Genomic DNA, 60,948 nt, shown 5'->3' with positions numbered 1-60,948 from the left:
AACACTGAATTATTAATTGCGGACGCGTAGCCTAGCTGACCGCAAAAAGGAATTTGGAGGTAAATAAATGCAGTGCCATAACGTACAGCCTTAGAGCTATGGAACAGAACACTGCACCAACTGCGTATTTGAAGGCGGAATACCTTCGGAGATAAGCAGCCCACGGGGAGCCTAATTTCCTTGCGTCGAGTGAAGCGCACAATGTACAGCCGGACCCGAAGCCCAGAGCGAAGCTAGAAATTGCACTACACGAGAAAAACTTTGTCTGCAACTGTACGTCACAATCAAGCGCGTCCAAGCTCCGCGCTTGATTGTAGCAACCAAGCGCGGATTCCTCACTAATCCAGAGATTAGCAAGGAGGATTTGATATATGAGTACGCGAAACGCTTCGACTGAAATAAGCATGGAAATAAGCCATGAGTACAAGTGCGCGACCAACGCCATGACCAACGCGCCAACACCGCCGCTACCTACATAAGTTAATATTATTAAGAAAATGAACAATAACTTTTTTTAAGCCACAATTTTAAGTTATAAATTAGTATTATAAATGTTTCACTTGCTGTTACGCACATTTTTTCTTTTGCTGGTAGTGGTAGTGGTAGTTTATGATGACGTAGGGTGACATATTTTTGTGCGTGGCAGCAGCGTTTTACTGGTGCCACGGTGCATGTCACCAGTTGGCGCCAATAAAGAAAGCGTGCAAAATGAGCGGCAGTGACGTACGCTTGCTTCCGGGCGAACGAGCGAAATTTTCTATTTCGGCAGATCCGAGCGACGAGCCAAGCGACACACGCATTTCTGTTCGCGCGAAGGCTTCGCGTGACGCGTGCCGCCGTAGCATTCGCGTTCGCGCGAGTTTTCGCGTGCATGCGATTCAGCCTATGTTCGAACAAGATTTTTCTTTTCCCAAAGGAAGCATCATTTGCATGCCCTGCACAGATCTGCTAGCTAAATTTGTGAACTGAATTGCATGCATGTTGCCAAATCACCCAATTTCGTTTTGCGAATTGTGCTGAAGTCCTCCATACTATACCCTGCAGCACAATAAGCGTTAAGTAGTTTTTCAATAAAGAAGGCAAAGGCCTGCCTGCAGAAAGAGACTTGAGAAAAAAAAAAACTTTAATTCCCTCGAAGCTGAATGGCGAGTGAACCACACAGATTTCAGGATATTGGGTTTTATTTCTGAAATACAGATGCCATTTAAGTACAGACTGCCAGATACTATTGGGCACACGCTGGAAAATAAAGGGTCGTTCTACGCCAACTAGTCCAGGCAGCGCATTTGACAGCAATGATGTGGTTACATGCAAGGACTCCACTTTCAAAGCTCTCTTCAAGTGAAAAGTACTCTGATTAAACTTCATTAAAAGGTACTGTGCAAGTTAATATCTTTCATATCTTTACTTGGAACACTTTGTTATGCAACTGACGGTGGCATATGCCTCAAAAGATGCATCTTGCATTCTTTCATCCCTGGAATATTTTATTGCCTCCTTGCCTTCTGAAGAAAATGAATTGACAACCATGAGAACATAAATTTTGATTTAAAAACCTAAAAATGTCATTTTGGTACCTTCTTTTATAGTTAATATTTGAATAAAAATAAGACGAAGCTTAATTTGCTGCATATGAAAGTGTGATTTAATAAATTTGTAAGAAAAATTTTGATAGTTATGCATGCATCAGAAAGATTTTACAATTATTTTGTGTGTGACTTGTTTTGCTATTGCTTGCAAACGTAAGGTGGTGGCCATGGGTTGAAGCAGGTTTTTTTTTCACCAAATATAGGTTGGGGTAATGTTTGTCATAATGCAAATCGAAGACGGTCAAGTGCACAGCCGGGTTAGTTGGCATGGAGTGACCCAGATATTTCATCTTTGCATGCAGACAATGAAGACAACTGTGATGTTCAGAAATGCACAAAATACTCCACACTTTCACACCAACTAGTGTTTGGCACGAGCCATACAGTATTCACACATCTGGTGTAGTGAATACTTCTCTAGTCGACACATGGCAAGAATTACGCACACCTGCAGCAGAGAATTGATTATCACGACCTGTGTCTATTGGTCTCTTCTCTGTTCAGGTACTCGAGTGATTGGCTTAAAAGCACTGCCTGGAAGCTTTTTCGTCACCCACAACCGCACCAAGCCAGACCGGGGGCCGCATGTTGAGCATCCCGAGCATGACACAGCAAAAATGGCATTCAGATAAAAGCCGACCTTGAGGACAGACGCCAGTTTCTTGTGCTTGACAATCTTTCACTTATCTATTGCACAGACTGATTTCAACAACAAGCGCAAGATGTCCAGACGTTGCGCCAGGGTCACCAACTTTGAATGTTGTTTGTGTACTACTTGGAGGCCATCACTGCCAGAGTTGGTTGTTACGGTGAGGGCAGCCTGACGTTAGTGCTGTATGCAAATGCCATGCATTCTGAACACATGCATGTAGCCAGACCACTCCAGCAGGGCTAGTCTAGACTTGAGGTTCCACAATTACAGTTGGGACAATGGCACCAAGGGCAGTTGGCAACCCTAGCTGCAACTGAATAGGGCTGGTATGAAGCACAGGAACTTTTATGGTTAAAAAAATAAGGGGGAGTACAATACGGGCTTGAGAACACTAGTATCTGTGGACAAGATGTGTTGGTTTAACACAACAAAGAGTCATGCAGATCACCACACATACAAACACAGCTGAAGAATTACACCTAATGAAAGACTCATCTCATTGTTATTATGCACATTAGTACTGCCGCCAGTGACTCAGATTCAATTATCGGGCAGTTATTGCCCCAACGCACATGCAAAGGCCTGCAAACCTGCTGGCATTGTCATAATGGCAACACACGTTTCTGTATCCTGGAATGCAGCATCTCATCACCACTATGCCTGCAGCGAGAATTTCATGAATGAGCAATAGACGAGATAAATCGCCTTTAGCAGCCAGCTAACCGATTCGGCGGTGAACACAGTTTGGCATGTAAATAGACACCTCTCTCTCCCCCCCACCAGGCTCACCTCCTACAAGCGCAATAATGGCAATAAAGACACCCAGAGCCGCGGAAGACCAATGACTGCTCTGCTCCACAATTGCATTTCAAAAACAATGACAGCTCCTTGAAGACAAGCACAGCAGATAGGTCTAACAAGGCCTACCTAATGAAGCGTGGCATAAAAGAAGAAAGGTACTGATCTATCACTTGAAAGTGTAAAAAAAAAATAACTCTATCCAGTATACTTCATCTTACCACAACTTCTGCAGTGCAGCAGAATCTACAGGCGCAGGATGTCTGCTTTCATGCATGTGTGGTCAGCTTGTGAGAGCGCAACAAAGCCTTTGACCACAGCATTTGAGCGAGCATACCCTCCAGACAATTAGTGCCCCAGTCATAACCTAGCCTTGTAGTGAAAAAAATTAAACAATGAATATGAGCTAAGATTCCAACAGTAATGATAACATGTAAAAAAAAGAAAGACATAATGACAGTGTAAAAACCTATTTAAATTTAGGTAATTAAGATTAATTTAAATTTAGGTAATAAAGATTCATTTCTACAGAGCTCCAACACTTGTCAGGACAGCATTATTATCAAAGAAATTTGAGGCTGTGTGCCCTTACAGTCAGCTTTTGGATGAATTTATTTTCCAGCAGGCCTCCTTCCTCTCTAGCAAGTGTTGATATATCCGTCACAACATATTTATCAAAGAAAGGCCAATGTGTCACCTGCCACAGGGGCAGGAGGCCTGCTTGAAGATAACTTCATTCGCGTCTCTCATAGCCTGAGTCGCTTTGGGACGTTAAACCCCACAAACCAACCATAACTTCATTCACTTCCAACATATCTACAACAACAAATTCAATGGTGACATTATGCTAGCCAGTCATGTAATTTTCACTTTTATTTAATTTTCAGCCTGTTTCTGCAAACAGAAATGAAAATTACTTGCACTTTTATACAGTGCATTATACATATGTTACAGGGTTAACACAGTGGTAATTAAACTCAACTTTAATTAATGCCCAGTTTCAATAGTTTTATTGGTACAAAACTTGAATGCGCTGTTACTTGCATTCACTCTAGGAAGTGACATCTGTGATGCCCAGCAATTGCAAATAGCTGCGTTGTAGCAACAAGCTGAATCTATGCAGCAAGTAAAAAGTGTGCATGAAGTACTTTCATGCATGCTGTGAGCAATCTATGTACTCGCTTTGATGGAATACTGAGCAGTGCATTTACAGGTCGGACAGATGTTCAGTGAAATCTTTCCCCATGACGTTACTCAGTTCACGTTGTACAACAGTGACCTCAAAAGTGCAGACAATGCTGGTGACCTCGGAAAAGAATCCTCGGATATGAAAACTGACAAAGACAGCACCATACCATCGGACTTTGCATTAGTAATACGGCAATTAGTGGTGTTAGCAATTTACTATAAATACAGAAAAATATTTTTTTACATCGAAATAGACACAGAAAGAATAGCAGCACTCAAGCAGGGTGAACAATTTCAAGCTATGCATGACATGGAGTTACAGAAAAGTCATATGCTGCTGCATGTAATGCAAGAAATTCGTGGCAAAATGGTGGAAAAAAAAGTTACATAAAAGCACTCAACTTAAAAGAAATATGAGGGAAGTGACTGCACGTATCTGCTTTGGTGGAATTTTTAGGAGCAAGTAATGCATGCAGACAGAGACCTTGTGAAAACCAATGGTTATGAATCGCCATGACAAAGAAAATGCATCCTCAAATCTATCTCGGCAACAGCATGCACGCACTCAATTAAGGCTGCAGCACATGGTGGTATTAAATTCATTGTATGCCCTCAGCAATGTCTCTATTTTGTCTCGGGCCACTGTGAGTAATTGCAGCAAAACTAAAACGTCACCATGCAGCGTTTCAGTGGCTATTTAATTTTTGGTGTCTAACCGACCGGACTGCCTGATTCAAGAGCTCTCCGCACATAAAATGAGCATCACATTCCAGTCGCTATGCATCACAGCAGATTACAGTAACCACCTAAGTGGTTTGAAGTGCAACATACTAGTGTGCTTAAGTTAAACCAAAAAATTACTTACTGACATGGCAGAACAAGATGAAACTCTTAAAACAGTAAGAGGTCAGCTGGTGCAGGCACATGAATCAATGAAGAATTAAAAGGCCGTCCAGTGCCAAGCAATTAGGACCACCTCAGCCTTACTGAGGTGACCAACACTTCAAACAGGGTGAACAGGAATGAGAGACGCTCGTAAGCCAATTCTGCAGGGAATTCTGCAAGTGCATGAGTTCCCACACATCAGCACTTTGCAGAGAGGTGGAGACATGTGCAGAAGAATATCGCTGGAAAGTGCTGTTGAAATTTAGGCAATGAGAAACTTTTGTCATAGAACGTGACTATGTAGAGATCAGCAGCAAAATCAACAGGAGTGAGAGCAGTGGCTTTTCAGGGCTAAGCCACACATAAGAGGACAATGAAGCATGAACCACACTGGAGAGTCGCTCTTTGCAAGGCACACAAATCGAAATGTTAAGGAAGACACTTAGGGAAGACACTACGCTGAGGAATGTTTCTGAAGTTCCAGAGTGCTTGATAAAGAGGAGATCTGGACCACTGATAAGACTATATTAGCCTGTCCTCAAGTAGCAAAGAAAGGCATCCAACCAAATTATTCGCGACACTTAGGTGATAGGAGAAGTAAGCCTTTCTGCTAAGCCTTCCAGGTACTTAAGGTAAAAGGCTTTGAAGACAAACTTAGCACTTATAAACAGGTACTTGGAGAACAGATTTATAGCATCAGGCCACAATTAAGTCCCCGCTCAGCCAAAGATGTTCCTTCCACTTCTGTTAAGATAATGCAACACGACTGTTGCAACCTTTGGAAATGCTTTGTCGCACCCAGGATGAGCAAGCGAAAATCATTAGGCTTTTCGTGAGAATTTGCAGGATCTGACACAACTTCATTACACTGCAGAATTTCTTCACGTGACTAGTACCACAAAGACCTAACACAAAGACCTTCCAGTATGAGGGTCAAGCATGTCATGGAAGCTTGAACTTCGCGCTCACAATACATTATTCCTGAATTGCACGGTTAGCTGAGATGCTTCCTGTTACTTTTCATTGCTTGAAAGTTCAAAGCTCAACGTTCAAACCAAAAAATGAAACAAAACAATACTTGAGGGCTGCAAACAAAATCAGCCACATTCTCTATGCTGGCAGTCATGCCACATTGAATTCACGATTCTCGCAGGTAAACGCCCCAAAGGTAAATACCGCCCTAATGTTCAGGTTTCACAATTGGTGTGCACCGTTTGGTAGTAGCCTGGCACAAGGCTATGAGCTGTCACTCATTTTTCCACCTGAAAGTGTCACATTCCACATTACGCTGATTGCTCCATAGCACGCTCTGAGACCTGATGATGGCAGCCCTGGCACACTGCTCACAATTAAAGTGGCCAACAGACTCAGACAGAGAAATACAAGGCATGCACTGACCCCAAGAGAAGCACAACAGTGAGACACCACACAAACATCGAGTGTACAACGGAATGGTACGCACACATCCTTACAGCCCGTCCCACTCCTGCCGGGAATTAAGCGGCACCATGTTTCCTCAAGTCTCCGACAAGACTGAGGGTAACCACACACATCTAGTGCCCAAAATACTGCATTCCACTAAGTGTCAACACAACTGAATTATTCTGTTGTTAGGTGACTATGTTGACACTCGTCCATACAACCGCATTACTGCACATCTGTTGATGAAGTTGGATCACTGCCAAATTCTTCAACCCCTCTGAATAGACCGAGAGAACCAGTCATGCTGGCCAGCTAGCAATACTCAGAAAATTCCTTGGTGTCAGCACTGAGCCAGCAATGATGGAGTGAAGAACTTTAACTGAGCCGTTTCTTTTTATTGATCCCATCATCAGCATGTCACATAGGAAGCTGACCAACATGATTTCTAGAATTAGTGCATGCTCTCTCGTGTGATTACAGCTCAGTAAGGGCAGAGTCATCAAAAAGGACAAAGGTGGAAAGTCGGACTAGTTGGACAAAAGTTTCAACATTGGAAGCAGCACCAGAATGAGGCACCGCCAACAGGACAGGGCACAAGTGCTCACTATAACAGCTCAATAGCAGATCAGTTTAGGCTCGAGTAAAATGTTAAATAAGAAATAAACACGTGCAAAAACAGAGGGCAACATTACATTAGTCTGGAGTGGCTAATTTTATGTAAAGTAACAAAACTCCTTGGTCTGAATGTTTTTTTTTCCGCATCTTCATTTTTCACAATGGTAGACAGTTTGAGCAACATAAATGCTTCCTCAGTCATGTCATCTTTCTTGTTTATACAGTTACGTGCTGTTCTTCACAAATGCTACAGCAGCTGCCAAAGCTCGCACTGTGCCCAACTGTTGTCCAGTGCGACCTGTGCGCTCTTTCTGGTAAGCAAATTTTTTAAGCAGTATCCAGAACCGACTCAGGCCCTTCACTGGCCCTGACCATCTCTCCCTTGGTACCTGTCTGAAAGACTTTGGCTATGTTGAAAAGTGAAGTAGTGTCGAACACGATGAGTTGAGCAGCACTCTTCGTGTTCTGCCTCATTCGAGGTACAACAAATGTCACTGACCAGCATGTCATCAGGTGACACTCGCTCTGGAAAGCTGTCAAGGACAACCTTACTCTGAACTGTCACTAAGGTGACCAAGCACACCACTGTCGCTAGTAAAGCTTTGTTCGACTTCGGCAAATTATTGAAGTTCTCTGTGAAAACTGTCACATGAGGGGTGCAAGGCCACCTATGTCTTCACTATGAGAGAGGATAAACACCCACAGACAAGTTCTGACAGTTTGAAAGACAGGTGCAATTTCCAGAGTAAAGAATCATCATCATCAGTTTCCCCAGGATATACTGCAGTTCCAGATAAAACCTGCAGATTCGAGTCAAATGCCACAGTCAACCTTTCTGATAAGTGGCTATCTAAACATTGCCTAATTGGCAATGTCACTCACAGCACAGCATGTCGTGTTCCTAGTTCTGCCTGGGTGCTACCTTAGCAAAAGCTGCCAACAACTGCAAAAAGAGCAAGTGACGTAGCGGACACAAAAGCGCTGAAGAAGGGGACAAGAAAGAACACAGAGAAGCACTTGTTTGTGTTCTCTCTTGTCCCCTTCTTCAGTGCTTTTGTGTTTGCTACGTTCTACCAACTAGCCCAAACTAGCCCAAACCCACACCTTTTCAAGAGCGAGTGACAACCCTCAAAATTGACAAGGAGACTTGCTGCAAACAAAACTAAATAGGCAGCAAGACTACCACACAGGCTCTTTATATATACATATATAAGTCTTGAAAACAAATCTGTGGAAAGTGGTCATTCAGCACAGCTGTTGTGCATGAGAAAATTTATGATAGAAACCTGCAAACAGGGAACTTTGCCAAATCGAGCACCCCTTCAGGCTGTCCAGCTCCTTGTTTTAAGGTCTGCAATATTTCCACAGCTAATAATAAATGGTTTCTTGACATAAACTGCCTCTCCACTTAAAGTGCTTTATTAACACTACATTTCTCCTATGTTGCAGTAGCTAAGAAGACCAGAGCTAAGATGGCCTGTGCCTAATGGCACTGCCTCCCTGAAAATTTCTAAAATGAGAAAGTCTGGGTCTGGTCCTTCACTATTCTGCTACAAACAGCAGCAGGACAGAAGAGGCAAAAGCACCAGACCGTGCTGCATTTTGCAGAGCAACTGAATTTTCACAACCCGGTGCAAAATATGCACCAACAAATAAAAAGCAAGATACCATATTTTCATGATTCTAAGCACTCCCTTCCCCTATTTTCGTTTAAAAATTTGCATGCGAATTTAAGTACCCCCTTTTGTGCAAAGAAGTGCGCGTAGCCAAGACCGCCAATTGCGTTTGCTCACTCTTTCGCCGAGCCGCAGCTCCGCAGCCATTGGAGTCCTGAAGTGACTGCATCCGTGGCACGATCTCCGGCTCCTTGTGCGTGGCCTCCACGGTCAGCTCCAGCAGCTGTTGCAGCCGATCGCGGAGACTACGCTATGCGCTGTTGTGTTCCAGCAATGCACGACAGATGGCGGCACAGAGCTCCAAATTCGTACCTCATGGTGAGAGATGTGTCATCATCATCAATTGGTCAAACGCCACCCTGATAACTCCATCAGTGTGTTGCTGGTGTTGCCTCATGGGTCTAGTCTCGGCAGCGTTCTGCAGGCTTTGAGGGTATTCGAGGGCATCGCAGCCGCACTTGCTTTGTTTGACAGCCTTGGTGAAAGTTAGTATGACTTCAAGGAGGACTGCCTACAGCTTGAAGTTCAAGCAAGTTGCAATCGAGTTTGCCGAAGATAACGGCACCCACAGTGCTGCCGTGGAATTCGGTGTGGACCGAGCCTGCATCATCAGATGGAGGAAGCAGCGGGACAAGATTTTCAAAGGTGCCCCGACACGCAAGAAGTTCCTGGGACCTCGCAAAGGCCAACATTTGCAAGTTGAAGAAGTCTGTGAGTTCGCAGCGAACGATGCAAGGGCTTTAGTGTCACTGCTGATGCAATTAAGATGAAGGCGATGGAGATAGCAACTAGAATGCAAATTCCCCGCGTGATGTTTCGTGCAAGCCGGGGCTGGGTGGAGCGTATGATGAAAAGAAGGATTTTCTTTGAGACACCAGACAACAATATGCCAGAAGCTTCCAGCTGATTTTGAGAAAAAACATCGCTTTTCAGCGGTGTGATGAAGCTCCGCAGGGTGCACAGCTACCAGCTCGGCCAGATTGACAACGCGGGTGAGACGCCAGTGTATTTTGACATGCCGAGGGCATACATTTAACGAAGTAGGAGCCTGAGAAGTCAAGGTGAAGACGACACGGTACGAGAAGCAGCATGTTACAGTGATGCTATGCATTACAGCTGACGGTCAAAATTTTCCACCATTCATCATCCTCCAAAGGAAAAACATGCCAAAAAAGGAAAGTTTTCCTAAAGATGTCATCGTGAGAAGAAAAGGGGTGGATGATGGCAGACCTCATGTCCGACTAGATTCTAGTTGCGTGGAAGCAGTGCCCGGCAGCACTGCTCGGTGGACCTGCAGGCAAGCGGTCTATGCTGTTGCTGGACGTGTTTCGCTATTTCGCGGCCATCTTACCTCGGAGGTAAAGATCCAGTTTCACAACAGCAATTGCGACTCGGTTGTTATCCCAGGTGGCATGACACCAGTGTCGCAACCCCTCGACATTTCACTCAACAAACCTGTCAAAGCCAATCTTCGACAGGAGTACGAAGAATGAGTGCGGAACCCCGACCGGAAGAAGACGCCGGCAGGAAAGCTCCAGAAAGTGTCCCTGTCCAAGTCGACATCCGGGTCCAAGTCGACATTGTGGCGAAGTCATTTAAGAAGTGTTCCATTACTAACCACTCCAATGGAACAGAAGACGACCTGCTGTGGGATACTGAGAGTGGCGGCTCAAGCAGTGTGACGGACTCCTCGAGTGGCAGTGAGAGTGTCTAATGAGACACAAGCGGTGGGTTCACTATTTTTGTTCTGAATGTTTGCCAAATAAAATGTTATTTCTCGAGCTTTTCCCTTCGAATATTGCTGCGAAAAGGGGGCTGCAAATCTAAGCACCCCCCCTTACTTTGGGCATCGCGATCGTGAAAAAAAAAAAGGGGTGCTTAGAATCCAATAAATACGGTAAGTACTGCTACCATCTGGCCTGTTGCCATGCAAACAGCGCTTGAAAAATACTTCCTAATTGGAAAATAACTCAGAAGGTTAATGGTGAACAAGGAACTGCACACAACAGTCTTGCGTGCTGTGGTCGGCACACAACATAACTGGGCCATAGCCTGCCACGTTTTCTTACAAGTGAACAGTAAAGCACCAACACAAAAGCAAACAAAAGAAATATATGCCATCTAGAACATACATTTTGCATTTTTCAGCTAGAGCGCCGCAGTGTTGAAATGTGGCTTCTAGATTAGAAATTTACGCCTACACAGTAGTTGATCAAAAATCCACACAAAAGTGAGATAGGCTAGCCCTTTATGGCCTCTTGTTCCTCACTGAAAACGGAACTTGTGTTCAGCACACATTTTGTTTCTGCTCTCAAAACATTGTAAGAATGACACTGCTGATTTTCTCGTCTTTGTGTCATTTGTGCAGGGTAGCGGCGACTATGGTACCGCTAAGCACTTACACAACCATTGGAGGTTGTTGACAGAAACCACACTGCCACAAACGGAAAGTGTGATTACAATTTTACATAATGTTGCTCTGCTCTCAAAACAATAATGCAACAAATGGCTGATGCTGTCTCCGGCATACTTGTAAGGTTAAGTGGCAAAACGATAACAATGCACACTTCAAACTGCTTCCCATCTTATCATTCTCAAGATAAGCAGGTAGAGAAACAGCGCTAAACCTCTTTTTTCCATCCTGCGTTGACCAAAATGACCAAGGTCTTACATATACTGAGGTTCTCAGCCTACCGCTGCTTCCACTGGCTGCGGATCCCGGTTGTAAGGCTTGGCAAGGCCGATGAAGTTGGATGCTCGGCACAGGACACTCAGCTCATTGGTGAAGACGATGGTGGGGTTGGCATTATCACCATTTGTGCCGTCAAAGTGTATGCGTGGCTGGCCTGGAAGGCGCCGCAAAAAAGGGCGCACACCTGGTGCATGTACGTGCAGTGCCTGTAGACGCGGAAGTCGCGGCACCACCATATCGAGTAGCTGCTGCTGTTCTGCAGGCCGCAACGGGGCACTCGACGTCAGGCATAGCAGCTCCAGGGAGGGCGCCTGCACGAGGTAACGACAACATGCTTAGGTTGGCTGCACAGCAATCTGTGTATCCGCAAAATAATGCTATGCAGTTTTGTCAAACTCTCCTGTTTGAAGAAAAACTTGCCCTGGTGACAAGGCTAAGCTATGGGACCAGTGGCTCTTTGGAGCAGTCACTTCTCCAACTAAGCTGACCATGATGGCCAGCAGGCCACACAGCAATGACAATCTGGTCAAGCGTCAAGCGGTAATGATGTCGATCCAGTGTTCTGGCAGTCCAGGGGGATATGGTAGACTAAGAAAATGGACAGAAAAAGTTGTTCAATAGGCACATCATTGTCGTATTGCAGTGAATCAATTATTAAGCATGCCTAAACTAAACATTACATTAAAAACACCATGAAATGCAATTTGTCAACATTAAGTAAAGCAGACAGCATGTTGGTATTCCATCAATCATTCAGCCACATCACAAGAATTTTGAGCTAGCTTCATAAACACAGAAGATATTGGAAATTAGAAATGATGTGCCTCCTTGCACTCCCTCAGCTCATACACTCTGGTGCACATGAAAGAATTGAACACATTTGGGACTGTGCCCTGCTAGTGATTACGCAGTGTGCTGACAACCGGTTTGTTTACATCCAGTGGCCGCACCTGCTTACCCGCCTCAGCCTAATCACCTGTGTCCCTGTCATCAGTGCCATCATGCATGCAGTATCAGCTCTGAGCTCAAGGCCCTGTTTCTAAAAGGGCCCTGTGGAGAAACTAGATGCTGAATGCTAGCAACGGCAGCAACGATTCGTCAAAAAGCTAATGGGGTGGGTGTAACTGTGACATCATGCATGCAACAAATGGCAAGCTGTAAGCCCTTGTGGAACCAACATAAGGCAAAATCCTTCTCAGCACTGAAAAACCTACGTGGTTAGCAAGCAGCACTTATATAGGAGGGTTGTGAAGGTGACACACGGATGTCAAAACGTATATTTATTGTCGAGGTAATCTCCAACAGTCAGACACAACACAACAATATGTTTAGTTCATGGGGTTTAATATACCAAAGTGACATGGCTACTAGGAACACTGTAGTGGAGGGATCTCAATTTCGATCTGGGGGTCTTTTTAACACACACTGACATTGCACAGCACATAGGCACATTATGTATCACCAGCATTAAAGTGCAGCCTCTGTGCCCGGGATCAAAGGGGTGTTTCCTAGCTAGTGTTTACATTACCAAGCTGGTTTCCCCACTAAATTAGCGTGTTTTTATACTGTTTAGTGGGCAAAAATGTTGCATTGTGGGAGGTGTGAATTTTAGTGGTTTTTTGGTGCTATTGGCTTTTTATTTTCAGTTTTGGTGGTACTACAGTTTTTGTTTAAAATGATAATCATTTCTGCAAGAGAATGTTGCTATGAGCGCACAATGTCTCAGATATGTTATGGTGGCAATTATTTCGAGCATGCCCATTATGCACATTGAGGTGATGCATGCGGCATTTTTAATGGAATCCTCGACTCTGGTGTTGCAAGGCGTGCTGTTCATGGGGCTTGGGCCTCTCAAATATGTACAGAAGTTTACGAAAGAGTGGCTGGAGGCGCCTAAGTTTTGAACTAGAAGGTTCAAATGCAATGAATGCTCTTTGTGTAATCTAAGAGACATCAGGGCCCCGATGGAAATCATAAGAGCCACAAGAAGAAATCGCTGTCATTCAAATGCAATTGGCAGAAGCCCATTTTCGTCAGCTGGAACAGCCGTGGGGGCACAGCTGCACCCTGAGAAGTGGACTACTACAGGGATGCATCCAACAAAAATTTCTTCTGCTGATGCTGTGTCCTGGCAGAAAGCAAGAGTTGGACTCATGATCAGTCAACTAAACGCTATCAAAAGTAAATGGGAAACCTAATGTGAACAGAGTCGGTGAATCCCATTAATCCCACCTTTATTATTAAAGCTAGATTCTGAAGGCAGAGTAAATGCTGCTCAAACTACAAACTACTTGCAAATATAAGCCAAACAATCTGCATGACATCATTGTGCACATTGGCAATAGTGACGAAATATTGCTTAGAACTACAGTGAACTAGATTAGGTGCAGTGGGTCAAGGGAAGGAAATACGCTCAGACCATTTGCGTCGATGTCGAAAGATTGTGCTGCCACAGCCTTCACCTGGTACGCGTCTGCTCGCTTGAGCAGCTGATTGAGTATAGCTGGATCAGGCTGGCATGTTATTGAAGTTATTTGGGTTCCCTGGTACATAGCCTTACAACAAATGTTTATGGAAGAAAGGCAAACAGTTTCTGTCAAGCCCAAAATGTTTTATGTGGGCATCTAAATATGTTCGCTGCACCTCATATAGGCAAATGAAACGTCTTGCTTGGACGGACTCCTGCAGGCTTTACACAGTCTAAGTGAAACAAGTTTTGCCCCTTTTAGTTTAGCGCTATTTTTGCCTTACAAGCGTTATCACATCCCGGATGCTGTTGGCATATAGTTTTCTAATGCTGAAACATTCTGTGAATAGGTTTTGCAAGTGCAGTTATGATGCAGTATACAGATCTTTTAGAATTACACAAACCCTTGTGCGTGCTCGGATATGGGAAATGGCCGGTGCTCTGCTGTCTCATCTGGATCCATGAGGAGAATATCATGAAAGGAGCACAGGTAAGCTTCAAGATGCACTTTTTGGCCACGTATACTGCCATGTAATGAAAAATTTTTTAATCTCATTTGTTTTGCAACCACAGTGCTATGCGCTTGTTGGATCTGCATTAATGATAGAAATTCCAGCTTCATGTAATTTATAATACCTTCAACAACTGAAGCTCATGCTTCGGGGTCATAGTTTGGCCTAAATTGTCACTCATGCACATTGGGGAGTGCATTTATTGCTTCTCTTGCAATTGCAATTAATGCTCTCAGCAAGGTTAATAGAATTATAGACAGTTGCATGCATACATTTAGTGATAAGGAACTGCTCTGGAGAAGAATGCGAATATCCACTGGACTGCCGGATGATTCCGAACAACTGCTCCACAGGGTCTGTGCTCAAACACGAAGTCACACATAATTAATTCCCAGTGTCTCATATGGAGTGCACATATGGAAGTGAAAATCACACCGTAAGCCAATAGACATAACAGATGGCATTTGCAAGAGCTGCATTTCAAGAGAAATACTAAAAGACTAAGTGCGTATCATCAATGGCCAGCTAAGAAGTGCACATACAACATGGCACAAGCCCTCTCTTTTGCAGAACGTAGTACCAATTGCTTCAGGAACACTAAATATAATGACAACACGAGGTAGGGGTAACATTAAGAGATAGAAAGCGTGCAGAGTGGGTCAGAGAAATAACTGAAGTTACCGACATTCTAGTGGAAATTAAGAAGAAGAAATGGACATGGGCAGGACATGTAGTGCCACGGCCGGTCTCGAGGGAGAGCGCGCGCTCTTTCATACGGCCTTCTCAATCGCCGCGGGAACAATGGGAACTTTTCTCCTTGAGTTACGCTCTCCGCCGCCGCAAGGGGCGCGACCTGCTCACTGTTCGCTCCGCGTCTGCTTCAGCGGCGGCGGGGGGCTTTTGCCTGGTTTCACGCTGTCGCTCGCGGGTTTCGTGGTGAGTACAGCCCCGAAATGAAATGACACAGAAAGTAGATGCTGCAGCGGCATGTCTTCATTTACTACACATGTGAACGGAGTCTTTATTATATTTACACTATCGCTCCGCAAACGTTCGACAAGCATATGACATACATTGTGGCATATGGTAGCTACTTTTGTCCATTTTAGTCCGAATTTTCCCCAAGCCTGTACAAGAATCGGAATTTAAAAAAAAACAAAAAAAAAACTGAATGGGCAGTGAAGCTTCTTGAAGGCTAGCATGACAGCAACTCGTCTGCAACAGCAAAACCATCTTTCAGCGCTAGATGCGAAACCATCCATGTAACACCAAAGATCAAAATAATTTCATAAAAATGTAATGTAAATTGCAAAATGCCTGCATGATATAAAGTATTGGTATAACAGTCAAGGTGAATGTTGTAGGGTTGAGTGTTAAATGTTATTACAATTAATATATTAGCCAATGTGTTGTATTATAAACATTATTTTAATTTTGCAAACAAACCTTGTTTTACTGAGATTTTTACATGATATTTCGCTTATTATGAAAGCAATCAAAAATGGTTTGATATTCATGACACCACTTGTACTGGAAGTGGTAAAAGGAGGCCAATAAATGATGAAAGTGATTGCAGTGACTTACTAATGAGTTCACCTGCTATATCGAAAGTATGCAAGAAACTTCTAAAGCGTTAAAGAAGGACATTCTCATTGAAGGCACATTTCAAGCCCTATATAGCGACCCATTGAAGCTCTCTTCGGGTTCGGGACAGTAAGGCTAATGTGCGGAAGGGAACGACATTCTAGATGTGAGGGCCGTAACAGCTAGCGGCACATGACTACCTTGTCAAGACGGACGTTTCATATCTGAGAGCAAAATCAAGGCACCTTGCGTCGATGCAAAAAAAAAAAAAAAAAAAAAAAGAAAAAACGTCATTTCTGCTGTGCCGCAATCAGTAACCGAGGAATTGAAGGAAGTGATGGCATCTCCTGCCATCTCATTTCCCACTGTTTAGCTTACATCGGTTAATATATTAAGTTAATCCACTTCGGGTGTGACGCTAGCGCTATTCTTCTTGAAACTAGCGAAAGAAGCAGCCTCATGAAAGTACACTCTTCTACGAGAACAATATTCTAGTGGACTGCATTATCCGAAACCAGAGCTTGTTGTCCTGTCGGACAAGCTTTTTTTTTTTTTTTTTGAAAAAGCTGCCGTACACCTACTGCACACAAAGGTTCTCGAAGTACTTAAGATACTGATTCAATCAGCACTTGAGAATTCAACACTGAGTTGCCCGAAAGAAATTGACAACAGCCATGTTATTAGGTCCGCTTCTTTGATATTTGAAAATTTTCTTAGAATTCTTCTTCTCAATTAATTATACCAAGAAAGTGACGGAGAAGAACGAGAGGCCAATTAACTCCTTGTGTGCACAAGCCGCGCAGGAAGATTTTGAGACTGAATTTTCTAGACGCAGGTACCATTTTGATCAATTGATGAATATGAAGTGCAATTTTATTGTTTGCCGCTCTTTTCAATTCTGCTTAACTGTTTATGCCCATTACCTTGAATAAAAGTAGTCGCGGGACTACATATACATCTTCGGGCTTTTAACCGACTGATATGTTTCGAACGAAGCTAGAACAGCCCACTCTGCCAACTAAGTGAAATTTTAACTATATGAGCAAATTTTTGTTCTTTACTCTGAATCTGAGCCGCGCCATGAATTTTCGCCGGTGCCTCTTTTGATCTAAACGGAAACGGTAGCGGTTGACAGAATCTCCACCCAGCAGTTCACCATGCACTCACGTCAGGTCGCGCTACACCTGCTTAAAGCATTCAAAGGCAGATTGCATAGCCTGGTAAATTTATTTTTGTACAAAACTTAGGGGTAAAAAATGTTGAAGTGTACCCGAAGCTTCATTCGACCGTGCACGGCCGCACTGACGAAGGAGTGCGCACGTGAGTGGATTATTGACTGTATTTTATTCCTCGTACACGATAAATGTTCGATGTTAATTACGGACTTTGTATAAACCATAAGGGGCGAAATGTCAGGACCTGCCGGTTGCAACTGACGCGGGCGAAGCTAAAAGTGAGCGCGCGTTTCCCTTGCGCATGGACGGCTGTAGCGGAGGAGCAGCAGTGGGGCGGTGGCGACCCCACCGAGGCGCGGCGGGCGGTGGAAACAGACCCTATTGGAGAGGCCATAAGAGAAAAGAAGCGCTCTCTCCCTCGAGACCGGCCGTGGTAGTGCAAAGAGGATAACCGATGGTCGCTGAGCGTAACAAACTGGATTCCAAGGGAAGGAAAGCGTAGCAGGGGGTGGCAGAAAGTTAGGTGGGTGGATGAGATTAAGAAGTTCGCAGGGGTCAAGTGGATGCAGCTAGCACAGAACCGGGTTAAGTGGAGAAATATGGGAGAGGCCTTCGCCCTGCAGTGGGTATAATCAGGCTGATGATGATGATGAACACGAGCATCCCGATCTCGGATCCATCAATGCAGCTGCAGTGCCCGGTAATAACCAGTAATAAAGTAATAGTTCCTCTGCCAAGGTGTGTTTATTTTGTTATTTGTGGGTTGCAGATCGCAACAGAAATATGGAATCGAAACACATGGCACGAGAAGTCACCGATGAAATATGCCGGGGTGATCTTGCAGGATGAGGTCGTAGGTGAATCGATGGGCCAGGTGCAAAACTTCACAATCAGCATGACACTCTTAGCGATTGTATTCTTTTTTTGTCCTCCTGGGTCGCAACTCTTTCCACCCCCTAGTTCCATCCAGACAGCTCTGTGCCGCTTCAAGACCCTTCAAGCCTATGCGTTCCGGACAATTCTGACTTGTTCTTTTTTCCCGGCACCATCTGGCCGCTGTCTTAGTGTGCGGCGTTCAAAAGTCTACGAGGGCAGCAGCATGAGAACCATGTGTGTGCTTGGCGTATATGCTCTGTTCTGCCACCGTAGCCATGCGGCTACAACAAAAAAGCGATGGGTCGTAATTCTCTCCGATAATCCACCCTTTAGTGAACAACTGAGGTGCAGCAACGCTGCTGCGCTCGAGATTTTGGCGCTCCCTGCTTCATGAGCTCCGCTGGCGTGGGCCTTCCCTCAACTCACTAACCCTAATCTAGTTCACTATACTTAGAACCAGAGGTACAACAAGCAGACAGCTGCCCGCAGAGTGCTCAGAAAACTAAGAAGAAGCAGACAACTTTTTGAAAGTGGCAGCCACTGCTGACAGCAGTTTGTAGTCAGGGAAGAAAAAAGTGCCTTTGCAGCCTAAATTGAAACCTACAGAAGGCAGGCAGAATATTCCTCAGGATTAAATATTTGAGGTCTTAAGTTTCCAGTCAAAACAGAAGAAAAGTGCTTTCTATTATATTTACAATATTGGTCACATTGTTTACGCACCAAATAACAAAATAAAATGCATAAAAATTGGCTTCTTGATGCAAATATTAAATTTAGCAGTTTTAATGAGTTTTGGGGCTTCCAGTTGCAGGTTTTCTATTTTTGAGTTGGCAATACTGTTCCTAGCACAGTAACTGCATAGTACCTAAAATGTACTGGCTAGTGTGAGGCAAAGAAGGGTCTCCCAATGGGAGGAAGTGGCCGCACCAGCAATGTTTTCCAATGCTGGCAGCCAGGGGCGCTGCTCGTCTAAAAGCGCCATCAGTGGCCCTGTTGCCTTGGCAACAAGGCCGCTGTTGCACTGACGATGTCTTGTGTCATCAGAATTGTTTTGCTCACGCTTACGCTGTCCTTTGGTTTTGTTTGCGCTTTTATTTGGGCCCACAGAAGTGGAAATTGTGCAAATAACATTAACGACAACTTTCAGTGGCTATGCAGCGGAAGCTGCGAGAGTACAAGGGGCTTGTGGAAGCCGGTGTCTCGCATTTGTAGCTTCCACTGCGCAGCCACAGAAAACTATCCAAAATTATGATGATGCTAAAGGTAAAGCATCTGGCAATTGGAGAAAACCTGCTTCATGCCACTGTGTTGGAGTGGCTACCTTTCAGATCCGAAGAAGATGTAATTCTGTGTTTGGCACGACGTCGGACCCTGCACGATTGGTGGGATGAGAGAGGCTACAAGCGGACTCAAAAATATGTCAGAATCAGGTTAGGCCTCTAATTTTGGTGAATGTGGGCACTTCGTGAATATGAAGTGATTTAGGATTTGGTGAATGTGAGCACTTTGTGAAGTGATTTAGGATTTGGGTTTCAGATAGTTGCCTGAATGGTTTTATGGTATTTCTTCTCACTGTAGGGCTTGCATTTGCTTGTGTTGTGTTCAATGCAATTTTCCCCTTGTTTGATTGTGGAACAGTCTAATCTTTAGCACCCAACACCAAATAGTTTGTTTAGAGCTATTAAACAACTACTTCAGCAACAGACTTACTTTGTAAGAAAGTATAAGCATTGACTTTAAGGAGGAGTGAGACTTGTTTGGTCAAAAAATTCAATTTTGAGACTTTGCATTAATCTGATAAAGAATTTCTTTAGCTTTCAGAAAATATATCCCATTTGGGTGTTCGTAAAATTTTTTTTGGACACGTTGATGAGAAAAGTGGGCGTATCTTAACAAAGTCTCTTCGTTTCCGATACTTGCAGCAAGCAAATGTGGTTTCGGTTTGCAACTTACTCTTGTGAGTAGTACATTTTACTCACATTTTTAAGCCACTAGGGCTCCTTCTGTTGCTCCTTTTTACAAGTAAACGTTTGTTTATGGCTGTGTGCTAAGCTTTGACGTTGTCCACCTGTGCTGTAGATGTACTCACGATGGGAAGAAGTCGACGATTAACACGAGAACGGAAATTTCATGGCAACCAGTTCTCAGCCAGTTATCCAGACAATTTCGGAAGCCCTATAAAGGTCGAACCATGTGCTTCTTTGTCTAAAAGATCCTTGAATGCATTGCTCAATGAATCTTCTCAAGACAGATCTAGAGACAGATGGCGGGTCCAAAAAAGTGATTTCAACCTATGATCTGAAGCAAAACAGGAAAGAAAGGACCGAAGAAACAAAGAGAAAGGGTATAGCGATGCTACCACTTCAAAAGACTACAGCCCCGGTAATTCTTGAAGAATAAGAATGTTTCCAATGACTTTATTAGCGTTTTTCTCAAAACAAAATTTTTGCAGGCTTGTGTACCTTTTTCTCGGGAACTATGAGACATAAGCAAACAAAAATTCTCTGATGTGTTAATTAGTGGCAGTTACATAACTAGAAGTAGAATCAATAGCCTAGGTGCATTTTTCTTTGTTTTAGTATAAAAAGGCCAGTCATAAGTAGCATTTTTCATGCATCGAGAAAAAATAAAAAAAAACCCTAACAAATCTAGTTCTTGCTGTGCGCCCATAATTTTAGTTCCACTTCTGTGAAGTGTTTGTTGCTTTCTTTGTACAAACTTGCAACACACTGCGGGTAGTAGATCTTAAGGAAAAGATACATACACAGTAAAATATAAAAACAAAAATGCTACTTAAAATTTAAAACTAATTTTTGGTTTTAATGCAAGCTGCATTTACCTTTGTCATTACTTGCAAATTTTATAGCCATAGCTTTTATTACTACTGCAGTACAGCTTAATTTTGAAACTTATTTTCAAGGGCTCACCCCACCTTAAAAATGCTTGCATGTTTGTTATATTACTTATGTATTTCTTGCAGATAATTTATTTATGAATCAGAATTTTGCACATTCTGTGTTATATGTAGCTCTATGATTTCTTTTGGCATCGCCTTTTCTTTCCTAACAAAATTTCAAGGTCACAGATATCTGCATAAAAACCATTTATGTATGAAGCGAGTTGAGATTTTAAGATAAAACACATGAATAGCGAATTAGATTCACTCTGCTTGTGTTTGTTGTGTGTGCGCAAAACCACGTAAGCGCTTTCTTATTGCACTGCATTCCCGTGTATACTGTACGGCTATCACTTATCTAATAAAGCCTATGCTGGCTTTAAAAGACCGCTTGCACGGCCCCACTACACTCGGTATGTAACCTGCTTTTAGCCTGCCAAGTAGCAGAAATAAACGTTACTCTGATGCTCCATCTACGCCGGCCATGACATAATTGACGACAAAGATGGGATTACCACCATACAGAATTCACAGCGTAAGGAAACTGGCCTCAGTGTGAATATTTTCCTGGTTTTAAGATTGCTATGCAGTGGAATTCTTGAAATCAACATAGCGGCGATGGAAACTTTAAGTGAGCCATGAGCCATACCGGTCACATTAAAGCTTTCGACGAGAGCATGAGCGATTGACACTCGTATGAGGAAAGGCTTACCTTTTGATCAATGATGTTCTCACAGAAAAGATGGTTCCTGCATTTTTAAGACTCACAGGTGCCAAGATCTATGCGCTGCTCAAATTGCCGATGGCCCCGGATGCATTGACCTCATGACTGTTTGAGGAACTTCTCAAACTCCTGGACAACCACCTAGCATCGCAGCTGTCCGTCATCGCAGAGAGTGCTAAGTTTTACAAGCGGTCAAAGGGAAGTGGAGAGTCAATTGCTGAATTTGACGCACAACTTCAACGCCTACCACAGAGTTGCGAATTTGGAAGTTTTTTGTATGAAGCTCTCTGTCACTGTTTCGTTTGTGGCCTGCTCCGCTAAGATATCCAGCATGTTTTGTTCACAGAAGGAAACAGCTAACCTTCCAGAGGGCTGTAGACAGAGCTCTAGCCATAGAAAATGCAACAAAAAGTGCAGTGCTGACTAATAACAGCATGCCCACAGCGTTGGAAATAAACAAAGCTCAAAGCAAAAAGCAATTTGTGGTGCTGCGAAACCATTTTCGATGCGGGTCACCTAATCACTCTTGCGAAACGTGCCTTCGTAGCGGTAATGCAAGTTACAATTGTAACCAAAAAGGGAATATTAAACACTCCTGCTGTAAAGAAAAGAAAGCTAAGGAGGCGAAGCCTCGCAAAAATGGGTGAAGGTGCTGGCATTCGTCTGAAATGAGTTGTCAGTCCTACTTCAGACAATGTAGCTCCATTCATTGTACCAATGAACGCTGATGGCGTCCTGCTGACGTCCGAGCTTAAAACCAGCGCAGCCGTACCCGTCATATTCTAGAAGCTGTTCCCAGGTAAGCAACTTGAGCCAGCTTCATTAAAAACTGTGCAAGTATACACAGGCCACCGTAAAATCGAAGGGTGTGGCAGAAGTCGTCGCGAACCACAGCAACCAGACCACGGAGTTTCCTCTGTATATCGTCCAGGACACTCCAGGACCAGCATTTCTCGATAAAGAATGGTTGCAAGCTATTCGGCTGCACTGAAAGCACATGGTGTTTCTGGAACTGGAAGCACCTCAGTCCTTCACAAGAAATGTCAAAGCACTGGCAGCAAAAGCTCGAAGCCCAGCTAAACAAACTCCAAAATTAAGAGGGATGAACTAGGAACCATCACAGAAGAGCGGGTAGCGCTTGTCTTTCACGAAGGGTCACAGCGAAGTTTGTAAAGGTAAGACGCATTCCATCTGCTCTACAAGGAGCAGTAGAAGCTGAAGTTGTGGAAATGGAGAAGCTTGGCATCATAACACCTGTTGCTACAAGCGACTATGCGATGCCATTGGTACTGGTAGTGAAGGAAGGAAGTCTCCGGCTGCGCTGTGATGAGACTACCGTCGATCCCTGCCTGGATGTAGATCGCTACCTGTTACCTCGAATAGATGGCCTTTTATCATTGCTGGCAAGAGGAGAGGAATTTTTAAAATCGACCGCAGCAGGGTCTACCAGCACGTGGGTATGGCGGTCAACTCTCAGAAACTACTGACGTTAAACACGCACTAGGGATTGTACATTGTGAATCGTCTGGCTTTCAGCATTTCATCTGCCTTAAGCATATTTCAAAGAACCAAGGACAATATGCTGAAAGGTTTGGAAGGCGTCATTTGTTATCTTGACAATATTTTGGCCACAGGTGAGACCAAGCAAGAGCACTTGCATAATTTGGAAGCAGTCTTGTCATGACTGCCAGAATGTGGCGTTTGCACCCGGAGCGATTAGTGTTGGGTTTTTCAAAGACAACTCCATTATTTGGGCTATGTCATCAATGCCGCTGGTGTTTGTACATCCCCTCAGAAGGCACCGGCACTGCTAAATGTGCCTGCTCCAAGGAACAAACATCAATTGCAGTCACTTCTTGGGATGGTTAACTATTGGAGCAAGTTTGTTCCGCGCCTCGTGGCTCTGGCCCAACCATTTTACAGGCTGCTAAAGCAAGTAACAGAATGGAGATGGGACGAGTCCTGTGAGCTTGCTTTCAAAGAAATAAAAAGCAGCTATGGCTTCCCTCTCAGTTCTCGCCCATTATGATCCAAAGCGGCCACTTCAACTCGCCTGTGACACATCGTAGTACGGCATAGGTGCAGTTCTTTTGCAGAGAATGCCGAATTGACCAATTCAACCAGTTGCGCACACATCCCACACACTATTAAGTGCCGAAAAAAACTGCAGTCAGATTGAGAAAGAAGCCCTTGCTCTCATATTCGACGTAAAAAAGTTCCATTTCTACGTCTACGGAAGATTCTTCATACTCCTGACTGACCATAAACCACTCCAAGCAATTTTCGGCCCGAAAACAGGCATTCCCGCAATGGCAGCTGCACGCATGCAACAGTGGGCAGTGACATTGCCAGCTTACAACTATGCCCCTCAGTTCAAGAAATCAAGCGATAATGCGAAAAGTAGATTCTCTATTACACTATCACGGTTGCCGATCGACGGTATTGAAAAAGAAATGGCAGAAGAAAGTGAGACGTTCTATTCGCTTCGTTTTGAAATCTTGCCTGCCACACGCCAAGACATCGCTTGGGAAACAAGACATTACCCATTACTAAGCAAGGTACTGGAATTCACAAATGTTGGCTGGCCGTCAAACGTCACTGAAAAGGACACGAAAACTTCCTTCGAAAAGCGTTTGAAGCTAATAGTCCACCAAGGGCGTTTGATGTAAAGCATGAGGGTAGTCGAGCGCCCAAAACATTGGGATAACTTGCTTGAAGCATCAGGGTGACCTCGATATTGTAAGAAGCAAAGAGCTCGCAAGGAGTTATGCCTGGTGGCCGGGAATCAATGCAGACTTGGAACAACATGTTAAGAAATGTCAAGTGTCAGCAGCAATGCAACGAACCAGCATCTGCTCCACTGCATCCCTGGTCCCGGCCCACTTTTTCGTGGCAATGAGTCCACTTGGACATTGATGAACCCATGTAAAATAGCATGTTCCTTGTTGCTGTAGATGCACGCTGAAAATGGCCTAAAGTCTATGTTATGCAGAAGACAGCAGCATATCACACAATCCAGTGTCTCCAAGACCTGTTCTCTCGTTATGGCGTACCCAAGACCATTGTGACTGACAACGGACTACAGTTTGTTTCAGAAGAATTCAAGAGCTCTTTAAAAGGCTTTGATGGTCATCATATCATGAGTGCTGCATAGCATTCAAGCACTAATGGCCTTTCAGAGAGATTTGTGCAGTCAATGAAGTATGCGCTGTGCAAAGGAAGACCCGAAACACCTTGCACACTACCTTGCAGACATTCTTGCTGATGTACCGCAACATGCCGCATGCGGCTACGAGAGAAAGGGCAGCAAACTTTTTCTTAGGAAGATGACTCCATTTAACGCAGTGAAGCCTTCTCTCGGGAGAAGAGTGGCTCAGTAACAGCTCGCCGATATGGTGCAATGCAAAGTGCATGAGCAACCTTTCAGCATCAACGATGACGTCCTCGTCAGGAACTACAGCGGTCCTGAGAAATGGGTTCCTAGCAAAATCATCCAGCAGTCCGGCCTTGTTTCATTCAAGGTTCGAGTTAGGATGAACCACACTGCATGCCCATGTGCACTGTCCAGCTATCGCACATCTGACCGCCTTTAAAAAACTGCTTGCACGGTCCCACCACACTCAGTATGTAACTTTCTTTTAAAAGCTTTCAGAGGAGCGTTTTTTAAAACGCTCCTCTGAAGCTATGTCTATGCCTCTCAGTTCTTGGATACCGAACATAACAACATAACCCTGTTTACCACAAGCAAACATGAAAGACAGATGCCAAGCAAAGAAATATCAAAAGTGCCCCAGCAGTTTTTTTTTCTGCACACTCGCGATATTATAGGTATCAACTTATTGCTATGTCAGCACTGTCGCAGGCATGATTAAACTGCAGAATGCCTGCATCAACTATCTGAAAGTATGGAGCCCATATTGATAACAAAGAGAGTAAAATATGAAGCTGGTGTAATACCTTTCATGCTGGACAGGGCTGCTATTTTCTATCACATGGCCACTTCCTAAATGCCATCGACTCATTTCAAATGAACTTTTTGCATCACAAATAAGTCTGGATGATCACTGAACAATGCATGTCTTAAGCACCCAGATGAACCTGGTCAAGCACATACATTATGTTAGAGCATATGACAGCCTATGATTGCCAGTGAGATGCGTCAGTTGCAGTCGACTGGATCCGGATCAAGAAAAATCGAGACTGAATGCTCCTATGTAACAGTAACGAATCCTGATTGGATAAGACCGCTCAATTAAGTAACTTGCGACCATTGTGTCATTATTAGGTGTCGCTTTAAGTTGAGGTCATTGCTGGACGTTGGCCATCCAATTGGTTTTTATGCTTCACTTCTTTAGTTGTTTAACACAATGAACAAAATATAAAAAATTGGGAGTTTGCATCTGGCGGAGTGTGTTAAACTTTTCATTGGTCTTGTGACACACTATATATATGTTGAGGATATTTCTAAGGAAAGTGCTGCAGTCTGGTGCGTCTGTCTTCTGCCAAAAATTATTCAGACTAAAGTGCTCTCGGCTTCAGAAAGAGCAGCGTGTGCATGGTTACCAAGGCTGGACTAGCCGAATTCTGGCCACAAACACGGCGTAAGCACTTTATCGACTTACAGTGTTGCCTTGCGATGGCTGTGGGAAAGCATCACCGCGGTGACGCACTGCGAGTGCGTGCCCTCAGCACACTAGCAGTACATCCTCAGCGCTAGCCATTGAGCTACCACAGTGAAGGCAAATCAAGAAAACAATGCTAATTACCAATGGTGCTGACCTATTATAGAGATGGTACAGTCACCGTCTTGCATCTAGTACTGAAGCTTGATTAGTGGCTAAGAGGTGCAGATCAGCTCACAGTGATAATATGAGAATGGGCATTGGATGGAAGGTCAGCCTTGAGAGAGAACTGCTGCTGTGTTCTGGAACTGCCTCTACCTATCAATCAGCTATATGCTATGCCGCAGGCACAAAGCACAGCTACTATAGTGGATGGCAGAGCAAGAGGTGATAAGCAGGTCCCGAACTTGAACAGGTTTTAACGTGGCAGTGTTTTAGGGCATGTTACGCAGAAGATCCAACATCGATGTCAGTGTTGGCGCCGGCACTGAGTGAAAAGTTATGGGCATAGCGCTGGTAGGTGTTAGCTGACAGATGACACGACCAAGCACTGATCCTTAGATGATTAGTGTGTGGCTTAACGAGACCCTATGATAGTATAAAGTTGGGAGGAGCTACCAACTGGGGTCATCTGAGGTCAGAAGGTGGAATAGGATTCAACCTTCCAGTGCTCTTGGATGGTGAGTCAGGCATGCTACTCCTAGGCAATGTTGGCATGTTGATACAGCTTGGTAAAAGAGGGGGCTTTAATTGCAGATGATAGCATATGCCATCATGTAATGTTATTAAAGGTGGAGCCTAAGTGTCCCCACAATTCTTTTTTTGGTATGGTTTCAAACATAGTGCTCAATATGAGGCCAGTGCGCTCCTCATGTACTTCAAAGTATGCAGCCCCCCACCTGCACATTTTACCTTGGTCAGTTGGTCATGTAGCATATGCGAGCTGAGCGTGAGCGCGGCGTGCTCCAGCTTGAGGACGCGGAGGCCCCCCGCCTGGGCAGCCAGCACAACGCCCAGACCTTGGGCGTAGCAACACAGGCCCCTGCGTCCCAGGTGGGCCAGCCGCAGCTCCCTTACTCGGCAGCCCTGCAAAAACATCACGTTGTGCACGTTGCTCAGGCCGCACAGCGTCAGCCGTCGCAGGGGCCCCAGCCGCGAGAGCGGCACCAGCGAGCCGGCGTCACATGTGCGCGGGTCACTGCACACGGCGCACACGCTGTGTGCGGTCGTCGCGCTGCCGCGGATGTCCAGCTCGTGCAGCGTCAGTGGACCCCGCGCCAGGTCCTCGAGAGAGTTCGGCTCAGCAAGCGCGCACGCAGGTAGCGACAGCGCCCGTAGATTGTGCAGGTTCGCCACCAGCGCGCAGCACGACAGGTCCGGGGTGAAGTGGAAGCGGCTCAGGTTGAGCTCGGTCAGCGCCGAGCAGGCAGCAAACAACGCCTTGAGCGGTGCCTCGAACCTGGCTCCCACGCCCGGTGGGAACGTCGGCCGGTTCAGCGGAAGCGGCGACAGCAGCGTCAGCGCATCCAGAGACGACCAGCGCTCGCTGCGGGCCGCGGCCGCAGACAACTGCTCCGGTTCGTCGACGGTGACGCACATCTGGGCCATGTCGTCGGCCGGCGACTGTTCACCAGCCGCCGGCAGCAGCTCGGAGAGGTGTACGCAACTTCGTGACTTGCGCGGGCGCAGGCGCAGGGCGACGTTGTTGCAAAGCGTCGCATAGCCCCGAAACGCCTGCACGAGCAGCTCGTCGCCACCGAGCAGCAGGTGCCACAGCTCGCGCGACTCGATGAAGGCCGAGCGCGAGGCGTACGGGCAGCGGCCTCGGGCCGCGTCTGTTGTGTAGGTGAAGCGCTCAAGTTCGGCCAACGGCCGGTCCCCGTACGCCGTGGGGGCGCAGGGCGAGCAGCCTTCGCAGCTACTGGCGCCCAGAACGTGTACATGCAGGTCTCGCAAGCGTGGACAACGCGGCAACAGTCGGCAGAGGGTGTGCACGTGCACGCTGCTCTCAACCAGTTCGACGTACATGGAACGAATGCCGGACGTGCGTCGATTGTTGTTGCCGTCAAGCACCATCAGCGCGGGTCCCATCTCATCGCGGCCGTCGCGGCAGCCCAGCAGGGACCAGTGCAGGAGCTGGAGCTTCGGCAATCGCGTCAGGACAAGGGAGAACAGCGCGCGGCTACTCAAGCGGCAGTTAACGCACCGAAGTGCGGTGAGGTTGGCGCATCGTCCCAGGCCCTGCTCGACTGTGCCAGAAGGTGGCAGGACACAGTTGGTGAAGTCCACTTCAGAAATGGCCGCGGCACGCGGTGCGCGCAGGAAGCGGCACAGCGTGTCCTCCGAAAGGATTTCCGCAGAGAAGCGCACAGTGCCGACGACTGACCGATCGCTGGTGATTCTCGCGAAACGCGTCGATGCATCTGTGAGAGCTAAGAGGTCTTCCGGCTCCACGTACTTTAGGATCCGCGTCCAAATCTCGTCTGGCAGCTGGAGGAAGTCGCAGCTGGGCTCGCCGTCCTCCATCTTCCTGGCACTGGGCTCGCCTCCTGTGGTGGCCAAGTTTTCACGCCAGCGAAGTCGTGTAGCTCATGGCTCCTTGAGAGAAGTGCGCACAGGATCACGCCACTGGCACAAGTCGGGCTGCACAAATTCTGAGGTTTCCGTGCCTCTACATACGCGTTACAACGGATCGTGGGCGATCATATGGCGAAGAAAAAAACAAAACCACGTGACCTTTAAAGGGCTTTGGATTGACCAGGATTGACTCAACTTGTGTCCTTTTCTGAAAACGAAACCGACTTTGTTTCGGTTCTTTTCGATTTGGCTGCACCAGCTGGATCGGTTTCCTCGATTTGGCTGCACTTTCGGCTTTCGGCACTAGTGCGCAGGTGCTGCACTCTGGTGCTCGATTTGACAAGTGCAGCTCGCGCCACCTGCACTGCCATTATAGTGCCTAGAATATACTTGCTAGTGTGCCGTGCCACGGCCGCTCAATGGAGGCGCACTTGGGTGCGGCCCGTCGCGTCGCTATAGTGCTCTAGAAGATTGGACAGTGTGTCGACCGCGGCCGCGAAATGCATGGGAGCGAGGGGCCGCTTTTGCGATGACGGAGGCGCCGCAGCGCAGAGGGCGCCACCAGCAACTGGTGTGTCAGCCGTCCGGACGCCCGCGTATGCGCGCTGTGCGGCGGGGCGGATACCGCGCGGACTGTACGTTCTTGTTTGCTTGTGCGTCGTCTCGAGCTGTTCGCGACAAGATTTTACAAATATGCCGGTTAACGGTGCTCAGTACTGTTAGCAATCACCTAATTTATCTTCCATTTTGGCCGTCGGCAACACCTCGGGGAAGTAACATGACAGGAGTTGGCTCCGAAGAAAACAGCTTGGAGAGGGCCGGCGTACGACTCGCACAGAACGCTTCACTGGCCGTACAGCTTGCTTTAGCATTCCTAAAGCACCTAATTCACGCCCAAAAATGTAGTCATTTTGAAAAGAGGGCTGTGTGGAGGCAGGATGTATGGAGAAGTGAAACTTGCAACACGTGCGTTCGAGCGCTGACTAAAACTGGTCACAGTAACCCCATTATATCAAAACAATCCAAAATGGTATATTCCGTTGTTTTTCACGCCAACTATGCCGACTACAGTACGTCACTTAAGCCACAAGAGAAGTCGGCATTCAGTTGGAATGAATTAAATGTGGAGTACCCCGCATGGAGGCAGGATATATAGTAAAGTAAGGACATGAAAAACGAACGATACCACGCCAACTGTCTACTGAATAACGGAACACAGTGGATCAGGAAAGGTGGAAGAAGTGGGAGGGAAAGGTTTCACAGGAAAATAAAAAGAAACGTGTCGCCTACCAGGGAGGGAGAAAGGGGTTGGTGGAAGGCACGCAGCGCCGTGAAAAGAGCGACCGCGAATGTGAACAAAGGTTCAGAATTTTCGTGCGGCACGGCAAACGCATGACGAAGAATGCAGGCAGCGGAAGACGAAGAAAAATGGAGATATATTAAAAACAATAAAAAAAGAGGAAACAACCGAGCATAAGAATTAAATGAAGGCCCGGGAACAGGAAAGCAGTGCACAAACAGGTTGCAATCGAACGCGTATAAAGATATAAGCGTCGAAATTTAAGAGACAACAATTTTTGAAACTGTACACTGTTCTAAGAACACACCATTTTCTTTTCTCTCCATAAGCTGAAACATTGTTGTAACGGGTAGCTTTATAAATACCCAGAGATGTACGCTATACTTAAAACATTTAATCTCAATGCGTTATAGTTTAACAATGACCTAATTGTTCCAGAAAATGTTTCCATTCTAGAGTGCGCAAGCCACCGGTAATATGCAAGTCATTGCCTCCAGAAGATCGCTCTAGTCCTGTTTTATGTACATACAAAAAAAAAAAAAATGAATAGCTTTGAAAAAGAAATAACGACGGAAAATAGAGGACGCAGAGGCTACAGGGTACGCTTAATTCGCTTCCGCTAGATCATCCTTCTGCGAAAGAGAGGTTGTGAGGCCGGCACGGTTTCTTACCACGAACAAAAATAGCGCCATAGGTTCGAAGCTAGGTCGCAATTTACTCAAAAATTTGGCTCGGATGCACAGTCCTTTTCGACTGCTTTGCACTTCAGATATTGCAAACTTCCTGTAAAATGTGATGGTTCAAAAAGTTTACCTACTTGGAGCACCAGAAAAGCTCCCACTTGAAGCAATGAACTTTAATGTGCTTTTGCGGCTTCGCTCTTTGCGAAGTAAGCGAATCACGACAAGAGTTCCCAAAGGGAAAATAATTAAATTCCCTTGGAAGTATTTCACGTGTAATATCAATCTTGTTAACAATTATAATCTGGTTAGTACTGCAAAGAGCACCCGCGGCAAGTAGCCCGATTATATATAGTCCGGTAAGCAGTAGTTGCAAGTATATCCAGTCGATTACTCATATTTCCCCCATACCACACACTCGAAGAATAAACACGCATTATGTCCGAATTTCATTTCGGCATTATATTAGTTGCTTGCGTATTAGGTGCTCGTCATCTTTTTCGCATTTTTCCGCTTTCTCTCGGCGCGCCAAGAACTGCATCATACCTGCCAATTCGACGCGCAATTATCAGTGCTTTTATTTTTGTTTATTTGCTCTCTACCGTTTGATGCAAGTAAAGCATCCGCACTCAAGTGCCCACTATGTGACGGGTACGTATGTGACGGGTTACGTATGTGACGGGTTTAATTTTTAATATTTTATTTCAAGTAATGCCCCAGCTGTACTTGACTTTTTGTTTTTTTTGGTTGGTTGGTTGGTTGGTTTGTGGGGTTTAACGTCCCAAAGCAACTCAGGCTATGAGAGACGCCGTAGTGGAGGACTCCGGAAATTTCGACCACCTGGGGTTCTTTAGCGTGCACTGACATCGCACAGCACACGGACGCCTTGCTTTTCGCCTCCACCGAAAAGCTGCCGCCGAGGCCGGGATTCGATCCCGCGTCCTTGGGAACAGTAGTCGAGCGTCGTAACCACTGCGCCACCCCAGCGGGGTTGTTTTTTTTTTTTCTTTTTTTTTTTTTTTTTTTTCATCTAAGCAGCTGGTTCACCCTTTGGTTAGTGGCACGCAAACAAATGTCCGCGATATACGTAATTGTTAATCACGAACAAAGAATAAATGCTTGAGTCACGTATACCTTGTTTTCTTTTTGTTTGTTTTTTGCCGGTAAATACCACAGTGCTTTAAATTAGTACGGTAGTGAATAAATGTGTTTGCTCGCACACTGTATTTGTAATTTCTATAAGCGGTGATTAGGGCACATAAAGAACACCGATTAAAGAGATATATTACAGATTACTGACGATTTAAGATAAACGTTGTTATGTATTAATAAGCGCAAACTGCAAAATGTAAGCAGGTGTTCGTAAATAAGGTTTGTAAAAAATAAGTGTTCCTAAAGAGGCCTTACGAAGCACAAGCTTAGATTCGCATGTACACTGTTTTTCTGCGCGTGTTCATAGCGCTCCTGGGAAGCAGCCTTTATTTCCCTACGGGAAGAACGAATGCAAAACACCATGCTTCATTGCAAACATTAAGTACAAATTGCTCATCTGGACGATTTGTAACTGTCCGCAGGAAGAAATGTTGAGAGTTTCAGATAGCGATTCAAACATCGCGCGCTGCTCCGAAGGACTACCCAAGCGCGCACGATGTCTCCCGATAGACGTAAAAGAATGGCAGGGATCAGTTTAAGCACCTGGAATAAGTAGCCTCTTTATTAATTATCACACTAATTGCGTAGCGTCTGAAAATCGCTCCAAAGAGAACCGCAACCCTCCTCTGTACCCCCGCTATAGTGCTCTAGAATATTGGGCAGTGTGACGACCGGCGGCGGACAGCGGGCCGCTTTTGCGATGACAAGAACCGACTCCCGCGAGAGGGCGCGAAGTGCAACAGGGGTGCCACGTTCGCCGCTCGGCGCGTAGCGTCCGCGGGATAGCGGGGGTACAGAGGAGGGTTGCGGTTCTCTTTGGAACGATTTTCAGACGCTACGCAATTAGTGTGATAATTAATAAAGAGGCTACTTATTCCAGGTGCTTAAACTGATCCCTGCCATTCTTTTACGTCTACCGGGAGACATCGTGCACGCTTGGGTAGTCCTTCGGAGCAGCGCGCAATGTTTGAATCGCTATCTGAAACTCGACATTTCTTCCTGCGGACAGTTACAAATCGTCCAGATGAGCAATTTGTACTTAACGTTTGCAATGAAGCGTGGTGTTTTGCATTGGTTCTTCTCTTAAGGGAATAAAGGCTGCTGCCAGGAGCGCTATTGACACGCGGAGAAAAACAGTGTACATGCGAATCAAAGCTTGTGCCTCGTAAGGCCTCTTTAGGAACACCTATTTTTTACAAACTTTATTTGCGAACACCTGTTTACATTTTGCAGCTTGCGCTTATTAATACATAACAACGTTTATCTTAAATCATCAGTAATCTGTAATATATCTCTTTAATCGGTGTTCTTTATGCGCCCTAATCACCGCTTATAGAAATTACAAATACAGTGTGCGAGCAAAACACATTTATTCACTACCGTATTAATTTAAAGCACTGTGGTATTTACCGGCAAAAAAAAAAAATAAACGAGGTATACACGACTCAAGCATTTATTCTTTGTTCGTGATTAACAATTACGTATATCGCGGACATTTGTTTGCGTGCCACTAACCAAAGGGCGAACCAAAAAAAAAACAAAAAAAAAAACCAGAATGTCAAGTACAGCTAGGGCATTACTTCAAATAAAATATGAAAAATTAAAACCGTCACATACGTAATACGTTCATAGTGGGCACTTCAGTGCGGACGCTCAGTTACTGGCATCAAATGGTACCAGAGCAAACAAACAAAAAACAAAAATAAAAGCACTTATAATTGAGCGTCGAATTGGCAGGCATGATGCAGTTCTTGGCGCGCACCGAGAGAAAGTGGAAAAATGCGAAAAAGATGACGAGCACCTAATACGCAAGCAATTAATATAATGCGAAATCAAATGCGGACATAATGCGTGTTTATTCTTTGAGTGTGTGGTATGGAAATATGAGTAATCGACTGGATATACTTGCAACTACAGCTTACCGGACTATATATAATCGGGCTACTTGTCGCGGATGCTCTTTTGCAGTACTAACCAGACTATAATTGTTAACAAGGTTGATACTACACGTGAAATACTTTCAAGGGAATTTAATTATTTTCCCTTTGGGAACTCTTGTCGTGATTCGCTTACTTCGCAAGAGCGAAGCCGCAAAAACCCATTAAATTTCATTGCTTCAAGTGGGAACTTTTCTGGTGCTCCAAGTAGGTAAACTTTTTGAATCTTCACATTTTACAGGAAGTTTGCAAAATCTGAAGTGCAAAGCAGTCGAAAAGGACCGTGCAGCCGAGCCAAATTTTTGAGTAAATTGCGACCTAGCTTCGAACCTATGGCGCTATTATTTGTTCGTGGTGAGAAACCGTGCCGGCCTCACAACCTCTCTTTCGCAGAAGGATGATCTAGCGGAAGCGAATTAAGCGTACCCTATAGCCTCTGCGTCCTCTATTTTCCGTCGTTATTTCTTTTTCAAAGCTATTAATTATTTTTATTTTGTATGTACATAAAACAGGATTAGAGCGACCTTCTGGAGGCAATGACTTGCATATTATCGGTGGCTTGCGCACCCTAGAATGGAAACATATTCTGGAACAATTACTTCACTGTTAAACTATAATGCATTGAGATTAAATGTTTTAAGTATAGCGCACATCTCTGGGTATTTATAAAGCTACCCGTTACAACAATGTTTCAGACTATGGAGAGAAAAGAAAATGGTGTGTTCTTAGATTAGTGTACAGTTTCACAAATTGTTGTCTCTTAAATTTCGACGCTTATATCTTTATATACACGTTCGATTGCAGCCTGTTTGTGCACTGCTTTCCTCTTCCCGGGCCTTCATTTGGTTCTTATGCTCGGTTGTTTCCTCTCTTTTTATTGTTTTTAATATATCTCCATTTTTCTTCGTCTTTAGCTGCCTGTTTTCTTCGTCATGCGTTTGCCGTGCCGCACGAAAATTCTGAACTTTTATTCACATTCGCGGTCGCTCTTTTCACGGCGCTGCGTGCCTTCCACCAACCCCTTTCTCCCTCCCTGGTAGGCGACACGTTTCGTTTTATTTTCCTGTGAAACCTTTACCTCCCAGTTCTTCCACCTTTCCTGACCCACTGTGTTCCGTTATTCAGTGGCCAGTTGGCGTGGTGTCGTTCGTTTTTCATGTCCTTACTTTACTATATCTCTACCTCCATGCGGGGTAGTCCACATTTATTTCATTCCAACTGAATACCGACCTCTCTTGTGGCTTCAGTGACGTACTGTAGTCGGCATAGTTGGCGTGAAAAACAACGGAATATACCATTTTTTACTGTTTTGATAATGGGGTTACTGTGACCAGTTTTAGTCAGCGCTCGAACGCACGTGTTGTAAGTTTCATTTCTTCATACATCCTGCCTCCACACAGCCCTCTTTTCAAAACGACTACATTTCTGGACGTGAATTAGGTGCTTTAGGAGTGCTAAAGCAAGCTGTACGGCGAGTGAAGCGTGCTGTGCGAGTCGTACGCCGGCCCTCTCCAAGCTGTTTTCTTCGGAGCCAACGCCTGTCATGTTACTTCCCCGAGGTGTTACCGACGGCCAAAATGGAAAATAAATTAGGTGGTTGCTAACAGTACTGAGCACCGTTAACCGGCATATTTGTAAAATCTTGTCGCGAACAGCTCGAGACGACGCACAAGCAAACAAGAACGTACAGTGCGCGCGGTATCCACTCTACTGCACAGCGCGCATACGCGGGCGCCCGGACGGCTGACACACCAGTTGCTGGTGGCGCCCTCTGCGCTGCGGCGCCTCCGTCATCGCAAAAGCGGCCCCTCGCTCCCATGTATTTCGCGGCGCGGTCGACACACTGCCCAATCTTCTAGAGCACTATACCCCCGCTATCCCGCGGCCGCTACGCGCCGAGCGGCGAACGTGGCACCCCTGTTGCACGTCGCGCCCTCTTGCGGGAGTCGGTTCTTGTCATCGCAAAAGTGGCCCGCTTTCCGGCGCCGGTCGTCACACTGCCCAATATTCTAGAGCACTATAGCGTCGCCCAGAAGAGCCGTATTGCGCCTATAAACCGCTTGTAGCTAGTGCTCCGAGGTTGGGCTTTCCAGAAAGGCCTCCCAGGCTTCTCTTAGTTCTCATCGCCACCGCTCCGGGACGAGTCCGGGCGGAGAGCTGCGCGCAGCGGCCGTGGCTGTGCTTTCGTTTCGGCGTCCGCGTGGTCGGCGCTTGCTCAATTTAGGATCATGAACGGCGTTTCACACATTATGTGATGCTATGTGCAAGTTTGCTATTGATAAGGTGATAGAGGCAAGTCATCATCAACAGGCTTTTCCAAGTCATTCGTGGTCTTCAGTTTACAACGAGAACGAGACAGTCGTGTGCTTCGCTGAGTGCGCACCCATTTAGTTGCGTTTCAACCACTGTAATAACGTATTAGATATTGCAATCTTGAAATCGGGACATGGTCTGGGGCCATTTATTCAGCGTGCACTTTTCTGGAAACTTACAATTCAGGACGTAGCGTTCAACATTATTATTGTTCAGCCTGTTCCTCCCTTTTCACTGGAAATAATATTCAAGTGGGTACCATCACCAAAACATACTAGCTAACACAAACTGTTGCAAAAGAAACAACACAAGACAGCCAGTTCAACGACACGCCCGCAGGCTCAGGCAATTTTTTTCTCGTTTGAATAAGAAGCCGCGTGATGCACAGAAGACACGCAAGCTTATTCTAGAAGCGAAGAACTTTTTTCGAAAAAGGTTTACGTACAAGCGTGATTTTTTCCACTGTCTAATTGATGTTGCCTGTCCAGTTGGTCAGCAGTGGTCGCATTAGTTTGGTTAGGTCCTGTCGTGACGCTGGGGCTAAGTCGACCCGGCCTTCACTTGGTAGCGTGCAGAGACTCCGGGTTCATGAAAGATTGAATCTTCGAAGTTGGTAAAATATATACAAGCAGGTTTAATGGCACTTTGAGAAAACACATTTACATGAAAAAGAAGGGTACATCAGCAAAATGGCAAGCGTTAAAAGTTCATAGCGAGAAGCGTCTGGATGAGCCGTTTGCCCAGGGCTCAGAGCGTCTTTTCGTGCTCTGCAATGTCCTTAAAACCCCCTATGTCCAGCCCCTCTCTGAAGATGCTGACCAACCAGTTCCAGGGCACGCCCCTCAGATATTGGCATCCAATCGAACACATCACTGCACTGATGGTCTGATGCACTGACTGGTCCGGCATTGTTTCGTTGGGCGTGGTCACTTGTTGGCGGGAAGAGCTTGGGAACGGCGAGGAGGTACATTTCTATTTTTCAGCAAAGATTCGATATGCTGGTTCCGGTAAGTGGATTTCCTTCTCAGAAACCCAAGTGCACGTGCGCGCCGCATACTGCTCCCAGCATTGTCCCTTTCCAGCAATTGTAAATCTTTCCTGCATTCCCGGGAAATCCTCTAATGGCCGTAATCACCTTGCTCCTTTCTTTTCCTGTACGTCAGCGGACGTGTCACTCTGTCGTCTCCTTTGGACAGTAGGCATTCCTCACTGGACGATAGCGCTTCTCGACGGGAAGGGTGAACAATTGAACGAAAGCACTTCCGGCTATTTCCCGCAGGGGGACATTTCTTTGTATTTTTCTAGACGTCCCCTTGATAAGGGCCAATTTGGCATTTGCAGGGTCTCCACAAAGCAAAACAGGCTTACACAAAAGGATTCATGGAAACAGGCTCACTTAGCGCCCTTGCACCAGCAGCACATATCCATGCCCACAGGCGAACAATAGAGCGCGCCAGTGCGAACGATGCAAGGTCATAACAGCCTCCTCCCCCGCCAGAAGAGTCACGGAGGGCAGCAGTCGCAGCTGCTGCATGAAGAGACGACTTAATGGCCTGCACATGAATGCTTGAAGCTCGATATTGCTTGTCGCGTTGTCTTGATTGTCGTAGGCCAAATTGCTTGAGCTGTCTCTGAAACTCAACCGCATGTCTAAGCAAGCACTCGGCTCCCGTCTGAAGAGACCAGGTGAAAAGAAAACTGCCATCGTTGTCCGAGAAAAGCCCACACTCAAGACGTTCAGGACCTACGTATGCCTAGAAAACCAAACGTGCTGCTTTACATAGTCACACATGTACAAGCTCAAAAAAAAAAGAACCTGAGTATCAATTTGGATACATGGTGAGGAACACTTCGGACCGCTTAAAAACAGCGGTTAAGCGCGTCCGCATTCCCATTTAACTTCCCCTTTTTGTATCTTATTTCAAAATTGTACTGCTGTAAAATCAAGCTCCACCTCAGAAGGTGACTGTTCTTCGATGTCGCAGTTTGCAGCCAAGCCGGGGGACAATGGTCCGTCTCTACGGCGAATTTGGCCCCTCCAAGATAGCACTGCAATTTTTGAATGGCCCATACAATGCAAGCGCACTCTTTCTCTGACGCGCAATAAGCTCTCTCTCTAGAACTCAGTTTTCTGCTCAGGTAGAGCACGGGGTGCTCATTACCGTCGTCATCTCTCTGGCAGAGAACAGCACCTAGCCCTCGATCACTTGCATCACACTGGACCGTGAATTCTCGGTCGTAGTTTGGAGCTCGCAATACCGGACGGCTAATCAGCACAGCCTTCAGGTTTACGAAGGAGGCTTCCTTTTGTTCGTCCCAGACTACATTTGTCGGTTCTGTCTTGCGGAGAGCGTCGGGCAGAGGGCTGGACAAAGCTGAATAGTTAGGGATGTAGTGATTGTAGTATCCAGTCAGACCCAGGAATGCTCGAATTTCCGTCTTCGTGCTCGGCCGCGGGTAGTCTGCTACCGCAGAAATCTTAATCTCGCTGGGTTTCCTGAAACCTTGACCTACATTGTGACCCAAGTAGTCCACGGTCGCCCTTGCCAGGCAACATTTCTCGGCCTTTACGGTTAGTCCAGCTTGACGCAAAAGGCTCAGTACAGCTCTTAGATGTACCATATGGTCCGCCCATGAGTCGGAAAAAACCGCAATGTCATCTAAATAAGGCACCGCGAATGTTTCACAGCCCTATCCATGAGTCGGGAAAAACAAAATGGAGCATTTTTGAGCCCGAAACTCATCATTGTTGGCTGGTAGCTGCCCGTCGGAGTGACGAAAGCCGCGTATCTGCTGGCGCGTTCAGTGAGCGGTACTTGCCAGTATCCTCGAGTAAGGACCAGCGTAGTCACATATGCCGCTCTACTGACCTGATCTACTCTCTCCTCAATATTCGGAATAGAATACACTTGATCCCTGGTGAGAGAATTTAGCTTTCGGTAGTCTACCACACGCCTAGGGTCTTTACCGGGAGATTCTACTAAGATCACAGGCGAAGCATAATCGCTTTCCGAGGGTTTTATTACTCCCAATTCCAGCATGCGAGTTACTTCCCTATCCAGAATTTCTCTTTGCCTTGGAGAAAATCGGTAGCACCTTGAACGCACTGGCACGTCTGAAGTCAGCTCAATATCGTGCCCAGCCAAATCAGTCCTGCCTGGCCTGTCCACGAAGCAGGCCTCAAACTCTGTTATTATCTCGCCCAGAACGAACAGCTGGGATTTCTTTAGTTCTCCTCTCTGCTCCGTCTTTTTGAGAAGCTCCTGAGCGTTGCTTCCTTTTCCGCTGAGGCAAATCAAGTTGTCCCCCATCTCCTTGGGAAGGTTTACCGTTAGATTTACCACGGCTTCCCTCTGCACATAAGGCTTCATAAGATTGCAATGATAAATGCGCACTTCTTTACGCCTACCGGGGATTTTCACTGCGTAGTTAGTGTTAGAAAGCTTTGCAACGACTTCAGCAGGTCCTTCCCACTGTACTTCGAGCTTATTCTGCCTTGAACCTCTCAGCAACATCACCTGGTCCCCGATACTAAATGTCCTTTGGCGGGCTGACTTATCATAGTACACTTTGGAACGAGCCTGGGCTGACTTCATGCTGGCCTCAACAAGTTCCTTAGTGTTATGTAAGCGATTCAAGAGGTTCAGAATGAATTCTACTACTGTTGGGTCTTCTCCGCGCCCCTCCCAGGCTTCGCGCACCATTCGCAAAGGTGAGCGCAGTGACCTTCCATACACCAACTCGGCTGGGCTAAATCCAGTGGATTCGTGCGCCACTGACCGCAAAGCGAAAAGTGCTGCAGGCAGGCAGGTATCCCATTCGCGCTTGTTTTCATAGCACAGTCCCCTCAGGACTCGTTTGAGAACAGAATGCCATCTTTCTACGCTGTTGCTCTGCGGATGGTGGATCGAGCTAGGCACTACCTTAATGCCGCATCGCTCGAGAAATGAGGTGGTGAGGACACTTGTGAAAACGCTACCCTGATCACTTTGGACCTCGGAAGGGAATCCAACTCGTGCAAACACCGACAGCAGCGAATCCACTACACTCTCGGACGTCACCTCGCGCAGCGGTACAGCTTCTGGAAACTTTGTGGCTGGGCATAACATAGTGAGGATATAACGGTACCCTGACTCTGTCACAGGAAGTGGCCCAACTACATCTATTACTAACCGGTGAAACGGCTCGGTAATGATTGGTACTAACACCATCGGAGCTTTGCACTTATCTTGCGCCTTTCCAACCCGCTGGAACGTGTCGCATGACCGTACAAAATTTTCCGTGTCCTTAAAACATCCAGGCCAATATTCTTGCAACAGTCTCTGCTTTGTTTTCCTTATTCCAAGGTGACATGACCACGATCTGCCATGGGAAAGTCGCAGTAAGTCTTCGCGGTACTTTTGGGGAACGACTAATTTGTCCTGCTCTACTCCGCGCTTATCTTTGAATAAGCGATACAGCACTCCCTTTGTCATCTCGAAAGAAATATTGTTTGCTGTCTTAGTGGCGCGGTGGCGCTCCCTTATCTCCTGTATATTGGGATCATTGGCTTGCTCCATAGCTAAGTCCTCTCGGGTTCCACTTAAAAGTCTCGTGAGATTACTAGACACTGGCGGCAAGATGTTACTCTCAAGAACGTCCTCATTCCGCGCCTCATCAAGCTCACTTTCAAGTTGACTTATCTGAAATGCCTCGCTCTCAAAGTTTTCTGACCTGCTATCTTCCGCATCGACCACTGTTTTAACTGCCGTTTCCTCCGCTGTGGATTTTTCTGGAATGAGCAGTGTAGCTAGTTCTCGCGCCTTTGAACGTGTTAAGGCTTGCGCAACTCTGTCTCCGAAAAGGATGCCCCTCTTTCGCAGTAGCATGTCCGATTTGTTGGAGAACAAATACGGATAGCACTTAGGAAGCTTTCCTGAAACGGCAGCCTCGGTTTTTAACTTGCCGAAAGGGCCCTCGATGACCACGTTCGCGATTGGCAAGCACACACTCTGTTCCTCCACTACCTGGCGGATCCATGCACACTGTCCTGTATAGTCGGAAGGCGACACATACGCCGGATGGACAACATCCATCGTTGCGGCCGAATCGCGCAGTACCTTGCAAGGCTTCCCGTTGACTACTAGGTCATGCAGGTAGGGTTCCAAAAGCTGCATATTTTCATCGCAGTCACTGACATACGAGAAAGCAATCTTTTCTTTCCGGCAGTTGACGGCAATGTGACCCTGCTCATTACACCTAAAACATGTGAGCGGCTTCCTAGCCTCAAGCTTATTCTTTGTGTTCTGCGCATTGGTCACTTCCCCACTTTTCTCACTGCCGCCCTTTCTAGTGAGTTTGCCTGAAGAAACCTTCCTTTCTTCGTTTCCAACTCTAGCAAAGTGCCTTTCCTGACGGTTATTCCCACTCAACTTGGGATTGCGGGGCCTGTCCACTGCTGGGTTGCTGAATTGTCGGCGCGAAGCATACTCCTCAATGAGTTCGGCAGCTTCAGTTGCCGACTTAATGTCGCCTCGGTCCTGTAACCAATTTCTTTCTTTTTCTGGGAGGCAGTTATAAAACTGCTCCAAAAGAATTCGCTCGACTACAGCGTCCCTATCACTGTAGGAATCTGGGCTCTTTAGCCACTCGCCCAAATTGACTCTTAAATTGTACAGGAATTCAGGGTAACTCTCGTCCCTGGACTTAGTAGCGTTCCGAAAACGTTGTCTGAACGCCTCGGCGCTAAGCCTATACTTTCTCAGAAGGCAAGCTTTGACCTTCTGGTAGTTGTCCGCGTCCTCCTTGCTTAGCCGCGCGACAACCTCCGCTGCCTCGCAGGGCAGAACCGTCAATAATCTCCGAGACCAAGTGTCTCGCTGGAAGGACAGTTTTTCGCAGGTTCGCTCAAAGTTAGCCGGATACAGACCGATATCCCCTGATATCACATATGGCTGCATGTACTTTGACATCTTGAAATCTGCCTCCTTGTTGAGAAGAGGTACCGCTAGCTGGGGAGAATTGCCCGACCTCTTGCTCAACTCTAGTTCTAATTTCCGGAGCTCAATTTAGAGCTCCAGCCTTTTTGCTTCTCTTTCAATTTCACGCTTCTTTTCCTCTTTTTCCCTCTCAAGTTCACGCTCACGCCTCTTTTCCTCTTTTTCCCGCTCTTTCTGCTGTCTGAGCTGCTCCTCCTTTTTTGTCCGATGAGGTTCCATGCTTCACTGAGCTCCTCATCATCGGTTCCCAAATCAGTGATTGCCTTTATAATCTAGGGTTTTCGTGCGAAACCACTTGTATCAATTCCCAATTCCTCACACAGTTGCAACAGTTCCGGTTTCTGCAGCTTTTGTAGGTCCATGATCGCTCCGAGTGTCGGCTACTTCCAAAACAACTGTGCAAACTACCAAACCTAAAGGCGTTTCTACACTATTTTTACCAGTTCAAAAATCTAACCCTGTTCTAGAACCTGGTCCACATCAGAAGAAAATCCGAGCACTCACCCACACATGCGATCGATGTTCCGAGCTGCTCTCTTGTTGGCCGATTGTTCCTCCTGCTTGTTGCTTGAGATGCCACCTGCGATCACCAGATGTTGTGGCTTGTAGATTCTGATCCCACCGCTGCCACCAGTTGTCGTGACGCTGGGGCTAAGTCGACCCGGCCTTCACTTGGTAGCGTGCAGAGACTCCGGGTTCATGAGGGATTGAATCTTCGAAGTTGGTAAAATATATACAAGCAGGTTTAATGGCACTTTGAGAAAACTTATTTACATGAAAAAGAAGGGTACATCAGCAAAATGGCAAGCATTAAGAGTTCATAGCGAGAAGCGTCTGGATGAGCCGTTTGCCCAGGGCTCAGAGCGTCTTTTCGTGCTCTGCAATGTCCTTAAAACCCCCTATGTCCAGAACCTCTCTAAGGATGCTGACCAACCAGTTCCAGGGCACGCCCCTCAGATATAGGCATCCAATCGAACACATCACTGCACTGATGGTCTGATGCACTGACTGGTCCGGCATTGTTTCGTTGGGCGTGGTCACTTGTTGGCGGGAAGAGCTTGGGAACGGCGAGGAGGTACATTTCTATTCTTCAGCAAAGATTCGATACGTTGGTTCCGGTAAGTGGATTTCCTTCTCAGAAACCCAAGTGCACGTGCGCGCCGCATACTGCTCCCAGCATTGTCCCTTTCCAGCAATTGTAAATCTTTCCTGCATTCCCGCGAAATCCTCTAATGGCCGTAATCACCTTGCTCCTTTCTTGTCCTGTACGTCAGCGGACCTGTCACTCTGTCGTTTCCTTTGGACAGTAGGCATTCCTCACTGGACGATAGCGCTTCTCGACGGGAAGGGTGAACAATTGAACGAAAGCACTTCCGGCTATTTCCCGCAGGGGGACATTTCTTTGTATTTTTCTAGACGTTCCCTTGACAGGGCCAATTTGGCATTTGCAGGGTCTCCACAAAGCAAAACAGGCTTACACAAAAGGATTCATGGAAACAGGCTCACTTAGCGCCCTTGCACCAGCAGCACATATGCATGCCCACAGGCGAACAATAGAGCGCGCCAGTGCGAACGATGCAAGGTCATAACAGCCTCCTCCCCCGCCAGAAGAGTCACGGAGGGCAGCAGTCGCAGCTGCTGCATGAAGAGACAAATTAATGGCTTGCACATGAATGCTTGAAGCTCGATGTTGCTTGTCGCGTTGTCTTGATTGTCGTAGGCCAAATTGCTTGAGCTGTCTCTGAAACTCAACCACATGTCTAAGCAAGCACTCGGCTCCCGTCTGAAGAGACCAGGTGAAAAGAAAACTGCCATCGTTGTCCGAGAAAAGCCCACACTCAAGACGTTCAGGACCTACGTATGCCTAGAAAACCAAACGTGCTGCTTTACATAGTCACACATGTACAAGCGCACAAAAAAAAAGAACCTGAGTATCAATTTGGATACATGGTGAGGAACACCTCGGACCGCTTAAAAACAGCGGCTAAGCGCGTCCGCATTCCCATTTAACTTCCCCTTTTTGTATCTTATTTCAAAATTGTACTGCTGTAAAATCAAGCTCCACCTCAGAAGGCGACTGTTCTTCGATGTCGCAGTTTGCAGCCAAGCCAGGGGACAATGGTCCGTCTCTACGGTGAATTTGGCCCCTCCAAGATAGCACTGCAATTTTTGAATGGCCCATACAATGCAAGCGCACTCTTTCTCAGACGCGCAATAAGCTCTCTCTCTAGAACTCAGTTTTCTGCTCAGGTAGAGCACGGGGTGCTCATTACCGTCGTCATCTCTCTGGCAGAGAACAGCACCTAGCCCTCGATCACTTGCATCACACTGGACAGTGAATTCTCGGTCATAGTTTCGAGCTCGCAATACCGGACGGCTAATCAGCACAGCCTTCAGGTTTACGAAGGAGGCTTCCTTTTGTTCGTCCCAGACTACATTTGTCGGTTCTGTCTTGCGGAGAGCGTCGGTCAGAGGGCTGGCCAAAGCTGAATAGTTAGGGATGTAGTGATTGTAGTATCCAGTCAGACCCAGGAATGCTCGAATTTCCGTCTTCGTGCTCGGCCGCGGGTAGTCTGCTACCGCAGAAATCTTAATCTCGCTGGGTTTCCTGAAACCTTGACCTACATTGTGACCCAAGTAGTCCACGGTCGCCCTTGCCAGGCAACATTTCTCGGCCTTTACGGTTAGTCCAGCTTGACGCAAAAGGCTCAGTACAGCTCTTAGATGTACCATATGGTCCGCCCATGAGTCGGGAAAAACCGCAATGTCATCTAAATAAGGCACCGCGAATGTTTCACAGCCCTATCCATGAGTCGGGAAAAACAAAATGGAGCATTTTTGAGCCCGAAACTCATCATTGTTGGCTGGTAGCTGCCCGTCGGAGTGACGAAAGCCGCGTATCTGCTGGCGCGTTCAGTGAGCGGTACTTGCCAGTATCCTCGAGTAAGGACCAGCGTAGTCACATATGCCGCTCTACTGACCTGATCTACTCTCTCCTCAATATTCGGAGTAGAATACACTTGATCCCTGGTGAGAGAATTTAGCTTTCGGTAGTCTACCACACGCCTAGGGTCTTTACCGGGAGATTCTACTAAGATCACAGGCGAAGCATAATCGCTTTCCGAGGGTTTTATTACTCCCAATTCCAGCATGCGAGTTACTTCCCTATCCAGAATTTCTCTTTGCCTTGGAGAAAATCGGTAGCACCTTGAACGCACTGGCACGTCTGAAGTCAGCTCAATATCGTGCCCAGCCAAATCAGTCCTGCCTGGCCTGTCCACGAAGCAGGCCTCAAACTCTGTTATTATCTCGCCCAGAACGAACAGGTGGGATTTCTTTAGTTCTCCTCTCTGCTCCGTCTTTTTGAGAAGCTCCTGAGCGTTGCTTCCTTTTCCGCTGAGGCAAATCAAGTTGTACCCCATCTCCTTGGGAAGGTTTACCGTTAGATTTACCACGGCTTCCCTCTGCACATAAGGCTTCATAAGATTGCAATGATAAATGCGCACTTCTTTACGCCTACCGGGGATTTTCACTGCGTAGTTAGTGTTAGAAAGCTTTGCAACGACTTCAGCAGGTCCTTCCCACTGTACTTCGAGCTTATTCTGCCTTGAACCTCTCAGCAACATCACCTGGTCCCCGATACTAAATGTCCTTTGGCGGGCTGACTTATCATAGTACACTTTGGAACGAGCCTGGGCTGACTTCATGCTGGCCTCAACAAGTTCCTTAGTGTTATGTAAGCGATTCAAGAGGTTCAGAATGAATTCTACTACTGTTGGGTCTTCTCCGCGCCCCTCCCAGGCTTCGCGCACCATTCGCAAAGGTGAGCGCAGTGACCTTCCATACACCAACTCGGCTGGGCTAAATCCAGTGGATTCGTGCGGCACTGACCGCAAAGCGAAAAGTGCTGCAGGCAGGCAGGTATCCCATTCGCGCTTGTTTTCATAGCACAGTCCCCTCAGGACTCGTTTGAGAACAGAATGCCATCTTTCTACGCTGTTGCTCTGCGGATGGTGGATCGAGCTATGCACTACCTTAATGCCGCATCGCTCGAGAAATGAGGTGGTGAGGACACTTGTGAAAACGCTACCCTGATCACTTTGGACCTCGGAAGGGAATCCAACACGTGCAAACACTGACAGCAGCGAATCCACTACACTCTCGGACGTCACCTCGCGCAGCGGAACAGCTTCTGGAAACTTTGTGGCTGGGCATAACATAGTGAGGATATAACGGTACCCTGACTCTGTCACAGGAAGTGGCCCAACTACATCTATTACTAACTGGTGAAACGGCTCGGTAATGATTGGTACTAACACCATCGGAGCTTTGCACTTATCTTGCGCCTTTCCAACCCGCTGGCACGTGTCGCATGACCGTACAAAATTTTCCGTGTCCTTAAAACATCCAGGCCAATATTCTTGCAACAGTCTCTGCTTTGTTTTCCTTATTCCAAGGTGACATGACCACGAGCTACCATGGGAAAGTCGCAGTAAGTCTTCGCGGTACTTTTGGAGAACGACTAATTTGTCCTGCTCTACTCCGCGCTTATCCTTGAATAAGCGATACAGCACTCCCTTTGTCATCTCGAAAGAAATATTGTTTGCTGTCTTAGTGGCGCGGTGGCGCTCCCTTATCTCCTGTATATTAGGATCATTGGCTTGCTCCATAGCTAAGTCCTCTCGGGTTCCACTTAAAAGTTTCGTGAGATTACTAGACACTGGCGGCAAGAGGTTACTCTCAAGAACGTCCTCATTCCGCGTCTCATCAAGCTCACTTTCAAGTTGACTTATCTGAGATGCCTCGCTCTCAAAGTTTTCTGACCTGCTATCTTCCGCATCGACCACTGTTTTAACTGCCGTTTGCTACGCTGTGGATTTTTCTGGAATGAGCAGTGTAGCTAGTTCTCGCGCCTTTAAACGTGTTAAGGCTTGCGCAACTCTGTCTCCGAAAAGGATGCCCCTCTTTCGCAGTAGCATGTCCGATTTGTTGGAGAACAAATACGGATAGCACTTAGGAAGCTTTCCTGAAACGGCAGCCTCGGTTGTTAACTTGCGGAAAGGGCCCTCGATGACCACGTTCGCGATTGGCAAGCACACACTCTGTTCCTCCACTACCTGGCGGATCCATGCACACTGTCCTGTATAGTCGGAAGGCGACACATGCGCCGGATGGACAACATCCATCGTTGCGGCCGAATCGCGCAGTACCTTGCAAGGCTTCCCGTTGACTACTAGGTCATGCAGGTAGGGTTCCAAAAGCTGCATATTTTCATCGCAGTCACTGACATACGAGAAAGCAATCTTTTCTTTCCGGCAGTTGACGGCAATGTGACCCTGCTCATTACACCTAAAACATGTGAGCGGCTTCCTAGCCTCAAGCTTATTCTTTGTGTTCTGCGCGTTGGTCACTTCCCCACTTTTCTCACTGCCGTCCTTTCTAGTGAGTTTGCCTGAAGAAACCTTCCTTTCTTCGTTTCCAACTCTAGCAAAGTGCCTTTCCTGACGGTTATTCCCACTCAACTTGGGATTGCAGGGCCTGTCCACTGCTGGGTTGCTGAATTGTCGGCGCGAAGCATACTCCTCAATGAGTTCGGCAGCTTCAGTTACCGACTTAATGTCGCCTCGGTCCTGTAACCAATTTCTTTCTTTTTCTGGGAGGCAGTTATAAAACTGCTCCAAAAGAATTCGCTCGACTACAGCGTCCCTATCACTGTAGGAATGTGTGCTCTTTAGCCACTCGCCCAAATTGACTCTTAAATTGTATAGGAATTCAGGGTAACTCTCGTCCCTGGACTTAGTAGCGTTCCGAAAACGTTGTCTGAACGCCTCGGCGCTAAGCCTATACTTTCTCAGAAGGCAAGCTTTGACCTTCTCGTAGTTGTCCGCGTCCTCCTTGCTTAGCCGCGCGACAACCTCCGCTGCCTCGCAGGGCAGAACCGGCAATAATCTCCGAGACCAAGTGTCTCGCTGGAAGGACAGTTTTTCGCAGGTTCGCTCAAAGTTAGCCAGATACAGACCGATATCCCCTGATGTCACATATGGCTGCATGTACTTTGACATCTTGAATTCTGCCTCCTTGTTGAGAAGAGGTACCGCTAGCTGGGGAGAATTGCCCGACCTCTTGCTCAACTCTAGTTCTAATTTCCGGAGCTCAATTTCTAGCTCCAGCCTTTTTGCTTCTCTTTCAATTTCACGCTTCTTTTTCTCTTTTTCCCGCTCTTTCTGCTGTCTGAGCTGCTCCTCCTTTTTTTGTCCGATGAGGTTCCATGCTTCACTGAGCTCCACATCATCGGTTCCCAAATCAGTGATTGCCTTTATAATCTAGGGTTTTCGTGCCAAACCACTTGTATCAATTCCCAATTCCTCACACAATTGCAACAGTTCCGGTTTCTGCAGCTTTTGTAGGTCCATGATCGCTCCGAGTGTCGGCTACTTCCAAAACAACTGTGCAAACTACCAAACCTAAAGGCGTTTCTACACTATTTTTACCAGTTCTAAAATCTAACCCTGTTCTAGAACCTGGTCCACATCAGAAGAAAATCCGAGCACTCACCCACACATGCGATCGATGTTCCGAGCTGCTCTCTTGTTGGCCGATTGTTCCTCCTGCTTGTTGCTTGAAATGCCACCTCCGATCACCAGATGTTGTGGCTTGTAGATTCTGATCCCACCGCTGCCACCAGTTGTCGTGACGCTGGGGCTAAGTCGACCCGGCCTTCACTTGGTAGCGTGCAGAGACTCCGGTTCATGAAGGATTGAATCTTCGAAGTTGGTAAAATATATACAAGCAGGTTTAATGGCACTTTGAGAAAACTTATTTACATGAAAAAGAAGGGTACATCAGCAAAATGGCAAGCGTTAAGAGTTCATAGCGAGAAGCGTCTGGATGAGCCGTTTGCCCAGCGCTCAGAGCGTCTTTTCGTGCTCTGCAATGTCCTTAAAACCCCCTATGTCCAGCCCCTCTCTGAAGATGCTGCCCAACCAGTTCCAGGGCACGCCCCTCAGATATCGGCATCCAATCGAACACATCACTGCACTGATGGTCTGATGCACTGACTGGTCCGGCATTGTTTCGTTGGGCGTGGTCACTTGTTGGCGGGAAGAGCTTGGGAACGGCAAGGAGGTACATTTCTATTCTTCAGCAAAGATTCGATATGCTGGTTCCGGTAAGTGGATTTCCTTCTCAGAAACCAAAGTGCACGTGCGCGCCGCATACTGCTCCCAGCATTGTCCCTTTCCAGCAATTATAAATCTTTCCTGCATTCCCGGGAAATCCTCTAATGGCCGTAATCACCTTGCTCTTTTCTTGTCCTGTACGTCAGCGGACGTGTCACTCTGTCGTTTCCTTTGGACAGTAGGCATTCCTCACTGGACGATAGCGCTTCTCGACGGGAAGGGTGAACAATTGAACGAAAGCACTTCCGGCAATTTCCCGCAGGGGGACATTTCCTTGTATTTTTCTAGACGTTGCCTTGACAGGGCCAATTTGGATTTGCAGGGTCTCCACAAAGCAAAACAGGCTTACACAAAAGGATTCATGGAAACAGGCTCACTTAGCGCCCTTGCACCAGCAGCACATATCCATGCCCACAGGCGAACAATAGAGCGCGCCAGTGCGAACGATGCAAGGTCATAACAGCCTCCTCCGCCGCCAGAAGAGTCACGGAGGGCAGCAGTCGCAGCTGCTGCATGAAGAGACGACCTAATGGCCTGCACATGAATGCTTGAAGCTCGATGTTGCTTGTCGCGTTGTCTTGATTGTCGTAGGCCAAATTGCCTGAGCTGTCTCTGAAACTCAACCACATCTCTGAGCAAGCACTCGGCTCCCGTCTGAAGAGACCAGGTGAAAAGAAAACTGCCATCGTTGTCCGAGAAAAGCCCACACTCAAGACGTTCAGGACCTACGTATGCCTAGAAAACCAAACGTGCTGCTTTAAATAGTCACACATGTACAATCGCACAAAAAAAAGAACCTGAGTATCAATTTGGATACATGGTGAGAAACACCTCGGACCGCTTAAAAACAGCGGCTAAGCGCGTCCGCAATCCCATTTACTTCCCCTTTTTGTATCTTATTTCAAAATTGTACTGCTGTAAAATCAAGCTCCACCTCAGAAGGCGACTGTTCTTCGATGTCGCAGTTTGCAGCCAAGCAAGGGGACAATGGTCCGTCTCTACGGTGAATTTGGCCCCTCCAAGATGGCACTGCAATTTTTGAATGGCCCATACAATGCAAGCGCACTCTTTCTCAGACGCGCAATAAGCTCTCTCTCTAGAACTCAGTTTTCTGCTCAGGTAGAGCACGGGGTGCTCATTACCGTCGTCATCTCTCTGGCAGAGAACAGCACCTAGCCCTCGATCACTTGCATCACACTGGACCGTGAATTCTCGGTCATAGTTTGGAGCTCGCAATACCGGACGGCTAATCAGCACAGCCTTCAGGTTTACGAAGGAGGCTTCCTTTTGTTCGTCCCAGACTACATTTGTCGGTTCTGTCTTGCGGAGAGCGTCGGTCAGAGGGCTGGCCAAATCTGAATAGTTAGGGATGTAGTGATTGTAGTATCCAGTCAGACCCAGGAATGCTCGAATTTCTGTCTTCGTGCTCGGCCGCGGGTAGTCTGCTACCGCAGAAATCTTAATCTCGCTGGGTTTCCTAAAACCTTGACCTACATTGTGACCCAAGTAGTCCACGGTCGCCCTTGCCAGGCAACATTTCTCGGCCTTTACGGTTAGTCCAGCTTGACGCAAAAGGCTCAGTACAGCTCTTAGATGTACCATATGGTCCGCCCATGAGTCGGAAAAAACCGCAATGTCATCTAAATAAGGCACCGCGAATGTTTCACACCCCTTTAAAACCCTATCCATGAGTCGGGAAAAACAAAATGGAGCATTTTTGAGCCCGAAACTCATTGTTGGCTGGTAGCTGCCCGTCGGAGTGACGAAAGCCGCGTATCTGCTGGCGCGTTCAGTGAGCGGTACTTGCCAGTATCCTCGAGTAAGGTCCAGCGTAGTCACATATGCCGCTCTACTGACCTGTTCTACTCTCTCCTCAATATTCGGAATAGGATACACTTGATCCCTGGTGAGAGAATTTAGCTTTCGGTAGTCTACCACACGCCTAGGGTCTTTACCGGGAGATTCTACTAAGATCATAGGCGAAGCATAATCGCTTTCCGAGGGTTTTATTACTCCCAATTCCAGCATGCGAGTTACTTCCCTATCCAGAATTTCTCTTTGCCTTGGAGAAAATCGGTAGCACCTTGATCGCACTGGCACGTCTGAAGTCAGCTCAATATCGTGCCCAGCCAAATCAGTCCTGCCTGGCCTGTCCACGAAGCAGGCCTCAAACTCTGTTATTATCTCGCCCAGATCGGACAGCTGGGATTTCTTTAGTTCTCCTCTCTGCTCCGTCTTTTTGAGAAGCTCCTGAGCGTTGCTTCCTTTTCCACTGAGGCAAATCAAATTGTCCCCCATCCCCTCGGGAAGGTTTACCGTTAGATTTACCACGGCTTCCCTCTGCACATAAGGCTTCATAAGATTGCAATGATAAATGCGCACTTCTTTACGCCTACCGGGGATTTTCACTGCGTAGTTAGTGTTAGAAAGCTTTGCAACGACTTCAGCAGGTCCTTCCCACTGTACTTCGAGCTTATTCTGCCTTGAACCTCTCAGCAACATCACCTGGTCCCGGATACTAAACGTCCTTTGACGGGATGACTTATCATAGTACACTTTGGAACGAGCCTGGGCTGACTTCATGCTGGCCTCAACGAGTTCCTTAGTGTTATGTAAGCGATTCAAGAGGTTCAGAATGAATTCTACTACTGTTGGGTCTTCTCCGCGCCCCTCCCAGGCTTCGCGCACCATTCGTAAAGGTGAGCGCAGTGACCTTCCGTACACCAACTCGGCTGGGCTAAATCCAGTGGATTCGTGCGGCACTGACCGCAAAGCGAAAAGTGCTGCAGGCAGGCAGGTATCCCATTCGCGCTTGTTTTCATAGCACAGTCCCCTCAGGACTCGTTTGAGAACAGAATGCCATCTTTCTACGCTGTTGCTCTGCGGATGGTGGATCGAGCTAGGCACTACCTTAATGCCGCATCGCTCGAGAAATGAGGTGGTGAGGACACTTGTGAAAACGCTACCCTGATCACTTTGGACCTCGGAAGGGAATCCAACTCGTGCAAACACTGACAGCAGCGAATCCACTACACTCTCGGACGTCACCTCGCGCAGCGGTACAGCTTCTGGAAACTTTGTGGCTGGGCATAACATAGTGAGGATATAACGGTACCCTGACTCTGTCACAGGAAGTGGCCCAACTACATCTATTACTAACCGGTGAAACGGCTCGGTAATGATTGGTACTAACACCATCGGAGCTTTGCACTTATCTTGCGCCTTTCCAACCCGCTGGAACGTGTCGCATGACCGTACAAAATTTTCCGTGTCCTTAAAACATCCAGGCCAATATTCTTGCAACAGTCTCTGCTTTGTTTTCCTTATTCCAAGGTGACATGACCACGATCTGCCATGGGAAAGTCGCAGTAAGTCTTCGCGGTACTTTTGGGGAACGACTAATTTGTCCTGCTCTACTCCGCGCTTATCTTTGAATAAGCGATACAGCACTCCCTTTGTCATCTCGAAAGAAATATTGTTTGCTGTCTTAGTGGCGCGGTGGCGCTCCCTTATCTCCTGTATATTGGGATCATTGGCTTGCTCCATAGCTAAGTCCTCTCGGGTTCCACTTAAAAGTCTCGTGAGATTACTAGACACTGGCGGCAAGATGTTACTCTCAAGAACGTCCTCATTCCGCGCCTCATCAAGCTCACTTTCAAGTTGACTTATCTGAAATGCCTCGCTCTCAAAGTTTTCTGACCTGCTATCTTCCGCATCGACCACTGTTTTAACTGCCGTTTCCTCCGCTGTGGATTTTTCTGGAATGAGCAGTGTAGCTAGTTCTCGCGCCTTTGAACGTGTTAAGGCTTGCACAACTCTGTCTCCGAAAAGGATGCCCCTCTTTCGCAGTAGCATGTCCGATTTGTTGGAGAACAAATACGGATAGCACTCAGGAAGCTTTCCTGAAACGGCAGCCTCGGCTGTTAACTTGCCGAAAGGGCCCTCGATGACCACGTTCGCGATTGGCAAGCACACACTCTGTTCCTCCACTACCTGGCGGATCCATGCACACTGTCCTGTATAGTCGGAAGGCGACACATACGCCGGATGGACAACATCCATCGTTGCGGCCGAATCGCGCAGTACCTTGCAAGGCTTCCCGTTGACTACTAGGTCATGCAGGTAGGGTTCCAAAAGCTGCATATTTTCATCGCAGTCACCGACATACGAGAAAGCAATCTTTTCTTTCCGGCAGTTGACGGCAATGTGACCCTGCTCATTACACCTAAAGCATGTGAGCGGCTTCCTAGCCTCAAGCTTATTCTTTGTGTTCTGCGCGTTGGTCACTTCCCCACTTTTCTCACTGCCGTCCTTTCTAGTGAGTTTGCCTGAAGAAACCTTCCTTTCTTCGTTTCCAACTCTAGCAAAGTGCCTTTCCTGACGGTTATTCCCACTCAACTTGGGATTGCGGGGCCTGTCCACTGCTGGGTTGCTGAATTGTCGGCGCGAAGCATACTCCTCAATGAGTTCGGCAGCTTCAGTTGCCGACTTAATGTCGCCTCGGTCCTGTAACCAATTTCTTTCTTTTTCTGGGAGGCAGTTATAAAACTGCTCCAAAAGAATTCGCTCGACTACAGCGTCCCTATCACTGTAGGAATCTGTGCTCTTTAGCCACTCGCCAAAATTGACTCTTAAATTGTACAGGAATTCAGGGTAACTCTCGTCCCTGGACTTAGTAGCGTTCCGAAAACGTTGTCTGAACGCCTCGGCGCTAAGCCTATACTTTCTCAGAAGGCAAGCTTTGACCTTCTGGTAGTTGTCCGCGTCCTCCTTGCTTAGCCGCGCGACAACCTCCGCTGCCTCGCAGGGCAGAACCGTCAATAATCTCCGAGACCAAGTGTCTCGCTGGAAGGACAGTTTTTCGCAGGTTCGCTCAAAGTTAGCCGGATACAGACCGATATCCCCTGATATCACATATGGCTGCATGTACTTTGACATCTTGAAATCTGCCTCCTTGTTGAGAAGAGGTACCGCTAGCTGGGGAGAATTGCCCGACCTCTTGCTCAGCTCTAGTTCTAATTTCCGGAGCTCAATTTAGAGCTCCAGCCTTTTTGCTTCTCTTTCAATTTCACGCTTCTTTTCCTCTTTTTCCCTCTCAAGTTCACGCTCACGCCACTTTTCCTCTTTTTCCCGCTCTTTCTGCTGTCTGAGCTGCTCCTCCTTTTTTTGTCCGATGAGGTTCCATGCTTCACTGAGCTCCTCATCATCGGTTCCCAAATCAGTGATTGCCTTTATAATCTAGGGTTTTCGTGCGAAACCACTTGTATCAATTCCCAATTCCTCACACAGTTGCAACAGTTCCGGTTTCTGCAGCTTTTGTAGGTCCATGATCGCTCCGAGTGTCGGCTACTTCCAAAACAACTGTGCAAACTACCAAACCTAAAGGCGTTTCTACACTATTTTTACCAGTTCTAAAATCTAACCCTGTTCTAGAACCTGGTCCACATCAGAAGAAAATCCGAGCACTCACCCACACATGCGATCGATGTTCCGAGCTGCTCTCTTGTTGGCCGATTGTTCCTCCTGCTTGTTGCTTGAGATGCCACCTGCGATCACCAGATGTTGTGGCTTGTAGATTCTGATCCCACCGCTGCCACCAGTTGTCGTGACGCTGGGGCTAAGTCGACCCGGCCTTCACTTGGTAGCGTGCAGAGACTCCGGGTTCATGAGGGATTGAATCTTCGAAGTTGGTAAAATATATACAAGCAGGTTTAATGGCACTTTGAGAAAACTTATTTACATGATTATTTACATGAAAAAGATGGTACATCAGCAAAATGGCAAGCGTTAAGAGTTCATAGCGAGAAGCGTCTGGATGAGCCGTTTGCCCAGGGCTCAGAGCGTCTTTTCGTGCTCTGCAATGTCCTTAAAACCCCCTATGTCCAGAACCTCTCTGAAGATGCTGACCAACCAGTTCCAGGGCACGCCCCTCAGATATCGGCATCCAATCGAACACATCACTGCACTGATGGTCTGATGCACTGACTGCTCCGGCATTGTTTCGTTGGGCGTGGTCACTTGTTGGCGGGAAGAGCTTGAGAACGGCGAGGAGGTACATTTCTATTCTTCAGCAAAGATTCAATATGCTGGTTCCGATAAGTGGATTTCCTTCTCAGAAACCCAAGTGCACGTGCGCGCCGCATACTGCTCCCAGCATTGTCCCTTTCCAGCAATTGTAAATCTTTCCTGCATTCCCGCGAAATCCTCTAATGGCCGTAATCACCTTGCTCCTTTCTTGTCCTGTACGTCAGCGGACCTGTCAGTTTGTCGTTTCCTTTGGATAGTAGGCATTCCTCACTGGACGATAGCGCTTCTCGACGGGAAGGGTGAACAATTGAACGAAAGCACTTCCGGCTATTTCCCGCAGGGGGACATTTCTTTGTATTTTTCTAGACGTTCCCTTGACAGGGCCAATTTGGCATTTGCAGGGTCTCCACAAAGCAAAACAGGCTTACACAAAAGGATTCATGGAAACAGGCTCACTTAGCGCCCTTGCACCAGCAGCACATATCCATGCCCACAGGCGAACAATAGAGCGCGCCAGTGCGAACGATGCAAGGTCATAACAGCCTCCTCCCCCGCCAGAAGAGTCACGGAGGGCAGCATTCGCAGCTGCTGCATGAAGAGACAAATTAATGGCTTGCACATGAATGCTTGAAGCTCGATGTTGCTTGTCGCGTTGTCTTGATTGTCATAGGCCAAATTGCTTGAGCTGTCTCTGAAACTCAACCACATGTCTAAGCAAGCACTCGGCTCCCGTCTGAAGAGACCAGGTGAAAAGAAAACTGCCATCGTTGTCCGAGAAAAGCCCACACTCAAGACGTTCAGGACCTACGTATGCCTAGAAAACCAAACGTGCTGCTTTACATAGTCACACATGTACAAGCGCACAAAAAAAAAAGAACCTGAGTATGAATTTGGATACATGGTGAGGAACACCTCGGACCGCTTAAAAACAGCGGCTAAGCGCGTCCGCATTCCCATTTAACTTCCCCTTTTTGTATCTTATTTCAAAATTGTACTGCTGTAAAATCAAGCTCCACCTCAGAAGGTGACTGTTCTTCGATGTCGCAGTTTGCAGCCAAGCAGGGGGACAATGGTCCGTCTCTACGGCGAATTTGGCCCCTCCAAGATAGCACTGCAATTTTTGAATGGCCCATACAATGCAAGCGCACTCTTTCTCTGACGCGCAATAAGCTCTCTCTCTAGAACTCAGTTTTCTGCTCAGGTAGAGCACGGGGTGCTCATTACCGTCGTCATCTCTCTGGCAGAGAACAGCACCTAGCCCTCGATCACTTGCATCACACTGGACCGTGAATTCTCGGTCATAGTTTCGAGCTCGCAATACCGGACGGCTAATCAGCACAGCCTTCAGGTTTACGAAGGAGGCTTCCTTTTGTTCGTCCCAGACTACATTTGTCGGTTCTGTCTTGCGGAGAGCGTCGGTCAGAGGGCTGGCCAAAGCTGAATAGTTAGGGATGTAGTGATTGTAGTATCCAGTCAGACCCAGGAATGCTGGAATTTCCGTCTTCATGCTCGGCCGCGGGTAGTCTGCTACCGCAGAAATCTTAATCTCGCTGGGTTTCTTGAAACCTTGACGTACATTGTGACCCAAGTAGTCCACGGTCGCCCTTGCCAGGCAACATTTCTCGGCCTTTACGGTTAGTCCAGCTTGACGCAAAAGGCTCAGTACAGCTCTTAGATGTACCATATGGTCCGCCCATGAGTCGGAAAAAACCGCAATGTCATCTAAATAAGGCACCGCGAATGTTTCACAGCCCTATCCATGAGTCGGGAAAAACAAAATGGAGCATTTTTGAGCCCGAAACTCATCATTGTTGGCTGGTAGCTGCCCGTTGGAGTGACGAAAGCCGCGTATCTGCTGGCGCGTTCAGTGAGCGGTACTTGCCAGTATCCTCGAGTAAGGACCAGCGTAGTCACATATGCCGCTCTACTGACCTGATCTACTCTCTCCTCAATATTCGGAATAGAATACACTTGATCCCTGGTGAGAGAATTTAGCTTTCGGTAGTCTACCACACGCCTAGGGTCTTTACCGGGAGATTCTACTAAGATCACAGGCGAAGCATAATCGCTTTCCGAGGGTTTTATTACTCCCAATTCCAGCATGCGAGTTACTTCCCTGTCCAGAATTTCTCTTTGCCTTGGAGAAAATCGGTAGCACCTTGAACGCACTGGCACGTCTGAAGTCAGCTCAATATCGTGCCCAGCCAAATCAGTCCTGCCTGGCCTGTCCACGAAGCAGGCCTCAAACTCTGTTATTATCTCGCCCAGAACGAACAGCTGGGATTTCTTTAGTTCTCCTCTCTGCTCCGTCTTTTTGAGAAGCTCCTGAGCGTTGCTTCCTTTTCCGCTGAGGCAAATCAAGTTGTCCCCCATCTCCTTGGGAAGGTTTACCGTTAGATTTACCACGGCTTCCCTCTGCACATAAGGCTTCATAAGATTGCAATGATAAATGCGCACTTCTTTACGCCTACCGGGGATTTTCACTGCGTAGTTAGTGTTAGAAAGCTTTGCAACGACTTCAGCAGGTCCTTCCCACTGTACTTCGAGCTTATTCTGCCTTGAACCTCTCAGCAACATCACCTGGTCCCCGATACTAAATGTCCTTTGGCGGGCTGACTTATCATAGTACACTTTGGAACGAGCCTGGGCTGACTTCATGCTGGCCTCAACAAGTTCCTTAGTGTTATGTAAGCGATTCAAGAGGTTCAGAATGAATTCTACTACTGTTGGGTCTTCTCCGCGCCCCTCCCAGGCTTCGCGCACCATTCGCAAAGGTGAGCGCAGTGACCTTCCATACACCAACTCGGCTGGGCTAAATCCTGTGGATTCGTGCGCCACTGACCGGAAAGCGAAAAGTGCTGCAGGCAGGCAGGTATCCCATTCGCGCTTGTTTTCATAGCACAGTCCCCTCAGGACTCGTTTGAGAACAGAATGCCATCTTTCTACGCTGTTGCTCTGCGGATGGTGGATCGAGCTATGCACTACCTTAATGCCGCATCGCTCGAGAAATGAGGTGGTGAGGACACTTGTGAAAACGCTACCCTGATCACTTTGGACCTCGGAAGGGAATCCAACACGTGCAAACACTGACAGCAGCGAATCCACTACACTCTCGGACGTCACCTCGCGCAGCGGAACAGCTTCTGGAAACTTTGTGGCTGGGCATAACATAGTGAGGATATAACGGTACCCTGACTCTGTCACAGGAAGTGGCCCAACTACATCTATTACTAACCGGTGAAACGGCTCGGTAATGATTGGTACTAACACCATCGGAGCTTTGCACTTATCTTGCGCCTTTCCAACCCGCTGGCACGTGTCGCATGACCGTACAAAATTTTCCGTGTCCTTAAAACATCCAGGCCAATATTCTTGCAACAGTCTCTGCTTTGTTTTCCTTATTCCAAGGTGACATGACCACGAGCTACCATGGGAAAGTCGCAGTAAGTCTTCGCGGTACTTTTGGAGAACGACTAATTTGTCCTGCTCTACTCCGCGCTTATCCTTGAATAAGCGATACAGCACTCCCTTTGTCATCTCGAAAGAAATATTGTTTGCTGTCTTAGTGGCGCGGTGGCGCTCCCTTATCTCCTGTATATTAGGATCATTGGCTTGCTCCATAGCTAAGTCCTCTCGGGTTCCACTTAAAAGTCTCGTGAGATTACTAGACACTGGCGGCAAGAGGTTACTCTCAAGAACGTCCTCATTCCGCGTCTCATCAAGCTCACTTTCAAGTTGACTTATCTGAGATGCCTCGCTCTCAAAGTTTTCTGACCTGCTCTTCCGCATCGACCACTGTTTTAACTGCCGTTTCCTCCGCTGTGGATTTTTCTGGAATGAGCAGTGTAGCTAGTTCTCGCGCCTTTGAACGTGTTAAGGCTTGCGCAACTCTGTCTCCGAAAAGGATGCCCCTCTTTCGCAGTAGCATGTCCGATTTGTTGGAGAACAAATACGGATAGCACTTAGGAAGCTTTCCTGAAACGGCAGCCTCGGTTGTTAACTTGCCGAAAGGGCCCTCGATGACCACGTTCGCGATTGGCAAGCACACACTCTGTTCCTCCACTACCTGGCGGATCCATGCACACTGTCCTGTATAGTCGGAAGGCGACACATACGCCGGATGGACAACATCCATCGTTGCGGCCGAATCGCGCAGTACCTTGCAAGGCTTCCCGTTGACTACTAGGTCATGCAGGTAGGGTTCCAAAAGCTGCATATTTTCATCGCAGTCACTGACATACGAGAAAGCAATCTTTTCTTTCCGGCAGTTGACGGCAATGTGACCCTGCTCATTACACCTAAAACATGTGAGCGGCTTCCTAGCCTCAAGCTTATTCTTTGTGTTCTGCGCGTTGGTCACTTCCCCACTTTTCTCACTGCCGCCCTTTCTAGTGAGTTTGCCTGAAGAAACCTTCCTTTCTTCGTTTCCAACTCTAGCAAAGTGCCTTTCCTGACGGTTATTCCCACTCAACTTGGGATTGCGGGGCCTGTCCACTGCTGGGTTGCTGAATTGTCGGCGCGAAGCATACTCCTCAATGAGTTCGGCAGCTTCAGTTGCCGACTTAATGTCGCCTCGGTCCTGTAACCAATTTCTTTCTTTTTCTGGGAGGCAGTTATAAAACTGCTCCAAAAGAATTCGCTCGACTACAGCGTCCCTATCACTGTAGGAATCTGTGCTCTTTAGCCACTCGCCCAAATTGACTCTTAAATTGTACAGGAATTCAGGGTAACTCTCGTCCCTGGACTTAGTAGCGTTCCGAAAACGTTGTCTGAACGCCTCGGCGCTAAGCCTATACTTTCTCAGAAGGCAAGCTTTGACCTTCTGGTAGTTGTCCGCGTCCTCCTTGCTTAGCCGCGCGACAACCTCCGCTGCCTCGCAGGGCAGAACCGTCAATAATCTCCGAGACCAAGTGTCTCGCTGGAAGGACAGTTTTTCGCAGGTTCGCTCAAAGTTAGCCGGATACAGACCGATATCCCCTGATATCACATATGGCTGCATGTACTTTGACATCTTGAAATCTGCCTCCTTGTTGAGAAGAGGTACCGCTAGCTGGGGAGAATTGCCCGACCTCTTGCTCAACTCTAGTTCTAATTTCCGGAGCTCAATTTAGAGCTCCAGCCTTTTTGCTTCTCTTTCAATTTCACGCTTCTTTTCCTCTTTTTCCCTCTCAAGTTCACGCTCACGCCTCTTTTCCTCTTTTTCCCGCTCTTTCTGCTGTCTGAGCTGCTCCTCCTTTTTTTGTCCGATGAGGTTCCATGCTTCACTGAGCTCCTCATCATCGGTTCCCAAATCAGTGATTGCCTTTATAATCTAGGGTTTTCGTGCGAAACCACTTGTATCAATTCCCAATTCCTCACACAGTTGCAACAGTTCCGGTTTCTGCAGCTTTTGTAGGTCCATGATCGCTCCGAGTGTCGGCTACTTCCAAAACA

General features: G+C 47.0%; 1 protein-coding gene across 1 annotated transcript; it reads right to left on the bottom strand.

Moving 5' to 3' along the window:
- Positions 1-1,145: 1,145 nt before the first annotated feature.
- LOC146209883 (uncharacterized) lies at positions 1,146-29,188 on the bottom strand. The gene is made up of 2 exons (XM_084604956.1): positions 27,286-29,188; positions 1,146-11,828 (listed from the first exon to the last, which is right to left on the bottom strand). Exons 1-2 carry the CDS (start codon positions 28,897-28,899, stop codon positions 11,511-11,513), a joined length of 1,932 nt encoding a protein of 643 aa, XP_084461082.1. The 5' UTR covers positions 28,900-29,188; the 3' UTR covers positions 1,146-11,510.
- Positions 29,189-60,948: the final 31,760 nt, after the last annotated feature.

The sequence above is a fragment of the Amblyomma maculatum genome, chromosome 1, assembly GCF_055883805.1.
Source record: "Amblyomma maculatum isolate TAMU_Amacu chromosome 1, ASM5588380v1, whole genome shotgun sequence".
In the NCBI taxonomy this organism is placed as follows: domain Eukaryota; kingdom Metazoa; phylum Arthropoda; class Arachnida; order Ixodida; family Ixodidae; genus Amblyomma; species Amblyomma maculatum.
The sequence above is the reverse complement of the archived record's forward strand: the minus strand, read 5'-3'. Positions and strand labels throughout refer to the sequence as shown.

Excerpts from the sequence above, each read along its gene's own strand:
- LOC146209883 (XM_084604956.1), bottom strand. The coding sequence starts at position 28,899 with ATGGAGGACGGCGAGCCCAGCTGCGACTTCCTCCAGCTGCCAGACGAG. Across the intron at positions 11,829-27,285 it reads TACATGACCAACTGACCAAG|GCGCCCTCCCTGGAGCTGCT; the intron begins GTAAAATGTGCA and ends TACCTCGTGCAG.